Genomic DNA, 72,089 nt, shown 5'->3' on the forward strand with positions numbered 1-72,089 from the left:
GTATTCGACTCAAACACCCAGCGCATCCCTACTGACCACACACAGATCATGTCTGAATGGTCAAGGGGCACCCGTTAGGGATGAGCTTGATGTTCGAGTCGAACATACGTTCGACTCGAACATCGTGTGCTTGCACATTCGGCGAATACCGAACGTTATGGGCCGTTCGCGCCAAATTCGTGTGGCACTCAAGGCCCACAATGCACTGCGCCATCGCAGTGCATTGCTGGCTCATGATTGGCCAAGCATGCACTGTGACCCCGCATGCTTGGCCAATCACAGCGCCGGCAGCGAGGAGAGCCATGATTGGCCACAGTCAGGGTGCCTGTGGCCAATCATAGCTCAGGCTGTGTAGTACACGCCCCACACTATATAAGGCCACCAGCGTGGCGGCCTTGTGTAGTGTGTTGGCGTCTGTAGGAGGTAGTGGGTGTTCTCTGTGTACCTTCAAAACAGTATACACCGTTCGTTATCAGCCGATTTAGTGTTCTTACTCTTCTGTAATTGAGCTTTTAGCAATCTGCATGAGTTTGTGGGTGTTGTCTGCGTGCCCTGACCGCACTATACACCATTATATCCACCTATATAGCTAGCTATATTGCTCTTCTGTAATAGAGCTTGCAGTCAGTTGTAGGAGATTGTGCGTGTTGTCTGCGTGCCCTGACCGCACTATACACCATTATATCCACCTATATAGCTAGCTATATTGCTCTTCTGTAATAGAGCTTGCAGTCAGTTGTAGGAGATTGTGCGTGTTGTCTGCGTGCCCTGACCGCAGTATACTCCGTTATATCCACCTATATAGCTCTTCTCTAATTGAGCCATCTGCCATCTGCAGGAGTTAGTGGGTGTTGTGTGCCTCCAGCACAATATGCACTACCCAATTGCTGGTTTTCCCATCTCCCTTCTGGCCATTACTATGTCTGGAAGGCCAACAAGGAGAGGCAGACAGGCGCGAGCCGATAAAAGAGGGCAAGCAGGCTCTGTGTCTAGAGACAACAGTGCTGGTCGTGGCCTTGGTGCATCGTCTTTATCAGCACGTGGCCATGGGACACGCTTGTCCTTCTTTTCGGCAGCTGGACGTGTTGAGCCTCATCATGCCGAAGACTTGGTAGAGTGGATGACCAAGCCCTCTTCATCCTCCTCATCCTCTCTTACCCAGGCTCAGGGTACTAGCAAAGCAGCTGCCAACACATCGTCTTCCCTCGTCTCAATGTCATCATCAGTGACTCCTTCCCTAGACCCACCACGTCCTTCTGAGGAGTCCCCTGAAATCTTTGAGCACAGTGTTTGATAAATGCTCCAGGAGGATGCCCAGTATTTTGTAGGCTCTGATGATGATACTCAGCTAGAGGAAGGCAGTAGCAAGAGCGCAGAGAGAGGGGATGCTCAAGAAGGACAGCAATCTGGCAGTCATGTTCCACAAGCTGCAGTATACTGCCAGGTTTGCTCCAGCGATGAAGAGGGAGGGGATGATGAGGGCACTGACTCCACGTGGGTGCCTGGTAGGAGAGAGGAGGAGGAGGAGGCACATGTCCAATGAAGCAGGATGCCCTCCGGGGGCCAGCTTAGGGGCAGCACACCGACGGAATCACACCGCAGAGCTCCGCCTGTGCAGGGCGCTGCCTCTGCCCGTTATTCTAAAAGTTCTTTGGTGTGGGCCTTTTTTGAGACGAGTGCATCAGATCGCACCACTGCTATTTGCAACATATGTCTCAAGAGTATCTCGCGTGGCCAAAACATCAGCCACTTGGGCACCACATGCTTGACCAGACATATGTTGACCTGCCATGCAGCTCGTTGACAATCGTACCTCAAAGACCCACACAAAAGAACAAAGTGGACCTCTCCTTGCTCCTCATCAGCTGGGATCTCCAACCCCACTAGACCTTCAGTCCTCTCTGAAACCTGCTCTGAGAGGAATGAAGGTGTAGAATTAGGTGTGTCACAGCCAAGTGCTTCCGGGCACTCTGCTAGCAGTACACCCACGTCTGATTGTAGCAGGCAAATTTCCCTGCCCCAGCTGCTGGACCGTCGAAAGAAGTTCACTCCCAGCCATCCACATGCCCAGCGATTGAATGCTAGCTTGGCTAAATTGCTAGCACTTCAACTGCTGCCTTTTCAGTTGGTAGACTCGGCCCCCTTCCGTGAGTTTGTACAATGTGCGGTTCCTCAGTGGCAGGTCCCCAAACACCACTTTCTCTCACGGAAGGCGATTTCAGCTCTCTACCGGCATGTGGAAGGCAATGTTCTTGCCTCGCTGAACAGGGCGGTCAGCGGTAAGGTGCATATTACCGCTGACTCATGGTCCAGTAGGCATGGACAGGGACGTTACCTGTCTTTCACGGCCCATTGGGTCACCCTTCTGGCAGCTGGGAAGGATGCAGGACAAGGTGCAGTAGTGTTGGAGGTTGTTCCACCACCACGCCTCCAAAATGCTACTATTGGTTGTGACACACCTCTCTCCTCCACCCCCTCCTCTTCTTCTTCCTCCATGGCCTTTTCCAGTGCTCTGTCCTCAGAACCAGCGGTGCTCCGTAGGCGTTCAAGGGGCTACGCAAGTACGCAGGCAAAACGATGCCATGCCATGCTTGCGCTGGTTTGTTTGGGAGACAGGAGCCACACTGGGGCAGATATTTTGTCAGCTCTGCAGGGGCAGGCCAAGAGGTGGTTGACGCCATGCCAGCTTAAGCCAGGAATGGTGGTTTGCGACAATGGCACCAACCTCCTTTCCGCCCTCCGACAGGGACAACTGACCCATGTGCCCTGTGTGGCTCACGTCCTTAACCTGGTGGTACAGCAGTTCTTGGGCAGGTACCCGGGCTTACAGGATGTCCTGAAGCAGGCCAGGAAAGTCTGTGTGCATTTGCGCCGATCATTTAATGCCTGTGCTCGGCTGGCTGAGCTCCAAAAGGAGTTGAAGCTGCCCAAGAACCGCCTTATATGTGACATGCCCACCAGGTGGAACTCAACGTTGGCCATGCTGCAGTGGCTGCACACGCTGCAGAGGGCCATCAGTGAATACCTGTGCGACTACGGCACCAGGACAGGGGAGCTCGGTTTTTTCTCACCACGCCAGTGGGGCACGATCAGGGATGCATGCACTGTCCTGCCACCGTTTGAGGAGGCCACAAGGATGGTGAGCAGTGACAGTGCATGCATCAGTGACACTGTACCTCTTGTCCACCTGTTAGAGCATACACTGCATGGAATAATGGACAGGGCACTTGAGGCAGAACAGAGGCAGGAAGAGGAGGATTTTATCCAGACAGTGTTCCTGCTGTACCACCCATCACACAAGAAGAGGATGAGGAGGAGGAGGAGGATGATTGTGTCAGCATGGAGGTGGAGGCTGGCACTCAGCATCAGCAGCAACAGCAGTCTTGTAGGGATGATTTACAGTCCCAAGAAACCCGTGGACTTGTACATGGCTGGGAGGAGGTAGCTGTTGATCATGTTGTCCTTAGTGACCCAAAGGACTCCGGACCGAATGCCTCAGCTAACCTACGCTGCATGGCCTCCCTGATTCTCCAAAGCCTGCGGAAGGATCCTCGTATTCTTCGGATCAAGGACAGGGACCACTACTGGCTGGCCACTCTCCTTGATCCACGGTAAAAGGGTAAGGTTGCCGACCTTGTCTTGCCATTGCAGAGGGAACAGAGGATGAGACATCTCCAGGAGGCCTTGCAGAAAGGTCTGTGCAACGCGTTCCCAGAGACTGGGAGGTTACAAACTCCTGGTCCTGGACAACATGTTGCTGAGGCATCGGTCAGAAGGAGCAGTGGAGAAGGTGGCCGTCTGACCGATGCGTTCAGACAATTTTTTAGTCCGCAGCCCCAAGGTATGATCGGTTCCAGCAACCATCTCCAGCGTCTGATTTACATGGTGCAGGAATACCTAGGGGCAAGGTCAGACTTGGACACCTTTCCCATGGAAAATCCTCTGGCTTACTGGGTCTTGAGGATGGATCACTGGCCAGAGCTTGCACAGTATGCAATTGAGCTACTGACCTGTCCTGCATCCAGCGTTCTTTCGGAACACACCTTCAGTGCTGCTGGTGGCTTTGTTACCGATCACAGGGTGCGTCTGTCCACCGAATCGGTTGATCGACTGACCTTCATCAAGATGAATCAGTCTTGGATCACCCACAGCTACCAAACACCTAAAGCTGATGTAACCGAATAATTTTTTTTTAAATATCACATCCCTTCAAGATTGCCTATGCTGATGCTGAGTGACTGTCCTGTTATGTTGATTGTCTATCCTCTTCCTCCTCCGCTGATATATTGGAAGAACATTTTTGGTTCTGGGTGATGCCATCAGCCCAATTTTTCTGCCCCTGTTTAACAGGGGCGTTCAATTACAATTTTTGATGCAATGCTTTGCAGCAGGGCTAATTCCTGCACTAAAACTAGAGTATATGGGAGAGGTTGCCGTGTCGTGGCACCAGCACCAGTGCCTAAGGCCCAATTTTTCTGCCCCTGTTTAACAGGGGCGTTTAATTACAATTTTTGATGCAATGCTTTGCAGCAGGGCTCATTCCTGCACTACAACTAGAGTATATGGGAGAGGTTTCAGTGTCGTGGCACCAGCACCGGTGCCTAAGGCCCAATTTTTCAGCCCCTGTTTAACAGGGGCATTTAATTACAATTTTTGATGCAATGCTTTGCAGCAGGGCTCATTCTTGCACTACAACTAGAGTATATGGGAGAGGTTGCAGTGTCTTAGCACCAGTGACACCAGCCCAATTTTTGAGCCCCTGTTTAACAGGGGCGTTTAATTAAAATTTTTGATGCAATGCTTTGCAGCAGGGCTCATTCCTGCACTATAACTAGAGTATATGGGAGAGGTTGCAGTGTTGTAGCACCAGTGCCTAAGGCCCAATTTTTCAGCCCCTGTTTTTTCATCCATATTGTCGGAACCAGATATTACATTAAAAACGCAAGCAGTTTTAAATGACTTTTTTCCGTTAAATGTCATTTTGTGCAGGGACTGTTCTAAACACGGGAAACACGGGGCACTTCACAGGCATACTATAGACACCCCCCAGGCACGATATTTAAAGAAATATTTAACTTTTTTTTCACTTTAATCATCATTAAAATCAGTGCTCCCGCCAAAACGACCATTTTTAAAATCATTTTAGGCATTGACCCATGTCCCCTGGGGCAGGAGCCAGGTCCCCAAACCCTTTTTAGGACAGTATCTTGCATATTAGCCATTAAAATTAGCACTTTTTATTTCAAACGTTCGTGTCGCATAGACTTCAATGGGGTTCTAAAGTTCGTACGAAATTGCGGTCGAAAGTTCTGATGCATAATGGAATTATAGCAAAATTATTTATTTAACAAAACATGCTTAACCTCCTCGCGCCCTCCCTATAGACGAATGACAGCCGTAGAGCAGGCGCTTTCGTCCGGGAGGCCGTCCCTGGACGTCCTGTTGTTCACTTCCACAATGCGCGCCTCCGTGGGCGCGCATCGGGGAAGTTCTGTGTTTGCCGTGTCCCCTGGAGACAGGCAAACAGATTGCTGTAAACGGCCAATCACAGCGGCCGTTTACAGCGCGATTGGCGTGTCCAATGTGAGATGATCTCATATGTAAACATATGAGATCATCTCTCAGCGCCGCTCTCCCTCCTCACACAGACAGCGTGTGAGAGGGGAGAGATGAACGGCTGCAGCAGCCGTAAGTGTAAAAAAAAAAAAAAAAAGTTAAAAAAATGTGCCATCCTCCCCCAGTGCCATCCTCCCCCAGTGCCATCCTGCCCCAGTGTTATCCTGCCCCAGTGCTATCCTGCCCCAGTGCTATCCTGCCCCAGTGCCATCTGCCCCAGTGCCATCCACCCCAGTGCCATCCTGCCCCAGTGCCATCAACCCCAGTGCCATCCACCCCAGTGCCATCCGTCCCAGTGCTACCTGCCCCCAGTGCCACCTGTTAGTGCTATCTGTCCCCAGTGCCACCTGTTGTCAGTGCCATTTGTCCCCAGTGCCATCTGTCATCAGTGCCACATATAAGTGCCATCTGTCATCAGTACCACGTGTCATCAGTGCCACATAGTGCCATCTGTCATCAGTGCCACATATTAGTGCCATCTGTCATCAGTGCCACGTATCAGTGCCATTTCTCATCAGTGCCACCTGTCAGTGTCACGTGCCATCTGTTGTCAGTGTCACGTGTCATCAATGCCACTTATCAGTGCCATCTGTCATCAGTGTCACGCGTCATCGGTGCCACGTATTAGTGCCATCTGTCATCGGTGGCACGTATTAATGCCACGTTTTAGTGCCATCTGTCATCAGTGCCACGTATTAGTGCCACGTGTCATCAGTACCACGTATAAGTGCCATGTGTCATCAGTGCCACGTATAAGTGCCATCTGTCATCAGTGCCACATATTAGTGCCATCTGTCATCAGTGCCACGTGTCATCAGTGCCACGTATAAGTGTCATCATTGCCACGTATCAGTGCCATCTGTCATCAGTGTCACGTGTCATTGTCCTGGTGCTCCAGGGCCTTCAAAAGTGTTATAAGTAGTCAACAAGTTAGATGTGTAATTTATGCTCCTAGAACACGTGATGGCGCTCCCTGCATGTTGGGCCTCTCTATGTGGCCAGGCTGTGAAAAAGTCCCACATGTGGTATTGTAATACTCAGGAGGAGTAGCAGAATTTTTTTGGGGGTGTCATTTGTGGTATACACGTGCCATGTGAGAGAAATAACCTATTACAATGACAATTTTGTGGGAAAAAAAATGAAAAATCTTAATTTTGCAAAGAATTGTGGGAAAAAATTGCATCATCAAAAAGCTCACCATGCCTCTTACTAAATACCTTGGAATGTCTACTTTCCAAAAAGGGGTCATTTGGGGGTATTTGTACTTTCCTGACTTGTTCGGGTCACAAGAAATGAGATCGGCCACAGCACATCAGATGTGATCAATTTTGTGCGATTCGCACCACAGCTTGTAGACTCTCTAACTTTCACAAAGACCAAATAATATCCACTAATTTGGGTTATTTTTACCAAAGATATGTAGCAGTATAAATTGTGGCCAAAATTTATGAAGAAAAATTTATAATTTACATAATTCTGTCACAGAAACAAAGAAATATGTGTTTTTTTTCAAAATTTTTGGTCTTTTTTCATTTATAGCGCAAAAAATAAAAACCCCAGAGGTGATCAAATACCACAAAAAGAAAGCTCTATTTGTGGGGAAAAAAAGGACACAAAATTCATTTGGGTACAGTGTTGCATGACTGAGTAATTGTCATTCAAAGTGTGAGAGCACCGAAAGCTGAAAATTGGTCTGGGCAGGAAGGGTGTTTAAGTGCCCAGTAAGCAAGTGGTTAAAAACATGATAATTAAGACAATGAACAAATGTTTTGGAATGTATACAAATATATATATATATAGGACACCAAAATTACAGCACACGGTGTAATGTGATCCTTCACCCAATGTTTCAGATAAATTCTTTCTTCAGGTGTGTTCTTCAGGATACACACATATGCATCTATGACATTGCAAAGAACATGTGCTATCAATATACATTAATTCAAAACATGTATATGCTCTTATAAACAAATCTTTTTTATGTATAGTATATGGGATGCACTTGCATGTACTGTAGTGGTGTCACAGATAAAACATTCCATGTTTTGTTCTAAAGAAAAGCTCTATCCCATGAAGAAATTTGCATAAACACACTAGAGGATAGTTTTTTCTTTGTTGGAAAAACAGGTCAAGAAGCCGGAAGTGACGGGCCCTCCCCCTCTCAAGAAGGGATCTCCAGGGTAGGACAGTCAAAAGCACTGAGGCCGCGTACACACGCGGGGACTGTTCGCTGAAACTTTGTTCGTCAAACAGTTGCCGCAACAGTCCGCTCAAAATTTGCATGAGCGGACTTGCCCACACACGGCACTTTTTGAGCGGACTGTTTCAGCGAACTGTTTGCCAAACAGTTCGCTCAACTTTTGAAATGAACGGACTCGCCCACGTAAGGCGGAGGCAAGTCCGCCCATTTCGAGCGCGTGTACAGGTAGGCGGGGCCCGCAAAGGAGACGTCGCGGGCACCGCCGCCTGGAATGGACTTAAAGGGACACCCAACGCCGAAAAAAATCGGCGTGGGGGTTCCCCCAAAGTCCACAACAGACCCTTGTCCGAGCACGCTACCCGGCCGGCCAGGAAAGGGGGGCGAGCGAGCGCGCCCCCCCCTCCTGAGCCGTACCAGGCCGCGTGCCCTCAACATGGGGGGTGCCTTGGGGAAGGGGGGGCCGCGCGGCCCCCCCACCCCAAAGCACCTTGTCCCCATCTCCACCGCTCCTTCTTTGACTGACCGAAGCCTCAGCAACACGTTGTCCAGGACCAGGAGTTTGTAACCTCCCAGTCTTTGGGAATGCGTTGCACAGACCTTTCTGCAAGGCCTCCCGGAGATGTCTCATCCTCTGCTCCCTCTGCGATGGCAAGATAAGGTCTGCAACCTTACCCTTGTACCGTGGATCAAGGAGAGTTGCCAGCCAGTAATGATCCCTCTCCTTGATCCCAAGAATATGAGGATCCTTCCGCATGCTTTGCAGGATCAGGGAGGCCATGCAGCATAGGTTAGCTGAGGCATTCGGTCCAGAGTCCTTTCAGTCACTAAGTACGACATAATCCGCATCCACCTCCTCCCAGCTACGTACAATTCCACAGGTTTCTTGGGACTGTAAATCATCCCTAAAAGACTGCTGCTGAATGCCAGGCTCCACCTCCATGCTGACACAATCCTCCTCCTCCTCTTCCTGTGTGATCGGCGGGACACCAGGAACACTGTCTGAATAAAGCGGACCTTGAGAGGCCCTCCTCCTCCTCTTCCTGCCTCTGTTCTGCCTCAAGTGCCCTGTCCATTATTATAGTGTATGCTCCAATAGGTGGACAAGAGGTACAGTGTTACTGATGCATGCACTGTCACTCGTGGCCTCCTCAAATGGTGACAAGACAGTGCATGCATCCCTGATCATGCCCCACTGACATGGGTCAGTTGTCCCTGTCGGAGGGTGGAGAGGAGGTTGGTGCCATTGTCACAAACCACCATTCCTGGCTTAAGCTGGCATGGCGTCAACCACCTCTCAGCCTGCCCCTGCAGAGCTGACAAAATATCTGCCCCAGTGTGGCTCCTGTCCCCCAAGCACACCAGCGCAAGCACGGCATGGCATCTTTTTGCCTGCGTACTTGCGTATCCTTGAACGCCTACGGAGCACCGCTGTTTCCGAGAACAAAGAACAGAAAGAGGTCATGGAGGAAGAAGAAGAGGAGGGGTTGGAGCAGAGAGTTGTGTCACAACCAGTAGTAACATTTTGGAGGCATATGCAAAACAAAAAGAACAACGACTTCCCATAGTGTAGATAAAAAAAACAGAATTTGCTGTTTATTGGCATAAAACTAGCATATACAATAAAAATAAAATTTTAAAAATGTGATCACATAATAAAAGGCAATACAGGGAACATAGAAACCTTTCCCTATGCATTTCGTCCCAAAGGACTTCTACTGATGCATCAGGCATCAGTATTTTGAATATGATTCCCTCCATGAATTTTTTCTCCACTGTTGAGTTACCGGTCATAGACCATCTTTCCTTTTATTGGAACCTTTGGAAGGAAGATTGGAACCCTTGATATGGTGTTGACTGTTCCTTTACTGATTGAAAGACCTACAGCCCCCCCATTGGCTGATGGACCATCTGTGATCTGTCGTACAGTTCCTGTAGAGTCGAGGATTCATTCGTGTATGCTTGCTTGACCTGGTGTTGCCCACATGCAGGTCCTGTGGCTCTGGTAAGAGTATCCACCTTTTTCATATTTCATTTGGATGTTATTGCTTTGGATGTCTTTTGGATTATCTTTTTGCTTATGCACTGTATGAACCACTACATCCAAGACTCACATGGATTTCAAGGACTGATTCACTTCATTCTTGGGACTTTATGGTTATTTTTGTTGGTGTTAGTCACTTCACCACTTATTTTTCTTTCTATTTTTCATTTTAGCGCTACATTATAGTTTCTTTTTGCATATGAATTTTCTCACATTTGTGTGTAGCAGCTTGGTTTACTTTTTATATATAGGTTAGCGCAATAATTTTCATGTATTCTCATTGCAGATGTGCCTCCTCCTCCTTCTCCTCCTCTCTCCTATCAGGCACCCATGTGGAGTCAGTGACCTCCCCTCCCTCTTCATCACTGGAGCAAACCTGGCAGTATGCTGCAGCTGGTGGAACATGACTGCCAGATTGCTGTCCTTCTTGAGCATCCCTTCTCTCTGGGCTCAAGCTACTGCCTTCCTCTAGCTGGGAATCATCATCAGAGCCTTCAAAACATTGGCCATCCTCCTGGAGCATGTACCCAACACTGTGCTCAAACAGTTCAGGGGACTCCTCAGGAGTACATGGTGGGCCTAGGGAAGGAGTGACTGATGACGTTGAGATGAGGGAAGAGGACGCATTGGCAGCTGCTTTGCCAGTACCCTGAGCCTGGGTGAGAGAGGATGAGGAGGATGAGGAGGGCTTGGTCATCCACTCTAGCAAGTCTTCAGCGCATTGTGGCTCAACACGTCCAGCTTCCGAAAATAAAGACAAGTGTGTCCCATGGCCACATGCTGATGACAATGCTCCGTGTCCACGACCAGCACTGTTGCCTCTAGACACAGAGCCTGCTTGACCTCTTTTATTGCCTCGTGACTGTCTGCCTCTCCTTGTTGGGCTTCCAGACATACTAATGGCCTGCAGGGAGATGAGAACACCAGCAATTTGGGTAGCTTTAGGTGCACACTGAGCAGATGGCACAGTACACTGACTGTAATTACTGCAGCTGCCTGCTTGTGGTATAGGAACAGAACAACACCAGCAATTGGGGGTAGCTTCAGGTGTATACTGTGCCTGGAGGCACAATACACCAACTGTAACTTCTGCAGCTGCCTGTGGTATAGGAACAGAACAACACTAGCAATTGGGGGTAGCTACAGGTATATACTGTGTAGGAGGCACAATACACCCACTGTAACTGCTGTAGATGCCTGTGGTATAGAAACAGAACAACACCAGCAATTGGGGGTAGTTTCAGGTGTATATGGTACAGGAGGCCCAATATACCCACTGTAACTGCTGCAGCTGCCTGTGGTATAGGAACAGAACAACACCAACAATTGGGGGTAGATTCAGGTGTATACGGTGCAGGAGGCCCAATACACCCACTGTAACGGCTGCAGCTGCCTGTGGTATAGGAACAGAACAACACCAGCAATTGGGGGTAGCTTCAGGTGTATACTGTGCAGGAGGCACAATACACCTACTGTAACTACTGCAGCTGCCTGTGATATAGGAACAGAACAACACCAGAAATTGGGGGTAGCTTCAGGTGTATACTGTGCAGGAGGCACAATAAACCCACTGTAACTGCTGCAGCTGCCTGTGGTATAGGAACAGAACAGCACCAGCAATTAGGGGTAGCTTCAGGTGTATAGTGTGCAGGAGGCACAATACACCAGCTGTAACTGCTGCAGCTGCCTGTGGTATAGGAACAGAACAACACTAGCAATTGGGGGTAGCTTCAGGTGTTTACTGTGCAGGAGGCACAATACACCGACTGTAACTACTGCAGCTGCCTGTGATATAGGAACAGAACAACACCAGCAATTGGGGGTAGCTTCAGGTGTATACTGTGCAGGAGGCACAATAAACCCACTGTAACTGCTGCAGCTGCCTGTGGTATAGGAACAGAACAGCACCAGCAATTGGGGGTAGCTTCAGGTGTATACTGTGCAGGAGGCACAATACACCAACTGTAACTGCTGCAGCTGCCTGTGGTATAGAAACAGAACAACACCAGCAATTGGCAGTAGCTTCAGGTGTATACTGTGCAGGAGGCACAATACACCAGCTGTAACTTCTGCAACTGCCTGTGGTATAGGAACAGAACAACACTAGCAATTGGGGGTAGCTTCAGGTGTATACTGTGCAGGAGGCACAATACACCAACTGTAACTTCTGCAGCTGCCTGTGGTATAGGAACAGAACAACACTATCAATTGGGGGTAGCTTCAGGTATATACTTTGCAGGAGGCACAATACACCCACTGTAACTGCTGCAGATGCCTGTGGTATAGAAACAGAACAACACCAGCAATTGGGGGTAGTTTCAGGTGTATACGGTGCAGGAGCCCCAATATATACACTCTAACTGCTGCAGCTGCCTATGGTATAGGAACAGAACAACACCAGCAATTGGGGGTAGCTTCAGGTGTATACCGTGCAGGAGGCACAATACACCGACTGTAACTACTGCAGCTGCCTGTGATATAGGAACAGAACAACACCAGCAATTGGGGGTAGCTTCAGGTGTATACTGTGCAGGAGGCACAATAAAACCACTGTAACTGCTGCAGCTGCCTGTGGTATAGAAACAGAACAACATCAGCAATTGGGGGTAGCTTCAGGTGTATACTGTGCAGGAGGCACAATACACCAACTCTAACTGCTGCAGCTGCCTGTTATATAGGAACAGAACAACACTAGCAATTGGGGGTAGCTTCAGGTGTAAACTGTGCAGGAGGCACAATACACCAACTCTAACTGCACTGGGTTCAATCACAAGAAAGGAAGACACTGTCCCTGCCTATCCTGTCTCTCTGAATGCAGCAACACACTACACAAGGCCGCCCCTGAGGTATAATAGGCCATAGGCACCCTGCTTGTGGCCAATTATGGTTCTCCTCGCTGCCAGCGCTGTGATTGGCCAAGCATGCAGGTCACAGTGCATGCTTGGCCAATCATGAGCCAGCAAGGCACTACTATGCTTGTGGGTTGTGCGTTGTGGGCCGTGAGCACCACACGAATATGGCACGAACGGCCTAGAAAGTTCCGGCTCTGCCGAACAGGCAAACAGCCGGTGTTCAAGTCGAACATGTATTCGACTCAAACACCCAGCGCATCCCTACTGACCACACACAGATCATGTCTGAATGGTCAAGGGGCACCCGTTAGGGATGAGCTTGATGTTCGAGTCGAACATACGTTCGACTCGAACATCGTGTGCTTGCACATTCGGCGAATACCGAACGTTATGGGCCGTTCGCGCCAAATTCGTGTGGCACTCAAGGCCCACAATGCACTGCGCCATCGCAGTGCATTGCTGGCTCATGATTGGCCAAGCATGCACTGTGACCCCGCATGCTTGGCCAATCACAGCGCCGGCAGCGAGGAGAGCCATGATTGGCCACAGTCAGGGTGCCTGTGGCCAATCATAGCTCAGGCTGTGTAGTACACGCCCCACACTATATAAGGCCACCAGCGTGGCGGCCTTGTGTAGTGTGTTGGCGTCTGTAGGAGGTAGTGGGTGTTCTCTGTGTACCTTCAAAACAGTATACACCGTTCGTTATCAGCCGATTTAGTGTTCTTACTCTTCTGTAATTGAGCTTTTAGCAATCTGCATGAGTTTGTGGGTGTTGTCTGCGTGCCCTGACCGCACTATACACCATTATATCCACCTATATAGCTAGCTATATTGCTCTTCTGTAATAGAGCTTGCAGTCAGTTGTAGGAGATTGTGCGTGTTGTCTGCGTGCCCTGACCGCACTATACACCATTATATCCACCTATATAGCTAGCTATATTGCTCTTCTGTAATAGAGCTTGCAGTCAGTTGTAGGAGATTGTGCGTGTTGTCTGCGTGCCCTGACCGCAGTATACTCCGTTATATCCACCTATATAGCTCTTCTCTAATTGAGCCATCTGCCATCTGCAGGAGTTAGTGGGTGTTGTGTGCCTCCAGCACAATATGCACTACCCAATTGCTGGTTTTCCCATCTCCCTTCTGGCCATTACTATGTCTGGAAGGCCAACAAGGAGAGGCAGACAGGCGCGAGCCGATAAAAGAGGGCAAGCAGGCTCTGTGTCTAGAGACAACAGTGCTGGTCGTGGCCTTGGTGCATCGTCTTTATCAGCACGTGGCCATGGGACACGCTTGTCCTTCTTTTCGGCAGCTGGACGTGTTGAGCCTCATCATGCCGAAGACTTGGTAGAGTGGATGACCAAGCCCTCTTCATCCTCCTCATCCTCTCTTACCCAGGCTCAGGGTACTAGCAAAGCAGCTGCCAACACATCGTCTTCCCTCGTCTCAATGTCATCATCAGTGACTCCTTCCCTAGACCCACCACGTCCTTCTGAGGAGTCCCCTGAAATCTTTGAGCACAGTGTTTGATAAATGCTCCAGGAGGATGCCCAGTATTTTGTAGGCTCTGATGATGATACTCAGCTAGAGGAAGGCAGTAGCAAGAGCGCAGAGAGAGGGGATGCTCAAGAAGGACAGCAATCTGGCAGTCATGTTCCACAAGCTGCAGTATACTGCCAGGTTTGCTCCAGCGATGAAGAGGGAGGGGATGATGAGGGCACTGACTCCACGTGGGTGCCTGGTAGGAGAGAGGAGGAGGAGGAGGCACATGTCCAATGAAGCAGGATGCCCTCCGGGGGCCAGCTTAGGGGCAGCACACCGACGGAATCACACCGCAGAGCTCCGCCTGTGCAGGGCGCTGCCTCTGCCCGTTATTCTAAAAGTTCTTTGGTGTGGGCCTTTTTTGAGACGAGTGCATCAGATCGCACCACTGCTATTTGCAACATATGTCTCAAGAGTATCTCGCGTGGCCAAAACATCAGCCACTTGGGCACCACATGCTTGACCAGACATATGTTGACCTGCCATGCAGCTCGTTGACAATCGTACCTCAAAGACCCACACAAAAGAACAAAGTGGACCTCTCCTTGCTCCTCATCAGCTGGGATCTCCAACCCCACTAGACCTTCAGTCCTCTCTGAAACCTGCTCTGAGAGGAATGAAGGTGTAGAATTAGGTGTGTCACAGCCAAGTGCTTCCGGGCACTCTGCTAGCAGTACACCCACGTCTGATTGTAGCAGGCAAATTTCCCTGCCCCAGCTGCTGGACCGTCGAAAGAAGTTCACTCCCAGCCATCCACATGCCCAGCGATTGAATGCTAGCTTGGCTAAATTGCTAGCACTTCAACTGCTGCCTTTTCAGTTGGTAGACTCGGCCCCCTTCCGTGAGTTTGTACAATGTGCGGTTCCTCAGTGGCAGGTCCCCAAACACCACTTTCTCTCACGGAAGGCGATTTCAGCTCTCTACCGGCATGTGGAAGGCAATGTTCTTGCCTCGCTGAACAGGGCGGTCAGCGGTAAGGTGCATATTACCGCTGACTCATGGTCCAGTAGGCATGGACAGGGACGTTACCTGTCTTTCACGGCCCATTGGGTCACCCTTCTGGCAGCTGGGAAGGATGCAGGACAAGGTGCAGTAGTGTTGGAGGTTGTTCCACCACCACGCCTCCAAAATGCTACTATTGGTTGTGACACACCTCTCTCCTCCACCCCCTCCTCTTCTTCTTCCTCCATGGCCTTTTCCAGTGCTCTGTCCTCAGAACCAGCGGTGCTCCGTAGGCGTTCAAGGGGCTACGCAAGTACGCAGGCAAAACGATGCCATGCCATGCTTGCGCTGGTTTGTTTGGGAGACAGGAGCCACACTGGGGCAGATATTTTGTCAGCTCTGCAGGGGCAGGCCAAGAGGTGGTTGACGCCATGCCAGCTTAAGCCAGGAATGGTGGTTTGCGACAATGGCACCAACCTCCTTTCCGCCCTCCGATAGGGACAACTGACCCATGTGCCCTGTGTGGCTCACGTCCTTAACCTGGTGGTACAGCAGTTCTTGGGCAGGTACCCGGGCTTACAGGATGTCCTGAAGCAGGCCAGGAAAGTCTGTGTGCATTTGCGCCGATCATTTAATGCCTGTGCTCGGCTGGCTGAGCTCCAAAAGGAGTTGAAGCTGCCCAAGAACCGCCTTATATGTGACATGCCCACCAGGTGGAACTCAACGTTGGCCATGCTGCAGTGGCTGCACACGCTGCAGAGGGCCATCAGTGAATACCTGTGCGACTACGGCACCAGGACAGGGGAGCTCGGTTTTTTCTCACCACGCCAGTGGGGCACGATCAGGGATGCATGCACTGTCCTGCCACCGTTTGAGGAGGCCACAAGGATGGTGAGCAGTGACAGTGCATGCATCAGTGACACTGTACCTCTTGTCCACCTGTTAGAGCATACACTGCATGGAATAATGGACAGGGCACTTGAGGCAGAACAGAGGCAGGAAGAGGAGGATTTTATCCAGACAGTGTTCCTGCTGTACCACCCATCACACAAGAAGAGGATGAGGAGGAGGAGGAGGATGATTGTGTCAGCATGGAGGTGGAGGCTGGCACTCAGCATCAGCAGCAACAGCAGTCTTGTAGGGATGATTTACAGTCCCAAGAAACCCGTGGACTTGTACATGGCTGGGAGGAGGTAGCTGTTGATCATGTTGTCCTTAGTGACCCAAAGGACTCCGGACCGAATGCCTCAGCTAACCTACGCTGCATGGCCTCCCTGATTCTCCAAAGCCTGCGGAAGGATCCTCGTATTCTTCGGATCAAGGACAGGGACCACTACTGGCTGGCCACTCTCCTTGATCCACGGTAAAAGGGTAAGGTTGCCGACCTTGTCTTGCCATTGCAGAGGGAACAGAGGATGAGACATCTCCAGGAGGCCTTGCAGAAAGGTCTGTGCAACGCGTTCCCAGAGACTGGGAGGTTACAAACTCCTGGTCCTGGACAACATGTTGCTGAGGCATCGGTCAGAAGGAGCAGTGGAGAAGGTGGCCGTCTGACCGATGCGTTCAGACAATTTTTTAGTCCGCAGCCCCAAGGTATGATCGGTTCCAGCAACCATCTCCAGCGTCTGATTTACATGGTGCAGGAATACCTAGGGGCAAGGTCAGACTTGGACACCTTTCCCATGGAAAATCCTCTGGCTTACTGGGTCTTGAGGATGGATCACTGGCCAGAGCTTGCACAGTATGCAATTGAGCTACTGACCTGTCCTGCATCCAGCGTTCTTTCGGAACACACCTTCAGTGCTGCTGGTGGCTTTGTTACCGATCACAGGGTGCGTCTGTCCACCGAATCGGTTGATCGACTGACCTTCATCAAGATGAATCAGTCTTGGATCACCCACAGCTACCAAGCACCTGAAGCTGATGTAACCGAATAATTTTTTTTTAAATATCACATCCCTTCAAGATTGCCTATGCTGATGCTGAGTGACTGTCCTGTTATGTTGATTGTCTATCCTCTTCCTCCTCCGCTGATATATTGGAAGAACATTTTTGGTTCTGGGTGATGCCATCAGCCCAATTTTTCTGCCCCTGTTTAACAGGGGCGTTCAATTACAATTTTTGATGCAATGCTTTGCAGCAGGGCTAATTCCTGCACTAAAACTAGAGTATATGGGAGAGGTTGCCGTGTCGTGGCACCAGCACCAGTGCCTAAGGCCCAATTTTTCTGCCCCTGTTTAACAGGGGCGTTTAATTACAATTTTTGATGCAATGCTTTGCAGCAGGGCTCATTCCTGCACTACAACTAGAGTATATGGGAGAGGTTTCAGTGTCGTGGCACCAGCACCGGTGCCTAAGGCCCAATTTTTCAGCCCCTGTTTAACAGGGGCATTTAATTACAATTTTTGATGCAATGCTTTGCAGCAGGGCTCATTCTTGCACTACAACTAGAGTATATGGGAGAGGTTGCAGTGTCTTAGCACCAGTGACACCAGCCCAATTTTTGAGCCCCTGTTTAACAGGGGCGTTTAATTAAAATTTTTGATGCAATGCTTTGCAGCAGGGCTCATTCCTGCACTATAACTAGAGTATATGGGAGAGGTTGCAGTGTTGTAGCACCAGTGCCTAAGGCCCAATTTTTCAGCCCCTGTTTTTTCATCCATATTGTCGGAACCAGATATTACATTAAAAACGCAAGCAGTTTTAAATGACTTTTTTCCGTTAAATGTCATTTTGTGCAGGGACTGTTCTAAACACGGGAAACACGGGGCACTTCACAGGCATACTATAGACACCCCCCAGGCACGATATTTAAAGAAATATTTAACTTTTTTTTCACTTTAATCATCATTAAAATCAGTGCTCCCGCCAAAACGACCATTTTTAAAATCATTTTAGGCATTGACCCATGTCCCCTGGGGCAGGAGCCAGGTCCCCAAACCCTTTTTAGGACAGTATCTTGCATATTAGCCATTAAAATTAGCACTTTTTATTTCAAACGTTCGTGTCGCATAGACTTCAATGGGGTTCTAAAGTTCGTACGAAATTGCGGTCGAAAGTTCTGATGCATAATGGAATTATAGCAAAATTATTTATTTAACAAAACATGCTTAACCTCCTCGCGCCCTCCCTATAGACGAATGACAGCCGTAGAGCAGGCGCTTTCGTCCGGGAGGCCGTCCCTGGACGTCCTGTTGTTCACTTCCACAATGCGCGCCTCCGTGGGCGCGCATCGGGGAAGTTCTGTGTTTGCCGTGTCCCCTGGAGACAGGCAAACAGATTGCTGTAAACGGCCAATCACAGCGGCCGTTTACAGCGCGATTGGCGTGTCCAATGTGAGATGATCTCATATGTAAACATATGAGATCATCTCTCAGCGCCGCTCTCCCTCCTCACACAGACAGCGTGTGAGAGGGGAGAGATGAACGGCTGCAGCAGCCGTAAGTGTAAAAAAAAAAAAAAAAAGTTAAAAAAATGTGCCATCCTCCCCCAGTGCCATCCTCCCCCAGTGCCATCCTGCCCCAGTGTTATCCTGCCCCAGTGCTATCCTGCCCCAGTGCTATCCTGCCCCAGTGCCATCTGCCCCAGTGCCATCCACCCCAGTGCCATCCTGCCCCAGTGCCATCAACCCCAGTGCCATCCACCCCAGTGCCATCCGTCCCAGTGCTACCTGCCCCCAGTGCCACCTGTTAGTGCTATCTGTCCCCAGTGCCACCTGTTGTCAGTGCCATTTGTCCCCAGTGCCATCTGTCATCAGTGCCACATATAAGTGCCATCTGTCATCAGTACCACGTGTCATCAGTGCCACATAGTGCCATCTGTCATCAGTGCCACATATTAGTGCCATCTGTCATCAGTGCCACGTATCAGTGCCATTTCTCATCAGTGCCACCTGTCAGTGTCACGTGCCATCTGTTGTCAGTGTCACGTGTCATCAATGCCACTTATCAGTGCCATCTGTCATCAGTGTCACGCGTCATCGGTGCCACGTATTAGTGCCATCTGTCATCGGTGGCACGTATTAATGCCACGTTTTAGTGCCATCTGTCATCAGTGCCACGTATTAGTGCCACGTGTCATCAGTACCACGTATAAGTGCCATGTGTCATCAGTGCCACGTATAAGTGCCATCTGTCATCAGTGCCACATATTAGTGCCATCTGTCATCAGTGCCACGTGTCATCAGTGCCACGTATAAGTGTCATCATTGCCACGTATCAGTGCCATCTGTCATCAGTGTCACGTGTCATTGTCCTGGTGCTCCAGGGCCTTCAAAAGTGTTATAAGTAGTCAACAAGTTAGATGTGTAATTTATGCTCCTAGAACACGTGATGGCGCTCCCTGCATGTTGGGCCTCTCTATGTGGCCAGGCTGTGAAAAAGTCCCACATGTGGTATTGTAATACTCAGGAGGAGTAGCAGAATTTTTTTGGGGGTGTCATTTGTGGTATACACGTGCCATGTGAGAGAAATAACCTATTACAATGACAATTTTGTGGGAAAAAAAATGAAAAATCTTAATTTTGCAAAGAATTGTGGGAAAAAATTGCATCATCAAAAAGCTCACCATGCCTCTTACTAAATACCTTGGAATGTCTACTTTCCAAAAAGGGGTCATTTGGGGGTATTTGTACTTTCCTGACTTGTTCGGGTCACAAGAAATGAGATCGGCCACAGCACATCAGATGTGATCAATTTTGTGCGATTCGCACCACAGCTTGTAGACTCTCTAACTTTCACAAAGACCAAATAATATCCACTAATTTGGGTTATTTTTACCAAAGATATGTAGCAGTATAAATTGTGGCCAAAATTTATGAAGAAAAATTTATAATTTACATAATTCTGTCACAGAAACAAAGAAATATGTGTTTTTTTTCAAAATTTTTGGTCTTTTTTCATTTATAGCGCAAAAAATAAAAACCCCAGAGGTGATCAAATACCACAAAAAGAAAGCTCTATTTGTGGGGAAAAAAAGGACACAAAATTCATTTGGGTACAGTGTTGCATGACTGAGTAATTGTCATTCAAAGTGTGAGAGCACCGAAAGCTGAAAATTGGTCTGGGCAGGAAGGGTGTTTAAGTGCCCAGTAAGCAAGTGGTTAAAAACATGATAATTAAGACAATGAACAAATGTTTTGGAATGTATACAAATATATATATATATAGGACACCAAAATTACAGCACACGGTGTAATGTGATCCTTCACCCAATGTTTCAGATAAATTCTTTCTTCAGGTGTGTTCTTCAGGATACACACATATGCATCTATGACATTGCAAAGAACATGTGCTATCAATATACATTAATTCAAAACATGTATATGCTCTTATAAACAAATCTTTTTTATGTATAGTATATGGGATGCACTTGCATGTACTGTAGTGGTGTCACAGATAAAACATTCCATGTTTTGTTCTAAAGAAAAGCTCTATCCCATGAAGAAATTTGCATAAACACACTAGAGGATAGTTTTTTCTTTGTTGGAAAAACAGGTCAAGAAGCCGGAAGTGACGGGCCCTCCCCCTCTCAAGAAGGGATCTCCAGGGTAGGACAGTCAAAAGCACTGAGGCCGCGTACACACGCGGGGACTGTTCGCTGAAACTTTGTTCGTCAAACAGTTGCCGCAACAGTCCGCTCAAAATTTGCATGAGCGGACTTGCCCACACACGGCACTTTTTGAGCGGACTGTTTCAGCGAACTGTTTGCCAAACAGTTCGCTCAACTTTTGAAATGAACGGACTCGCCCACGTAAGGCGGAGGCAAGTCCGCCCATTTCGAGCGCGTGTACAGGTAGGCGGGGCCCGCAAAGGAGACGTCGCGGGCACCGCCGCCTGGAATGGACTTAAAGGGACACCCAACGCCGAAAAAAATCGGCGTGGGGGTTCCCCCAAAGTCCACAACAGACCCTTGTCCGAGCACGCTACCCGGCCGGCCAGGAAAGGGGGGCGAGCGAGCGCACCCCCCCTTCTGAGCCGTACCAGGCCGCGTGCCCTCAACATGGGGGGTGCCTTGGGGAAGGGGGGGCCGCGCAGCCCCCCCACCCCAAAGCACCTTGTCCCCATGTTGATGAGGACAAGGGCCTCTTTCCGACAACCCTGGCCGTTGGCCGTTGAGCGGCAATGGGGCAGTGTCACATGGTATATGTCACATGGGTTGGTCACATGGGGACTATGACATCGTAAGGGGGCAGGGTCACCATGTGACCAACCCATGTGACATATACCATGTGACACCACCCCATTGCCACTATATAAGTGGCAGCGCAGGGCGGCTCTGGCATTGTGGCCGGAGAGAGCGTCGTGTCAACATCTCCTGGAGAAGAACAAGAAGAACAAGAAGAAGAAGAAGAAGAACGGAAGGCGGCGACGGCGACAGCGGCGACAGAAGACCGGGCCACCGCCTGTAAAAGAGCTATAAGAAGGCGCGGTGGCCCGGCAAAAGAACCGAAGAGGGGGACAAGACCCCCGAAGTCGGGAGAAGAGGCCGGCGGCGGGGAGGAAGAAAGCCGGACTCCTCCGCTAGCAAAAGAGCTACACGAAGATAGCGGAGGAGTCCGGCGAGAAGACCCCCGAAGACGGAAGACCCCCGGAGCTGTGCAATAAAATATTTTTTCTCGTGTGTTGTGTTTTTTTTTGGGTACTTTTATTTTACAGGTGAATGGGTAGGGGTACATTGTACCCCATACTCATTCACATAGGGTGGGGGGCCGGTATCCGGGGGCCCCCTTATTAAAGGGGGCTCCCGGATTCCGATAAGCCCCCCGCCCGCAGACCCCGACAACCAACGGCCAGGGTTGTCGGGAAGAGGCCCTTGTCCTCATCAACATGGGGACAAGGTGCTTTGGGGTGGGGGGGCTGCGCGGCCCCCCCTTCCCCAAGGCACCCCCCATGTTGAGGGCACGCGGCCTGGTACGGCTCAGAAGGGGGGGTGCGCTCGCTCGCCCCCCTTTCCTGGCCGGCCGGGTAGCGTGCTCGGACAAGGGTCTGTTGTGGACTTTGGGGGGACCCCCACGCCGATTTTTTTCGGCGTTGGGGTTCCCCTTTAAGTCCATTCCAGGCGGCGGAGCCCGCGACGTCTCCGTCGCGGGCCCCGCCTACCTGGAGACGCGCTCGTAATGAGCAGACTTTCCTCCGAGCGGGAACAGTTTGCTCATTTCGAAAGTGGCCTACACACGGGCGGACTGTTCGCTCAAACAAAGTTTCAGCGGACAGTTTTTCGGAATTTCCGAAAGACTTTGTCCGTCAAACTGTCCGCTGAAACTGTCCGCTGAAAGCCCACACACGGGCGGACTGTCCGCTGAAACACTGTTCAGCGGACAAAGTTGAGCGAACAGTCCGCCCGTGTGTACGCGGCCTGAGGCCAACAGGTGGAAGTATGGCCTATAATTGAATGTAAAAAAAAGGTTTTCTTACCATTAAGTATCCATGACCAGTTGGTCATGACTATAATACAAAAATAAAAAAGTGAAACATAAGTTACTGTGGATCTACTGTATTACCTGGGTGATGGTTTGAGCCTAAAGTGCAAACAGAGAAGCTTCTACAGATCATATGAGTCTCCAATATCTATATAATAGACAAGGATATACTCAGGTAGACTTACACATTTATATAGCAACTGGTTATAATCCAAAATGTACCCATAGTATTACATATAAAAATAATCAGTATTAAAAAAATGTGGCTTATGAAAAGCTAGTTCTTTGGTAGTCATGCTCATTTAATTTGCTCAGTACTTATCTAAGTCACTGGACAAGAATAAACATGCAGATCGTTAGGCTTGATTTCACTCTGACTTTGCTAGCTATGGCAGACTGAAAGGTTTTACTATATAATATACATCATTCATAAATAAGAATTAAGTTCCTAAGGGTGGCATATTCATTAATGCCTCCCACCATGGAACATAATGATCCATTGTACTTAGTCAATGTGCTCATGATCAGGCAGTATATATTAGCTCATAATCCATTAAAACATAAGAAGATTCAATATTCATTACCTTGTACTTTTCTTTGTAAAAAAGTCATCAATTTGGAAGCAATTAGTAAATTGTAAAGCACATTTTCTGCTTCAATGATATTTTAAAAAGATCAAAAAAAGTATAATAAAATATGGTAATCTTACATTTGTCTGCAAGGAAACAAAAAAATGAATCATGTCTGCAGTGGGCAGAGATCCCGATAAACAGAATTGTAGATATATAGGTATACGGTATATAATGTTTAAAAAAAGTCACTTTTAGTGATAGTTGAAGGTGAATAACAAATTCTACATTTTGACATGGAAACTTAATTAGGTGAGGCCTTGTAGAATAAAAAGATGGTTGTTTTTAAACTTTTATATTTTGCTCAACCGTTTATCAAAAACATATTTTTAGGAAAAAATGCAATAAAAATACAATAAAATGAATTTTAGTACAAACAAACACAATATAATACCCCATTTTTTTTTAATTATTTTAAAAAATGTGTTGCATCAAGTAAATAGATACCAAACCTGTCAAGTCTTAAAATTGCGCCTGTGATATCACAATAAACTGTTGTACCCAAAACTCTCCAACGGACCTGGTCCGTGTAGTGACTTCACCGCTAATGGCCCTGCCCTGACATGTTTTGTTCCACAGAATGTCCTCAGAGGGTTGTTGTACTCTGAGGATGTTCTGTGGAACAAAACATGTCAGGGCGGGTCCATTAGCGGTAACGTTATCATGCAGGCAAGGTCCAGCAGTATCGCATGTACATGTTTTTAATGTTTGTAATTGTGAGTATATTTTCATTCATTTAAATAAACGGATCAGATTTTATTACACTATGGGATTCCCTTCCTGTCTCTCCTTTTCCACTTATTGAGCAGCATATGCTTAATACTGGAAGCACATGCTCCTTCATGATAGCAGTTTACTCTGATCTGCCCAAAAGACAGAAAGTGGACATTGCTCTCTCTTATTAAACAGTAAACAAATAAATCAGGCATTCTAACTATTCCTTACCCAAAAGAAAATTTAAATTTACTTTACCCAAAACACATTTAGAAGCCCCAGATAAGCTTTAACCGCTTGCGACCGCCACACACAGATGTACGTCGGCAGAATGGCACAGACAGGAAAATGGGCATACCTGTACGTCCCTTTGAAATTGCCACCTATCGGGCGCACATGCTGCACGCCATGGGAGAATACCCGCAGGTTACGGGAACTTGATGTTTGCCGGCGGCCCGTGATTGTGGTGAGGAGAGGCAGAATGGAGAGATGCCTTTGTCATGGGAGCAGTGATCGCTGTCATGTCAGTGGTAGCCCACCCCCCTTAAAGTTAGAACACCTCCCTAGGACACACTTAACCCCTTGATCACCCCCTAGTGTTTAACCCCTTCCCTGCCAGTGTCATTTACACAGTAATCAGTGCATTTTTATAGCACTGATCGCTCTATAAATGACAATTGTCCCAAAAAAGTGTCCGATGTGCCCACCATCATGTCTCAGTCATGATAAAAAAAAATCGCAGATTGCCACCATTACTAATAAAAAAATAATAATAATAAAAATGCCATCAATCTATCCCCTATTTCGTAGATGCTATAACTTTTGCGCAAACCAATCAATATACGCTTATTGCATTTTTGTTTTACCAAAAATATGTAGAAGAATACTGTACATATTGGCCTAAACTGAGAAAGAATTTTTTTTTTTTTATATATATATATATTATTTTGGGGATATTTATTATAGCAAAAAGTAAAAAATATTACTTTTTTTTTTTTAAATTGTCGCTCTTTTTTTGTTTATAGCGCAAAAAATAAAAACCGCAGAGGTGATCAAATACCACCAAAATAAAGTTCTCTTTGTGAGAAAAAAAGGACATCAATTGTGTTTGGGTACAGCATTGCACAACTGCGCTATTGTCAGCTAAATTGATGCAGTGCTGAATTGCATAAAATGCTCTGGTCAGGAAGGAGGTAAAATCTTCCAGGGCTGAAGTGGTTAATATGCACAAGAATTATTTATTATTGTTACTTATTTAGAGCTCACAATTTACACAGCACCTTACATACTGTATATTGTACATTCATAACAGTCCCTGACTCCAAGGAGCATACAAAATAAGGTCCCTAACGCACACTCATACATACACATACTAGGGCCAATTTAGACAGGAGCCAAATAACCTACCAGCATGTCTTTGGCGAGTGGGAGGAAACCCACACAGGCACAGGGAGAACATGCAAACTCCAGGCAGGTAGTGTCATTGTTGGCATTTGAACCAACAACCCTAGTGTTGCCAGACAGTGGTCCTCACCACTTAGGCACTGTACTGCCTGACTTATACATACATTCACTTCTCTTCACTGTAAGCTACATTTAACTTCTGATTAATTCAGCTGCTGGAAAGAATAAATTCAGCCCTAAAGACTGAACATGTTCAAAAAGTCCACAACAAGCAAATGGCAGTCCAACATGCATTCATAATCCAGCCACTATTTTTATCTATCCACCACTTTTTCATTTTTGTACATAAACAAAAATGTCAATCCCGACTGAGGATATCTAGTTGCAGAAAGGAATTACTGCATGGGACAACACATGAGAAGAGATAAGTATTGCTTTTTCATATTTCAATATTTTTATTAAGATTTTACAAAGAAAGACAAAAGCATTAAACAAGAGATATCTGAAAGGATGTCTGTTACACATACAAAACTTTGATGCTCTGTACAACTCCGAAGGTTTTTCCAACGGAGTTCCAGCGTAATTCCGCTGAAACTGTCTTGCATACACACAATCACACCAAAGTCCAATCGTCAAGAACACAGTGACATACAGCACGTACGATGGGACTAGAAAAAGGAAGTTCAATAACCAGTAGCCAATAGCTTCCGCCTCATACTTGCTTCAGAGCATACGTTGTTTTTGGTCCATCGGAACAGCATACAGATGAGCAGTTTTCCCGAAAGGAATTGGTTCCGTCGGAAATATTTAGAAAGAATGCTCCATTTCTAGGTCCGTCAGAATTTTAGATGTAAAAAGTCAGATGGGGCATATACACGAATCTGAATGAACGATAAAAAGCTCCCGTCTGACTTTTTCTGTCATACATCCTGCTGATGTGTACGCAGCATAACACATGAAGACATAGAGCACCATGTGGTGAAGGAAACTTGTGGGGTTCGTGATGATTGACCTACCCACAACTGAGTGCTTTGTTCCTTGTCCCTACACCCCTAGTGGGATCAGACTGTGTCAAGGTGAGGGAGAATTTGCCACCGGTTCATAATACAAAATATAGGAAACATACTGTAAAAGCATTCAATATCCAGTGGGTAGATTTGACACCATATGTGCCCCACTTAGTCTCTGTTCTATACGAATGCTTGAATAATATGGAGATACACAATAGGAAGGTGCGAAGTTGGTATATGTCTTCAGTGCATCTAATAAAGTTATGTGTTGACCTTACTACCAGATGCAGAGGTTTGCCAGAGTTAGAACGGTAGTATTGTCAGTGACAGACTGTCCCCTGGTGTTCGCATGTGGCATCATGCAAGTGGATTACCAGGTTGTACAAAGAGTAATATAAAAGGAGAAAGGGAAAAGAAAGAAGAAGGAGGGGGGATCTTTTAGGCATCAGAGAGCCACTTAGTAGTAGATACTACTGTTGTGTACTACTAATAGAGATGTGGAGGTTTTTGTATATAGGTCTTCCAGGGTTCCCATTAGTATTGCTTTTTTACATTTATACCTCCTATGACACAACTTAAAAAAAATCTGAAATGATGCTTTAAATCTGGAAAGTTAACCCATATTAGTAAAATGTTAACTTGCTCTTCAATGATGCTACTTTTCTATTTCAAACTTTTCTTTTAGAGTCTTGGCACCCATAAAGCTATAATGGGCCATATTTATTAGCATACACTTTTTTTCTGAACAGCAGAATATCTAGAATATCTCAGAAATTTGGAAATCACAGAGAGAGTTAGCCTTCTGTTGAGCAGGAACTGCTGTTATGTGCCAAATGAGCTCTCGCATCAGACTGGGTAATCAGACTCTTGGAAATCACCACAAATATGGTCAATGGTTCCTGCGACTATGTATTATCAACTCTCATTACAAACAAGCACTGTGCGCAATATATTTATGACAGAAAAGTATTGTCTGTCTTCCAGTTCCACATGTCAAATGTATTTATAACAATAAAAAATGTAGCCCTTTTGTTGCCACTCCTTGCAACCTCTACAACATGTACCAATAATCACATCCTGCTAAGCTCATATTTGCAAAAATTATTGATTAATTATTGACTGAGAGCATAGGAAAAAAGATGTTAGTGCTTGTTCATCACTTCTACGTGCAACTGTGTCCTTGATGAAGATACATGGGGGTTCATTTATTAAAGGTGTAAAGAATGTTAACTTAGCAAAGTGAAGGTTTACTTATGTTATTGAACAAACCTGAATCATAACATCCTGCCTATTACAGGTGACACGTTTTGTAGGGGAAACAGGATCACCCAGGACACCCCACAAAGAGTGATGAGTTAGTTACTCTAGTGGTCCCCAGACTATTTTGCTGCAAGCTGACATTGAGTCACAGTCCTCAAGATAACCATATCAGGGGGAAGGGGCGGATCCAGAGTCTAGTCTCGGGAGGGGCACTGCCAGAAAATAAGGTGTTGCTTACAGAACTGTATTTAACATATCATACAGTCCTAGCCTTGTTTAAAACAGTGATACCCATTTATTTGTATTCTGACACATGGCTGCACTGACATAGCCGCTATGTCCCAATATGACATGCTGGTACGGGTCCCTGAGCGCACACCCACACACATGACATATTGGGACACAATAGATGTGTGTGTCAGTAGAAATAAATGGGATGCCGACACAGGGATATATGCAACATTTTATGCATCCCCAAGCCAGTAAAAGACAGCCCCACATGTTAGACGCATGTCTGCAGCACGCCCTGTGTGAATGAGGCCCAAAGATGAATCAGTGAGTACATTACACCCTCCACGCTGCACCCCATAGCGACACCACTACTTGGGCCTCTCTAAATGAACTGATGGGGCCCATTGAATATATCTTAGGCTACCTGGGAGCCCTGGAAGTCACTGCAGCTGCATTTAAATGATGCCTCTCCAAACTTAAATCTAGTGAGGTGGTGGAGGGAGAAAGCTTTGGAGTTGGTAATATTTTATGGGGGGGGGGGGGGGGGCAAGCAAAAGACAAGAAAGTGATTGGTGTCCAGGCAGAGGTAGAAGCAGGTGGTAAGCAAGAGAAAAACAGGAGTTGCAATGAAGGCAGTAGACATGAGTAGGTTCATGTATTGTGTCCAGGAACATCAGAAACAATGGCAATCTAACATGCAGGCTACCTGGCAAAAGGACACTAGCCACCAGAAAGGAAAGTGTTTAAATACCCTCCAAGTTAGTAAGCATGCCTATCATCAGGGAGGCAAGATAACCAACATGTGCTAAAAAGTGCAATGCTCATGGCCACACAAGAAACTAGCCATAGATATAAGGCCATGAGCCATGAGACCAATCTTAAAGGTACTTTAACACTGTTGCTCTAAGCTAGTTTTCATGTACCACCCTCCTTCTTAACCAAGTCAACAGCTTAGCCTTACTATCACACAAGCAATATTAGAAGCTATAGCCACACAAGTCAAGATAAGGCTGGGGGTGGAAATGCTAAAAGACAAAGATTTTTGTGTAACTATACCTAGAACTAATGGCAAGAAGCACTGAACCCCAGAGACTGCGACACCACAGTGATAAATATTTTATTGTCACATTGGGAGCAAGAAAAGAGGCTTCCACCCTGCATTAGGCTTGTGCAATTAGTTTCGTAACGAATCGAAATTCGGCTGAATTTTGCATCTTAAATATAAAAATAACAAATTACAACGAATACGAAAGAAATATAACGAATGAATTCGAATGAATTCAACATGATTCGAAATTATTTCAACCACATTCGAAATGATTTCAACATGATTCGACATTATTTCAACTGCATTCGAAATGATTTCAACATGATTCGACATTATTTCAACCGCATTCGAAAATATTTTGTGACCCGAATTTAGGGCCATGTATCTCGGGGTCACTTGGTGCTAGACACTTAAAATTTGAATATGTTGTATTGCTTGTATTATTGTGTTTTATTATTGTGTTTGCATACCAAATTTTTGGTTTCTAGCTAATTGACCCCGAGATATGTGGCCCCAAAATCGGGTCGCAAAATGTAATTCTCTGCTCTATTAACTAATAACATTTTGCGACCCGATTTTGGGGCCACATATCTCGAGCACTACAACATATCCAAATTTGGAGTTTCTAGCACCAAGTGACCCCGAGATACATGGCCCTAAAGTCGGGTCACAAAATATTTTCGAATGTGGTTGAAATAATGTCGAATCATGTTGAAATCATTTCGAATCTGGTAGAATTATTTTCGAATTTCGTTGAAATATTTTCGAATGTGGCCGATTTTTCGAATTCGGTAGAAAACTAAATGAAATCCGAAAACGAATTTAAGGAAGTTAACGAATATAACTAAACTAAATTAATGAATTAACGAATTAAAACGAAACTAAACTAAACAAATTTTTTCCTTTTGCACATGTCTACCCTGCATTGCACTGCAATCAACTTTCACTTGGTGAAATTCTTTTAAGGTGATGCTAAACATAAAATGTTTAACCACTTTCAGACCGGACCATTTTGCTGGTAAATGACCAGAGGTCTTTTTACAATTTGGCACTGCGCTGCTTTAACTGGTAATTGCGCGGTCATGCAATGTTGTACCCAAACAAAATTTGCGTCCTTTTCTTCCCACAAATAGAGCTTTCTTTTGATGGTATTTGATTGCCTCTGCGATTTTTATTTTTTGCGATATAAACGTAAAAAGACCGCAAATTTTGAAAAAAAATTATATTTTCTACTTTTTGTTATTAGAAAAATCCAATAAACTCAATTTTAGTCATACATTTAGGCCAAAATGTATTCAGCCACATGTCTTTGGTAAAAAAAAAGTCAATAATTGTATATTTATTGGTTTGCGCAAAAGTTGTCACATCTACAAACTAAGGTAAGTTTTCTGGAATTTACGCAGCTTTTAGTTTACGACTGCCTATCTCATTTCTTGAGGTGCTAAAATGGCAGGGCAGTACAAAACCCCCCCAAATGACCCCATTTTGGAAAGTAGACCCCCTAAGGAAATTGATAAGTGGCATGTTGAGCCCATTGAATATTTTATTTTTTTGCCTCAAGCGATTGAATAATGACAAAAATGTTTTTTTTTTTTTTTTTACACAAAGTTGTCACTAAATGATATATTGCTCACACATGCTATGGGCATATGTGAAATGACACCCCAAAATAAATTCTGCTGCTTCTCCTGAGTACGGGGATACCACATATGTGGGACTTTTTGGGAGCCTAGCCGCGTACGGGGCCCCGAAAACCAAGCACCGCCTTCAGGCTTTCTAAGGGCGTAAATTTTTGATTTCACTTCTCACTACCTATTACAGTTTTGAAGGCCATAAAATGCCAAGATGACACAAAACCCCCACAAATGACCCCATTTTAGAAAGTAGACACCCCAAGCTATTTGCTGAGAGGCATTTTGAGTCCATGGAATATTTTATATTTTGCCACAAGTTGCGGGAATATTACAAACTTTAATTTTTTTTTATTTTTTTTTCACAAAGTTGTCACTAAATGATATATTGCTCACACATGCTATGGGCATATGTGAAATGACACCCCAAAATAAATTCTGCTGCTTCTCCTGAGTACGGGGATACCACATATGTGGGACTTTTTGGGAGCCTAGCCGCGTACGGGGCCCCGGAAACCAAGCACCGCCTTCAGGCTTTCTAAGGGCGTTACAGTTTTGAAGGCCATAAAATGCCAAGATGGCACAAACCCCCCCAAATGACCCCATTTTGGAAAGTAGACACCCCTAAATTTAGGGGTACACTAGTGAGACTAGGTAATAAATGGCGGGTGCCCTGAAACTATAAAAAAATAACTAACCAACCAGCGTCACCTGTAACAGTTATATGGTGATCACTGGTGAAAGGGTTAACTAGGGGGCAATCAGGGGGCTTTATGCGGTAGTATATGGGGGTCCCTGGCGCTATAAAAAGCTGCGGCGAACCTAAATACCTACCTGCCTAACTAGCGTCACCTGTGACACTAATACAGCGATCAGAAAAACGATCGCTTATTAGGCTGGGTTCACACTGGAGCGATGCGGGAACGCCACGAATCCGCGGCGGGTTCCCCTCATCACATGCCTCCCGGCGGCAGTTCACACTGCCCTATGCGAACTGCTGGGAGTGTCAGTGAAATGTTAATGACACCCCCAGATCAGTTCGCATATCGCAGTGCGATCTGCAAACTCGGATCGCATGGTGTGAACACCCATGCGATCCGATTCTGCTGCGGACCAAAAAAAGGGTCCCGTGCGAGTTTGCGGCGGGTGCGACACGAATTCAGCCATACTATCTGTATGGCTGAACTCGAATCGCACAGAGATCGGATGTGATTTGCACTGCAGTGCGGTGCGAATCACATCCGTTCTCATAAACCGCTGCAATGTGAACCCAGCCTTAGTGACACTGGCGACGGGGGGTGATCACGGGGTTAAACCTTTATTGGGGGGGTTAGGGGGTACCTTAGAACTAAAGGGGGCTAACCCTAACTGCCCTAACAGTTGTTACAGTCACAAATGACACCCGCCGGGTGATCAGGGGGTTAAACCTTTATTAGGTAATAAATGGCGGGTGCCCTGAAACTATAAAAAAATAACTAACCAACCAGCGTCACCTGTAACAGTTATATGGTGATCACTGGTGAAAGGGTTAACTAGGGGGCAATCAGGGGGCTTTATGCGGTAGTATATGGGGGTCCCTGGCGCTATAAAAAGCTGCGGCGAACCTAAATACCTACCTGCCTAACTAGCGTCACCTGTGACACTAATACAGCGATCAGAAAAACGATCGCTTATTAGGCTGGGTTCACACTGGAGCGATGCGGGAACGCCACGAATCCGCGGCGGGTTCCCGCATCGCATGCCTCCCGGCGGCAGTTCACACTGCCCTATGCGAACTGCTGGGAGTGTCAGTGAAATGTTAATGACACCCCCAGATCAGTTCGCATATCGCAGTGCGATCTGCAAACTCGGATCGCATGGTGTGAACACCCATGCGATCCGATTCTGCTGCGGGCCAAAAAAAGGGTCCCGTGCGAATTTGCGGCGGGTGCGGCGGGTGCGATGCGAATTTAGCCATACTATCTGTATGGCTGAACTCGAATCGCACAGAGATCGGATGTGATTTGCACTGCAGTGCGGTGCGAATCACATTCGTTCTCATAAACCGCTGCAATGTGAACCCAGCCTTAGTGACACTGGCGACGGGGGGTGATCACGGGGTTAAACCTTTATTGGGGGGGTTAGGGGGGTACATTAGAACTAAAGGGGGCTAACCCTAACTGCCCTAACAGTTATTACAGTCACAAATGACACCAATGCAAAAAAAAAAAAAAATGACATTGGTGTCACTGTGACTGGGGGGCAGGGGTAATTGGGGGGGTGATCGGGGGGGTGTGAGTGTGCCTGGCATGTATTACTGTGTAGTGTCGTGTTGGTGCAACTCACCGATCCTCTCTCCTCGGTGTCGGAACGAAAAATACCGACACGGAGGAGAGATTACATCACTTCCTCTCCTGTGTTTACATTACAGGAGAGGAAGTGATGTGACGAAGGATTTCTATTCGTCGGGAGCGATCGCGAGGGGGTGGCCATGAATGAATGGCCGCCCCCTCATTCCGGATCGCTCCCGAACGAATACCGACCACTGCAGGCACCGGGCGGGGGCCCGATCGGGCCCCCGACCCGCGGGAAGGCAAGGACGTACATGTAAGCCCTTATGCCTGCCCGTGCCATTCTGTCGACGTACATCGTCGTGCGGCGGTCGGGAAGTGGTTAATTGCCATTATCCCTTCTATCTATTTATAAAGATCTTGGTACTGTATTTAATGTAATATAAAAAAGCATCTGATTACCTTAATTAATTATTGCCTTTCAGCAGTCAAATTATATTTCCCAGGTCAGGGAAAGATCTGAGGAAGGAATGTATGCACTATAGCGGCAGCGAACATCTGGACCACTGGTGGCTGGTGCTCAATTATGGGGGGGGGGGGGTAAAAAAAAAACCTCACTTGAACCGCCACACCCACCCTCCTCCCCATGGGAGATGGATGGGAAAGTGGCCTTACCTTAGGAGATGATGATTGAGGTCAAGGGGTAGATCTGTTGCTCCTTGCTCCAGATTGGTCAGGGAGTCCTATGACTCCCTGGCTAATCGGGTGTCAAGTCCTGCTTCCATTTTGACTAGGAGGAGACTCAGGAAGACAATAGTGAATATTAATTTGCTATTGTCACAGAAATAGGTGGGCTCAGGGTGCACTGCTCTATGCCCCAAACCCACCCTTTTTTGAAGACAATTAGAGCCTCAGGCTGTAATCATATGCTTCCAAAAAAAAAAACATTGAAATCCAATGCGTCCGGCCTCCTGCATGGAGATTAGGGGGCCGGACGCATGGATTAGGGGAGCAGCTTCAATGCATCCTGCATTACGGGCCGCCACTGGTCTGGACTATGAATCTGTGTCTGCACAGTGCTGATTGGTGCTAGATAAGTGCAAATAGTTTTTGGACAGAAATTCAAATGTATCCAAATTTCCAAATGGACAACGTCAATGATCCAAAAAAATTATAATGAAAATAACTAGTGCATTTTTTTCATTTGGATGAAGTCAAATGATGCAATAGTAGTTCAGGCCTATGGGGAAATTAATTCAGTTTTCAAATTTTTTTGATCATTTGGATTCAGATAACAAATGGATCAGAATTGAATCCCATTAGTTAATTCAGATGCCAGTTGATATTGTCCAATCAGCTCATGCCATTTCTCCCAGAAGGTTGGAAAATATTGAGTTCATCTGGTTTGAATCCATCCAATTTGATAATATATTGAATATATAGCAATGTTCCAGAAAAACTGCAAAATTTTTTGAATCTGCATGTACCAACAGCAAATGTCGAAGATACGAAACAAATTCCGAAAATGAATTGGGTCAATATAATGAATATGATGAAGCTAAAGACTTCAATGAACAGATGCATATTAAATTAAATGAAAATTTCCAGTTCACATGTCTAATTGGTGCTGAGCTGGTCACATGGCATAAAAAAAATGGCTTTCAGAATTAAAAGCAGCAAAGTGTTTTAAAGCTTCTTACAAATCTATATTTCAAAGCAAATGTTTATTATTTTAATTGCAATAACATGTTGTAGGTGGAGTTTAAGTTGATTGACAATAGCTTTCACTTTGTTCACACTGTAAAGATATCTGGGGGAGTTTCTGCCATTCACAGGCGTCAATCACCTACAGCCTATGTCTATGTGTGTATGTGCTATAACTTACAGGGAGGTAAAACCCTCCATCAATCAACATCTTATATTCGGCCCCCATAGTGTTTAGCAATGCAAGGACATGGAGGAGGAGGAAGGGAGGGGATTGTTATTTACCACTATGTATACACCCTCATGTGTGACTTTATAGTCAGGTGGGCTGCACAGATAAAAAAAAGGAATAAATGGACAGCTTAGAAGGGTACTGAAACTGGAGCATGTTCAGTAGATGTGGCAGTAGCTGGTCTACACAACCTCAGGCTGAAACGGGGGCACAGACAAGGAGAGAAGGACAGTGAACAGCAGGATCAACCAGCATTTTTGCAATCTGCAGGAAAAAAATGTTCTAGTAGCACAGTGAGTATGAACACAATGGGAATGAATTACTAAGATGAAGGCATTGCACCAGTTCATACATTAATTGATGCACCCGAAAAGTCATTAATCGAACGTGCAAACCAGCGCATATTGAAGCACAAATAACGATAATAAATACCTGAATATGTAAACTGCAACTGGCACTAGGGTAACTGCGGTTTTCTCATTGATAATAGAGCACGCCCAATGCAATTGGTTAATTTGGGAATGGGAATTGTAGTTCCTGAACAAATGGAGGGCCATAGTTTGGAGACCCCTGTGCTAGACCATTATTATGCCTCCAGAATTGGGAGTGTGACATCTACCCAACGTCTCTCTGCTGGTGGACACAAGAACCTTCATCTATAGATATATCTATATATACACACACACACACACACACACACACACACACACACACACACACTGAAACAGGAAGCAATATACATCGGCCCGAAAGTGAATCTGTACACAGGAAGTAGGTGTGTGTTTTGAGGCAAAATTATCCAGACACACACACATGACCCATACAAACACCACCCCATGTAAAAATAAATCAAAAATTATCTTGATTTGCAAATAAGGATCATCTCTTCCTCAGAGAACAGTGAGCGGGGCATGGTGGGCAGAGATTAGCAGCAGTACAAGCAACTTCCTGGAGGGGCGTGATGTCCTTCCTGTGTACTGGCCACCACTTCTGGGAACCAGATATGCACCACGGGTACACATACACAGCAGTCGCACATCTAGATGCATTTGGCGCATCTAGCTGCAGGAACACAATTTTTAGGGAAATTATTAGTAAAGCAGATGCAGATTTCCATGACTGGACTAACACATGTTTATAGTGAAAGACAACTGTTGTTTTCTTTTAAACAAGGTCTAAATCGGCCATTAACATGCATTACAGGTGAACTGAGGAATGTGTCTTTGCAAAGTTAAACTAAATGTAATCCTTTCTTAATTTTGCTTGGGGATAGAGTGCAGATGGATTAGACGTTTTGTTAGTTTTTGGGGATGTCTGCACCCCTGATAGGGTGTAGACATCTCCCAAATTTTGCCAGTTTCTCCTTCAAATTTATTCACTTCCTGTCATATAGCCAAAACAGGAAGTGAGGGTAAAACCCTACCATTGTCTTTCCGTGGGGACACACAGGTCAATCTAAATAGTTTCCCCATTAGGTAAATTGCACTCTAGCATGTTGCTGTGTACAACCCAAATTATTAGGTATCTTGGACTTTGGGATTTATTTACTAAAGGCAAATCCACTTTGCACTACAAGGGCATTCGGAAGTGCAGTTGCTGGAGATCCGAGCGGGACATGCAAGGAAATTAAAAAACAGCATCTTTGCTCCTACATGTTTGGATGATAAAATGACCAGTGCTTCCCCTCAGATTTACAGCGAGTACACTTGTTTTGCAGAGTGGATTTGCCTTTAATAAACCCCAAAATACCTAATAATTTGAGGTGTACACAACAAAGTGCAATTTGCTTAATGGGGACACTAGTTAGATTGACCTTTGTGTCCCCAAGGAAAGACATTGATAGGGTTTTACCCTCACTTCTTGTTTGGCTATGTGACAGGAAGTGCAGCCAATTTTCAGAGAAGGGACACAAAGCCCAACCTACAAAGACAAGCAGGGGTTCTAACACTCACTTGGTTTCCCTCAAATCCACACAATTAGAATAGGATTGTCTTGAGCTAGATTTTATCTTAGTGCTCTAAATCAGTGCTTCTCAACCCTGTCCTCAAGTACCCCCAACAGGCCATGTTTGCAGGTTTTCCTTCATCATGCACAGGTGCTTTAAATCAATGAGTCAATGGCTTGGTATTTTGGACAGCTATTTTAGCTAAGATAAATTCCCAAAACATGTCCTGTCGGGGGTACTTGAGGACCGAGGCTGAGTACCACTGTGCTAAAATTGAATACTTACCTCTCTGTAATTTTCTTTTCCTGGTGCCTATCCATAGCAGCATACACACAATCCATGCATATGTTACCATGAAGGCACCAGGAAAGTAGCTTTTAGACAAATCACGCCTGACAAGAAAATCGTTTGGGGGGGGGGGGGGGGGTGCAAAACACATTACTTGGATTGAGCATGCATTTGCAAAACAAATTATTAACAAAACACATAAAACATAAAAATTTGCTACAAATTTTATTGGTCAATAAAACAGGACTTGGAAAAGAGCAAAGAAAGTAAAAAACACATGTATGTTAATTTGAGACACTAACAGAATATGGTTTTGAGGTCTGACCATTTTGCAGAGAAAATTATCAGGAGTTAAAAAGACTGCGCCAACAAACGGACAATCTCTTAAGGATTTAAACATTTATTAATCACAACATCTTGAGGAAGATTTAGCAAAATAATGCAGCACAGACAATTAAATCAAAGTGAAACAACCTACAAAAAACACAGATTGACAACATCAAAAATGTTTCAGGGAAAAATACCCCCCCCCCCCAAATAAATAAATAAATACAAGTAAAAAATACTTGCTCTAAAACACATCTGTTTTGCACAGAAATAACAAACAAAATACAAAGAGAAAACATGTGTTACAAACTCTATAAGGATGCCCAAATGTACTCTCTTGACACACATGAAATACATGAAAATGCAAGTTCACCCAGTGTAGAGACAGAACTTCAAAGTGGGCACACCCGTTAAGGATGTCCTTAAATGACTAACCCAAAAAACACGCTTCAGCAGAGCTGCCCATTGATTTCAATGGCAGGGGCGGTGAAGGAGCGGTGTATACACCACTCCTGCACCGCCCCAATGATGTTGCTTGCAGGACTGGCTGGTGCTCAAAATTTTTGGGGGGCGTAAACAAACTGAAAACATTTTGAAAAGAAAAAAAACTCAATTGCAGCCACTGTGCCATCAAACACAGCCACTGTGCCCATCAAGCACAGTTACTGTGCCATCAAATGCAACTACTGTGCCAAACGCTGCCACTGTGCCCATCAAATGCTGCCACAATGCCATCATACACAGCCACTGTGCCATCAAACACAGCCACTGTGCCCATCAAACGCTGCCACTGTGCCATCAAATGCAGCCACTGTGCCATCAAGTGCAGTTACTGGGCCAAATGCTGTCAGTGTGCCCATCATATGCTGTCAGTGTGCCCATCATATGCTGGTAGTGTGCCCAACTGCCCATAATATGCTACCAGTGGGCCCATCAAATGCTGCCAGTGTGCCCAACTGCCCATCAAATGCTGCCAGTGTTCCCAACTGCTCATCATATGCTGTCAGTGTGCCCATCAAATGCTGCCAATGTGCCCAACTGCCCATCATATGCTGCCAGTGTGCCTATCAAATGCTGCCAGTGTGCCCAACTGTCCATCATATGCTGCCAGTGTGCCCATCATTCGCTGCCACTATGCCCATCAAACACAGCCACTGTGCCCACCAAACGCTGCCACTGTGCCATCAAATGCAGCCACTGTGCCATCAAGCGCAGTTACTGTGCCAAATGCTGCCAGTGTGCCCAACTGCCCATCATATGCTGTCAGTGTGCCCATCAAATGCTGCCAGTGTGCCCAACTGCCCATCATATGCTGCCAGTGTGCCTATCAAATGCTGCCAGTGTGCCCAACTGTCCATCATATTCTGCCAATGTGCCCATCATTCGCTGCCAGTTTGCCCATCATATGCTGGCAGTGTGCCTATCAAATGCTGCCAGTGTGTTCAACTGTCCATCATATGCTGCCAGTTTGCCCATCAAATGCTTCCAGTGTGCCCATTAAATGCTGCCAGTGTGCCACACTGCCCATCATATGCTGCCAGTGTGTCCATCAAATGCTGCCAGTGTGTCCCCGCCCGCTTGTCACCCTTACCCTGTGTCTGTGGGGCAGCGGGTGTCTGTAACGAGCGGGGTCCTTCATGCGTCTCCTCTCCTGACAGATTTCCCATCCTCTCCTCTCGATCAGGTGTCCAATAGTGGTGCCTGATGTTTCAGCCAATCAGGTGACAGGTAACAGACCCGAACAGGTGATTGGCAGAGAGATGGTTCAGTGTTAGGAAAACTAATAGTCATTCGCTTTCCTTGCACAGCTGAGTGTACTGCGAGCACCAAGCATGGAGCCTTAGAGCCTAGTGTAGATTCCACGGAGCTTCTGGCATCACTTCCGGTTTCCCTCTGGCATGGCGAAACCGAAAGTAACCTCTTAATTCGAAGAAGAAAGCACCCGGAAGTTATTTGGTACGATGGAATGCACCACAAAGCAGGTTAAGATCCTGCAAATTAAGTGCCTCGTCTGCAATCTCGTGATTGCATTGATGTGGCGCTTCCGACGTCCGAACACAGTGCACTGGGGGGGGGGGGGGTGGGGGAGGCGGCGCCCGTGCACCTCCTATGGTGAGGCTGCCCAGGGGCGTCTTTAATATTGATTGGACCCTGGGCAAAACTTTTCTTGGGGGCCCCCCCATGCAGTTTCGCTCTTCACCTGCTCTGAGACATACAATATATAGCAGCTAGACTTAAAATCAGTTTACTGAATCAGATCAGGCAGCTATTGCGATTGGTTGCCAGAGGTTACAGTGTATGATTACTGCTCACTGACTGGTTTCTAGAGGTTACAGAACACATTACAGCTCACTGGTTAGTTGCTAGAGGTTACAGCACACGATTTCCGCTTGTTGATTGGTTGCTAGAGATTACTGTGGATATGACCTCAGGGGGCATGATATACTGTACATATCAATGCCGCCGGCCGCCGCTATTTACATATGGATGCCGGTAATTTAAATGTAAACATAGGGCCTGCAGGTGAGTCATCTGTACACAACAATAGGGCAGAGCTGTGCAGCATTAGTAGCAACACTTCACACTGATATACTGGGACACAGCACAGGACTAAAACCTCAAGAGGCGAGGGAATTTAAACCAGGCAAGTATGAGGCAGCTGCTTTGGGCCCCACAACAGGGACAGGGCCCAGGGCAGCTGCCCCTTTTGCCCTGACTTAAAAATGGCCCTGAGGCTGCCACTGCGCCCCATTGTGCAAGCACCCGAGCTTTCAAACTAGGGCTGCAGAAGAGGCAGTTTAAGGCAGTTTACAGGTGAAACATGTCTGTAAAACGCTTCAGTGTGAAAGTAGTTTTAGTGAATTGACCCCTATGTCTTAATAAATAAAATAAAGTATTTGATAACGTTTTCACAAAAAATACATTTATTCTGATTACAAAGATCCCAAACAGGCAAAGAATTTCATACACATGATACTTGTATACAGTCAAAAAATAAGCATTTACAATAATCTATATGTTTCCCCCAGCTGCTTCTAGCAGCCTGGATCCACAACGTCTACAGAATTACTTAGCTGAAAATTTAGAAAGGTGTTAAGTATCACCCCCTGGCATAAGGAACTTGTCAGGAGATGTTAGTTTATATGGGTGATAGGAAAGGGTTGAAAAACAAAAATATAAGAATAGAAATGTGATAAACATCGGAGCTGGCAATCGATTCCTCACTGTAACATAAACACATTTTAAAACAACTTTCTCACCTCCAAAATAAACTAAAGGAAGTGCACCCTCTGAAAGAAGAATCTTTATAATTGCCTGTCTGGTGGGTGATGTGTTCAAAGTTTGCTCTCTTGAAGATCCCTGGGCACTATTGCCATCTGATACTTCCATTACTTCTGCTGACCCATTTGTTAATAATGTGCTCAGCAGGGACATGAGGATTTGGATGAACCACAACGGCCAGGTGGAGACATACCATCCGACACACCCGGAAAGGTCAGATAACAGCAGTGCCTGGTGCTTATCAAGGGAGTTCGTTTTTAACACACCACAAGACAGATACATATAAAGCTTCTTCTTTTATTTTTTTTTACATATTCCCATTAATACACATACACCATTTGAGAAAGGTAATCATACAACTAAACATGCCCCATACTGGCGTTAATTTTGTACCATTTCACATTTGATAGTTCAGAATGGTTTCATCCACATTTTATGTATAGCATTTGCAAACAAGGTAACTGGCTTTATTTTCAGAGAAAGGATGAGATATTGAATATTTTGGGAGTGTGATAGAATTAGTTAATTTATCCCTTTAAATACAAAGAGCCAGTTGAGGTCAACTAGGTATCATATGTATACTCAAAACAAATTTGATGTGATTTAATCTACTTTTTATTCATAGTGTTCCTATGCAGGGTTTCTGGCCCCATTTTCAAAAAAATTTAATAATGAATAATTTAGGGGAGTGATGAAGTAGTTCCTTTTTTTTCATAAAATCTAAGAAACCTGCTGAGTTGAATGTGTTTACCTAAAATTGATACCCCAATAAAGCTGGTCTTGATACTTCCATCTGAACAAAGAACCCTAAGAATTTAGTGGACAACTAGGGGATTTGAGGATGTCTAGAGGATTAATGTTATCAGTAATGAATATTTGCAAAGTGTAATAGAGCATGTTAATGAAACTGATTTAATCATTTTCTTAATTTGACTGCTATACACTGAAAACTACAAAACACAAGATTCACGTGGGACTTTGATTGAGGTGAGCACAGTTTTGCCAATAGACGTAGCAGCAGTAAATACAGTATAAAATGTATTCAGGTAGAGATAATACATGCATTGATATCACCAACAAATGCCAATCCATAAGGGACACATATAAATGAAATGATGGTACATATATGTAATAGCAATCATATAACACACAGGCAACTAGTATACCCAACGCATTTCACGAGACCCAGCTGGCTCTACAGGGGTGGATGCATGTAAAATGTACCTAGGGTGAAAAACTACAAATTGGGTATATACCCTCGTATTAATAATATAGTTACAGGGCAAGAGGGGCCTTCGTATAAGAAACCTCATACTCACCACTAAACATCGCCAAAACAACTGATGTGTGGCTCCTGGATGGCGGCAGCAGGTGTCTCTCCAGGGAGATGAGAAGCTGGAGCCAGATAAGACTCCACGAAGGGCCAAGTGGAGGAAAAAGCATGGCACAGATAGAAATTCTGTATCCCTAGGGGTCTCACTATGTCCATGGAAGGTATTGGCTGTAAACATGAATATGAGTAGAGTCAGTATATAGTAACATATATGTATCTATGTATGAATAAAAGGCTTGAGCCAAGCATGGTAGGGACCTGGAGACTGTAGGGGGAAGTGGTAAGGAGCTACCAAAAGCTGACAAGAGTGACAGTGAGGAAATGGCAGGAGAGCAAAAGAAAAAAAGAAAATAGAAAATTAAATGAGGTGCAAGTGTATAATGAAACCTGTAATGGCAAAAACCGGCTTAAGTCTCCAGGTCCCTACCATCCTTGGCTCAGGCCTTTTATTCATACATAGATACATATATGTTACTATATAACGACTCTACCCTGTTACTTTAGATTGTCTGACATACATATTCATGTTTACAGCCAATACCTTCCATGGACATAGTGAGATCCCTAGGGATACACTATTTCTATCTGTGCCATGCCTTTCCTCTGCTTGGCCCTTGATGGGGTCTTGTCATGCCTATTGGCTAAACTGTGCTCACCTAACTCAAAGTCCCAGGGTGTATCTTATGTTTTGTTGTACATCTCAGGGATAGAGGTGTGTCACTGGTGGCACCAGACCTTTCTCTTTTTTTTAAACTGAAAACTAGTGGCTACCGGTTACTGAACTTTGCATTTATTACATCATTTTTTTTTGGTGTGAGTGTTTGTGTATATATATATATATATATATATATATATATATATATATATATATATATATATATATATATATATATATATATACACACATTACAATGTAAAAAAAAAATTTTTTATAATGTGCGTCTATATTTCATTTATATTTTTTGGAAGATTGTTTATATATATATATATATATATATATATATATATATATATATATATATTTATATATATATATATATTTATATATATATATATTTATATATATATATATATATATATATATATATATATATGTTTTTTTTTTTTTTATTATTGTGTGGCTATATATATATAATCTCTATAAAGAACTAAACTAAAAAAATAATTTTAGTTTCCTCTATTTAGAGATATATATATGCACACACAAATATATATATATATATATATATATATATATATATATATATATATATATATATATATATATATATATATATATATATTTGTGTGTGCATATATATATCTCGAAATAGAGGAAAATACAATTATTTTTTTACTTCTTTATTTAGATTATATATTTAAATTTGATAGGAAATTTACAATGTATTTTTATTATTGAAGAGCGCTGGAATCACATCTACGTCTGTGTAGATATAGTAAAACAGCTTGTTGTGACTGTTTACTATATTGGTCACATGCTTTGTTGCCTTAGTAACGGCAACCGAGATCGAGGCTTGGTTAGGATTTCTATTGACGCTACGGCGCATGCGCGAGATTTCCGGAGTGAAATCGAACTAAGGGCGGAAATGACGTCCGGAACGGACGTCAAAGCCCGAATTTGAAATGGCGCGGGAGATACCCGGAAGGAGGATATTTTTTAAAAGAGAAAAAAAGGTATTTACAGCGCTCGTTTTGCGATCTAACATAAATAGAATGAAGGCTGATAGACAGTATTAGAGTATGATTATTAAAATGGAAATTTTTTGGGCGGGTTTACTTCCTCTTTAAACTCAGGTATATCTGGATTTTACACTTTGAGTTAACAGAAACACCTCTTCCACCATGCTTTCCAGAAATCAACAAGCCATTCACATCTGCCCAGGCCCCCAAAGAGGCTTACAATGTAATGTCCCTACCTCAGAAAGGCTAAGATGAGTGAAAATATGTTTTGGAGGTGTGGAAGGAATTCTGAACAACACATAAATGCCATGTAAACACTGGGAAAACATGCAAACTCCATATGGGCAGTGTTTAGGATGCTATGATCACAGAACGTTAGGGGTAAGTGTGGTTAGTCCCTGGTCCACCCCTAAAGTAAAACCTTTGAAAAAAAGCAAGGAATCACCACTATCAGCTGCCTGGACACCCAGTGACTACATTTGATGAGATGCAAGCAGTCATGTTTTGGCCCTGAATTTTAACCCTGGCTCAGTTACATTTTTAATTGACTTGTTAGGCTAGGTGGTGCCTACGGGGCCACTCACACTCATACTTTGGCATATTTTGCTGTTATCAACCTAAGTTTGAGCCATATATGAAAAATTTTAGCCATTCTGCCTTAACCACCACCACTTCTTTTTTGGTCATGCTCCAGGCCACCTGTCGATTGCAGTGAGTCACACTATGTGCGGGTATCTGTTTTTCATGCATAATATCATGCATAATATCATGGATCACTGCAACATTTGATGCGATTCACCGCACACTTTTGAGTTTATTTTCTGATGTTGGAACACCTTGCTCAATATCGAGTGGAGCCTGTTGTTTAATCATCATTCCCCTTGTGGTGGATCCCATTGAGGTTACTACCTCACAATTGCCTGTTTGACCCATGTGCTGTATGGTACCTGTGGTAAGTGTGCCAACCTTATCATTTTTCCATTGCACCCTTAAGATCTTATCATCTTGAACAGCACAAGAAAAACTCTTATGCCCCATACACACGGTCGGACATTCCGACCACAAAATCCGTCAGATTTTTTCTGACGGATTTTGGCCAAAACTTGTGTTGCATACAGACAAATATCGTTCTGAACGAGGTGACGTCAAACACATACGTCGGAATGATAAACGGGTCAGTAGCCAAAAGCTTTTGTCTCTTTGTTTATTCTGAGCATGCGTGGCACTTTGTCCGTCTAAATTGTCTACACACAATCAGAGTTTATGCGATCAGATTTTGTTGGGGGGAAATTTGAGATACTTTTCTTAAACTTTGTGCATCAGAAAATCCAACAGAAAACATCCGATGGAGCCCACACACGATCGGATTTTCCGACAACATGAGCGATCGTGGAAAATCTGACTGTGTGTATAGGGCAGCTGCATTTGTTTATTATTTTTCAAGATGGACTGTTTCAGGATATCCACACATTCATTTTCAATCATTTGAATTTTTTTAATGTTTTTATTGAACAGTTTTTTTATGTTTTTATTTTTACTTAATTTTAGCATTTTATAGTTAGATTGGTTGTTCATTCACCACACACCTTTTGATCATTATATGTTTTATTTGTTTACTATTAAGCACCACATTATTGTTTTGTTTCTAACCACCACCAGACTGAAAAAGACAATAATGTTAGTACCTTACTCTGTATATTGCAATGAACTTTGTCAATGGTGTTTGTACTTAAAATGTGATAAAAAAAAAACTACAAAATGTAATATTAAAGTCATACATATTTAAAATTCATTCAAAATATACTCAAGATCATTAAAGCAATGTCTGAATGTGTCTGCAGATTTTGTGTGGTAGATTTCAGTAGAATCTTCCATATGTTGCACTAAAAACGTCCTTCACACAACCTGTAAAAGCAACTGTTTCTTTTACTCAGAGCTGCAGTCTCCAGATTGCATTGTGTAAGGAAGGGATTATGCATCCTTTACTCAGAGCACCAGCCTCTCATGTATTACAAGTGTCAGAATCTTAATCAGAAGCCCAAGCACAAGAATTGTTCGATTCTTGGCAGCGATTTCATCTACAATGTGCAAGGTTTATGCTTGCAGCTCTTTCCAATCCATAGAAATGTTCATCATCTTTATATCAAAGTGCCATATTTCTTCATTTCCATATTTTTATTTATTAGAGTTGTGCAATTTATGAGAACCGACTACGGCTACATTTTGCATAATCAAAAGACCTTAATAAGGCTACAGTTTACATATTTAGCAGCTATACATCTGTGCATAGTTCTAATGTGTTATTTTGCATCCCACCTTTTTATGTGTTTTGAATATTTCAAATTCCTTTAACCACTTAAAGCGGTGTTCCGGCCGCAATTTTTTTTTTTTAAAGTCAACAGCTACAAACACCGTAGCTGCTGACTTTTAATAAGGACGCTTACCTGTCCAGCAAGCCTGTGATGTTGGCCTCGTCGGCCTCGTCGTCGGATCGAATGCTGGCGCCACCATCTTAACGAAGGGAAACAGGCAGTGGAGCCTTGTGGCTTCACTGCCCGCTTCCTACTGCGCATGCGTGAGTCACGCAGCGTTTTGTGAATGGCCCCATTGTTTTCTGGGACACACATGTCCCAGAAGACAACTGGGCAGCTCACCGAAGAGGAGGAAGCGCCACGGAATAGGAAGAGGCAGATTAGGCCTAGCAACAGGGGTTTCTGGTAAATACATTTTTTTTTCCAAATGTTTTTTTTTTTATATTATTTAGTGAATGTTAATGTCTTTTTTTTTTTTTTTTTAGGGTGGCCCTCCACTTTAAAATGTATTCATCAGTTTAGGCCGATATATATTTTTCTACATATTTTTGGTTTATGCAAAAGTTATCGCGTCTACAAACTATGGGATAGATTTAGAACTTTTATTTTATTGTTTCTACTGGTTATGGTGGCGATCTGCATTTTTTAGCGGGACTGCAACATTGCGACGGACAAATCTGACCCCAAATGACACTTTTTGGGGACCAGTGACATTTTTACATTGATCAGTGCTATAAAAATGCACTGATCAATGTAAAAATGACACTGGCAGGGAAGGGGTGGCGATAAATGGGTTGGCTGTGTTCCCTAGGTGTGTTCTAACTGTGGGGGGGTGGGCTACCTGGGACATGACAGAGATCACTGTTCCCGATCACTGGGAACAGTAGATCTCTGTCACGTCTCCTGTAAGAATGGGGATCCCCCTTGTTTACAAAGGCAGATCCCCCATTCTGCCTCTGTACTAGGTGATTACGGATCGCCAGCAGACATTCAGTCCATCCAACCCGCGGGCACACGCCTGCAGCTTGCAGTGGGTGTGAGAGCATGCCGCCGGTGGCGCGTGCCCGCCCACAACTACGCCTACATATGGTACAACAATGACAGCAATTCGCGGAGGAGAGACAATCTGCTGCAGTACAAATGTGGTGTACGGTTGTTAACTGGTTAAAGCTCAAGTGTAGTCAAAGTAGAAAACACAAAAATCAGCACAAGGGACATACCATACTATTAAAGCACTGTGTCTCACAGGGTTTCACCTGCTGGTGGTGCTGTCAGATCTTTGGGCCACAGTACTGGTGTCCACCAGTGGGTGTCTCCTGGCAGTTTGGAGCCGACATCATCCCCTGCAATCAGGCATCACCTGAGACCAATTGCAGGAGGTTTATATACTCGGCAGTTGCTCACACATTTGCCTTGGTATTTTCCCTGACCTGTGTTTGCTATTATGAGACCTGTATTCCTGTACCTGTACCTTGTGTTTTGTGTTCCTGATCCCTGCATCCATCTCTGGACCTCTTTCTTGCAGACTTATCCCTTCCTCCTGTTGTTCTCTGCCTGTCCCGTCCTGCTCCCGGTTCTATCTGATTGATCACTCGTCTATGACCCTCACTTGATTACATTCATGATTATACCTTACTCCTCTATACACGTTTGATTTACAGAGTTATTATTGTGTGTCACCGTGGTTGTTTGCTGGTTTGCTTTATTGTTTATGACTTATCCTTTTAATAAATCTTACTATTATTACTTTGCATACGTTTTGGTATTCCCTATTGCAGACATTTCTGGTCACACCAGTTTATGACAGCTTTATTTAAAATGCCACTGCAGCCACTGCTGCCATTAGAATACAATCTCCCAACACCTTGTTTATGTGGATGGCGGATTCTGTTACTTTTTTTTTCAGCCTCTTGACTGACCACGAAAAGCTAACCATCTATGGCCAGATGTAGTTTTCTATTCTATTCTTTTCTATTCTACTGCCAGTTCTGTTTTTGTTTTTATATTGTTTAAACTGAAGCAAAAAAAAAAAATGCTTTTGACAAAAAAAAAGCCATATACACAGAAATACAAAAAAGTATTCACTTATCTCAGTATAAACTAGAATTTTCACTTACTGTATCTTAGAGGTTGAGGTAAAGTTGCAATGACCTCAATCCTCTAATCTCATACAAGATATGTTCCTGTTTTTTTTCCTTCCCCACAGTCCCAAAGCTAAGTGAAACTTCCCTTGCAAAGAGAAAATTCATACTTTACTCCAGGGATGTACGGTGAAGTCAGTGGCTGGTGTGGCACTGGCTAGTATCAGAGCCAGATACGACAGGTTACATATGCCCTGATCGTTAGAGCGAGGGCAATAATTCTAGCACTAGACCTCCTCTGTAACTCTAAACATGTAACCTGCAAAAAAATTTAAAGCACCACCTATGGAGATTTATAAGTACTGAGGTTTGGCGCCATTCTACAAGTGTGCGTAATTTTCAAGTGTGACATGTTAGTTATCTATTTACTCAATGTAACATCATCTTTCACATTATATATATTAAAAATTGGGCTAATGGTAGTGTTTTGTTTCTTTATTCATGAAACTGTTTTTCCCTCCAAAAAAAGCATTTAAAATAATATCTGCTCAAATACCATGTGACATAAAAAGTTGCAACAACCACCATTTTATTTCCTAGGGTGTCTGCTAAAACAATATATATATATATATAATGTTTGGGGGTTCTGAGTAATTCTCTAGCAAAATTTTTTAAATTGTACATGAAGGAGAGAAGTGTCAGAATTGGCCTGGGTGGCAAGCAATAGTGTATTTAGGTTTTGTGCTGCCCTAAGCCTGACTAAACTCGTGCACCCCCTAATTTAAATATGACCCACCCCTTACTGTCAAGGCCACATCCCTTGCTGTTTAAGACCCGCCCTGACATTTTTGAGTGGGGACACTAGTTTTGAGGGCCACGGGGAGGGGCAATGGATTCCCTTAATTTGCATAGATTTCCTCTTTTCTCACTTCTTGTTTGGCTATGGGGCAGGAGGTGAAGGAAAATCTCTGCAATGGGACAGGGATGGTAAAAAATTAACTGATAGGGGTTATAACCCTCACTTATTCTATCCAAAAGGAAAAAAAAAAGTGTTGCCTATAGTTCTACTTTAAGCACAAATTTCTAATAATTTTATGGAGAGGACTAAGAAGATATAACCATGCCAGTGGTGCAGCAGAAATCATATAGCAGTGAGGAAGGTTTGTGGTCCAGACTGATAGGACAGTCAAAATTAGAAGTGGTGCCCCCCCCACCCCCAACAGTTGCAGAATGCTGGCCGGTATGTAAGCAGTCTGGCCGCTTTATGGGGGCACTAGACTAATTTGCCTCTCAATCCAGTCTGCCCCTTAAGACTGGCGCTAACACTAACTCTTTCCGTGCTGCCCCCCTGCAAATTACTGCCCTATGCCTGTTGTTTTTTCTTGTAGATAAGAGGGCTGAGCTGGAAGGAAGCATTTGTCTTTTAGACACATGCCGCTTCTATGACACTGCAGTGAGAGGCGTGTCTCTACTGCAGCATTTTTATTGGACAGCTGGGACCAATGGTACTTTACCATTGGTCGAAGTTTCCAAGCTGTTCATTGAGCTCAGGGCCTCTGATAAGAAGTGAGCTCAACCTCTCAGTCTGCTGCAGAGTGTGTCAGATATATTTAAAGTGGCCGCTCTGTATTTAGCTTCTGACAGGCAGTGAAGGGAGCCCCATATCTCTGGAAACCATAGGTTGTAGAAGCCCCAAAATGTTACCAGTGGTGGGATAGGTCTCAGGCTACATACCCCCCAAAGATCTCTGTGACCCCAGGTTGCTGAGCTACGACCCTCAAAGCTCGTTTTTTGTTTTTTTTCAATGTTCATGGCCCTGCCTCACCTGCCTCCCCTGACTGCACGCACCTGCTTTACTCATTTCATAAATCAATCGCATTGTGTTCAACAACATTTTATCAATGAATTATACAACAATAGACACTGTATTTACATTTGCCTAGAAATATAGAAAGCAATAGAAAAAAGGTTGATAATGCATAGCTGATTGTGGATAATTACCAAAATTAAAGTCGCGCAAACTCTCCAAAAAGTTTCATAGATTATTGTAAGTGAATCAGAAACTAGGGATTTCATCTTAACATGAAAGTGTCTCCCTAGAGCAAGTGTGGGTTTAGAGTGAAAGGTTTTTGCCCCAAAATAAAAAAATGGAGGGGAAATCAGCAGAGGTATCTGTATTGAAAAGAAATGCTTGAGAATTAGTTATGTAGTTATTCAATTGCTCCATACAATCCAAAAATAAATAAAAAATCAACACATTTTGTGGTACTGACATGGCTCATTTTTCAGAATAAGTGTATAGATCACTAAGTAAAATAAAAAATGAAATTAGGTAAAATAAAAGGAGTATAATATAAACAATACATAACATAAATTACATAATAATTAGTTATTTATACTAAAAATAAAAGGTCACTGTTTAAAATGTCAAATGAATGGATACGAGAATTAAAAACATTATTTGTTATAGTATATTAAAACCTCAATACATAAAAATTGTTGTGCTAGGATAAAACTATTATGTGATAATAAAGATTTTGTAAATGTTTAGGCTGATTGTTAAATCTTCTCTTACATAGTTATTCTTTGTGCATTGTCTACATTAGAACATCATTGTACATAGCATACATGAATTGTATACCTATAAATTCAATTGAATGATATATAAACAAGTTAATTCAGTGGATAATATATAGAATGTGTAAGAAATGTATTATGAAAAATAATCATAATTCGTATTAGTGCTCTAGGTGTATGATACAAACTCATGATTATTATTTTTACTGTAGGAATTGGATGAAAATAGATAGGTTACAGTTGGTTAATATTTATGTCATGTATGTATAATTGAAAGGTTTATATATTTATAATTTTTTTATTTTTTATATGTTATTAAATTCATTAGAATTAGTATCCAAAGGTGGGAGGACAAAAGGGTCAATACTTGTTTATACTGTAAGCATATAAATAGAAGGGTAAGCTTTCATGTCTCCTACCATCCTATACAAACTACTACACTTATATGGGTCTCTCCCATGGTGTTTTAGCCCTCTTTTTTCTTCTTCTGTTCTCCATTTTTCTGGAGAATCTTTGAAAATATAAGTTCAGGGTTCAGAGAATGCAAGATTTTAAATTCAGTTTTTGTCTTTTGATTTAACTGCTCTTTTTTCACCCTGACTATCTAACTATGACACAATTTGCTGGTAGGATCATCAAGTTTCATTACACTGATAGACAAAAATATGCAAAAAGGATTAACACATTTAAAATTATAGGAATATTTGCATGAACAATGTTGGTTTTAGTGATTGGGCTTTGGTAAACTTGACTTAAAGCCTTACTGAAGTTTAGTTTAAATAATTTTTTCTTCTTTTTTTCTCTTTCTTTTTCCTTTTGTGTGGTTCCCGCCCCCCTCCCTCTATTTTGCTATTGGAGGGGAGAGGACGGGAACTGATAAGATAAATTGCATTGTATATGTTTCAAGATAATGTTTGGAATTTTCTGAAATGCTGAAAATAATAAAAAAAAAAAAAAAGGTTTAATATATTCCAGGTGCACCAAAACAAAATGTGTATAAAATATTACAGTTTGTTTTCTGTAGGAAAGCCTATTCCCTGCCAGCGTTCTGTAGAGAAAGAGCTTTACTTCCTTTGTGGAAGTGGGGATCACTCTGCAGAGGTCAGGCACACCTCTGCTTAATCAAAGCTACAGTTTTCCAGTCAGCAAGGCTCATGCTACCTGCTGATAAGAAATCATCTATGTTTGTTCTCCTGTTCATCTAAAGGGTTGGAAATTCCCTGGAAAGGAAATCCCACGATGGTAAACTTTAATTAGCATAATGCAATAACCATCCACTAATTATAATGATACGCACATGATATAGCTATTAGCTGGAATCTACAGTGCATCTCAAGGAGTCATGCATTCAAAATGACACCTCTCATCTCATATGGATGAGAGTTCTGGGAATTTTTTAGAAATACTTGTGTTTGATTTACTAATACTAGAAAATCACACACAAGTCCATGGTATTTATGCAATTTAAATTGTGGACTTACCAGTACTCTTACAGATGCCGTGTTCTGTGAAGGATCTATTTGGTGGCCACTCGGGGGCACTACCTTCAAATAGCTTATTTCCAGCATTGGATCAAAATGTTCCTTCTGTTTTTTTCAGGGGTTCTAATGTTCAGGACATTTTAGTAAGTGTTAAAGTTATTGGAACAGAATAATAGGCAGACATCAAGAGTTTTCAGAAGGATAGGTCAATCAAGGCAGCCTTTATATTCAGTGCTGTTTTTTTTTTAACACTTTCATTTTTTTATCAACCTGATCTATTGTCTGTTATTTGTATCCCCTAATAAATATTGAAGTGTGCTTTAAGTGTGCGTGGAAAAAAAATGAGAAAGGGTTATACTACATAACATTACTTTAAGTAGTGATTTTCAAGCGCTGCGTATTATAATTATTTTGTCACTGCCTAGCAGACAGTCAATTACATTGATACCATAAATTATTTCTCAGTAACCATTAAATAATCAGCCTTGAATTTTGGTACTATTATCCTGGGATATCTGACGATATAAATCATTGCATTAATGTTGAGAAGTTCCTGAAAATGCTGCTTTCCATAACAATCTTAGAGACCCACATACATGGAAGACTGCCACCAGGTCTTGACTTCTGGATACCAGTGTGTTGTAGAAACCCGTTGTTCTTTTTTATTCATAGCTATATAATCTGCTTGAAATGAAAGTCTGTGATATAGCTGTATTAATTTTTAATTTTGACACTCTTCACTTCCATGTCCTTGTAATGAGTCAAGATAAAAGAGATAGGAACAGACATGTCCTCTAAATAATGATGAATGTTCAAATTTAATATAAATTGAAGTATGCAATATTCCAAGTAATCATCTATGAAACTGTCAACTGTGTTGTATGTTTGGGCTGCAGAACAATATAAATACCCAAACAATAAATAAAGCAAAATGCTTAAAGTCTAAAGCCAAAGTTTTTTGGATTGAGTGTTGATTTATTTATTGCTGTCAATATCCCTGTTAAGGGGACTTACTCATTTGTGTTCTGGTGGCCACTGTAACCCAGGACTGAAAATAGAAAATAGAGTGGAAATCCTCCATTTGGGACACTGATTTTGGAGCCAAATGTCTAAAGTCCCATACACACTATCAGATTCTCTGCTGATTTTTTTTTTCAGCTTTACCAAAACCATATAATATGAGGTCAAACCTTAGGAGTTTCAATTTGTATGCAATCAGGCAGGCCCTTCTACTACATGGTTTTGGTAAATCTGAAGACAAAAATCAGTAGAAAATCTGATAGTGTGTAAGGGGGGCTTTAGAGCAGGTTTTCCCCTCACTTTGGAAAGATTTCCTCTTATTTCCTGTTGTGTCTACAAGGCAAGAAGTGAAGAGAAAATACTTCAATGGGACATACTATAGGTTGCAAATAGAAAACCTCCAAAAAAATGTAGATACTGTTCAAAATCCACTTCACCACGATTTAGCCTTCAGCTCCCCCACTCTCACCTCCAGGACCACCAATAAGGGGATACAGTCGGACACAAGTCCCACAGGTCTCATAAGGTTTTGTGTGTGTGTGTGGGGGGTTAGGCAGAAGGAATTCTGCCAATATCTCCCTTTAATAAGAGATCATCCCATATTATAATACATGTCCTCTTGGCCACCCACACAGTAAAAAGAGAGGAATTCAGCTATCCAATGCCTAAGGAAGAAGCAAGAGGTGAACTTCACCACTTTCCACTGTCTCTTCAGCCAATGGGTACATATGGTGCCCTGTCCATTATTACAATCAAGTCTGCATCCCACGGGCTTCCTGTGTTGGTGTGGGATGAATCAGCTATGCAAAGAAGATCTGGTCAGTGATTGAGGTGAGGGAAAAGTGGAATGTTTTACCCCAGCAGTAAATAATTAGGAGCGTCTAAAACTGCCTGTGCTCCGCTGACAGGGACTGTGTCCAGTGCCATCCTGCTCCGGGGCGTACGATCTCGGCCCCAAGATCCCCTTACTAGAGCCCCGGAGCACTGGCGGCACCTTTTCTGGCCGCTTTGGAGGTCAGCGGCGGCCCGCATTTTCCAAACCTAGGCCCGAGGCCGGCGCCATCCCAGAAACTACGTCGGCCATCTTGCGGCCTACGAGGACCGGGGCTCCTCCAGACTAAATTACCGCCGCGGGCGGCGAGCACGACGGCCGAATCCAGCGGGACACGGGCCCTGCACACCCCAGCCAGTATCCGGAGCACCGGCGGCGACGTCCATGGCCGCTGCGGGGACTCGAGGCCGCTCACACGCTCTGCGGCCAGGCCCGAGACTCCATCACCGCTGCGGGTGGCGAAAACGGAGGCCCTTCCAGCTCCCCAAGACCGGTGGGCGGGAGATAGGGGGCGCCTGGAGGCGGCCGGCCTCACTCAACCAACGTCCAGGCTCCAGGAGTGGAGGTAGGTGGCGGCCATTTTGGTACACCCGAACCCCCCCAGCAGGCCCCGCATCCCTCCAGAGCCAGAGCCTAACCCCCTCAAGACCAAGTCAACACCTCACTTAGGGGAGGTGACCCTAGGGGGACCCCCAATGGCCATGTAAAGGGCCAGCTCCCACATCCAGAGGGCGAACAGAAGCCTGCACGGGGACTTCAGTAATCCTCTCCAACATGGGCAGATCCACCAAGAGCTCCTCCACACCCCGCACCCAAAGAGACCCGGGTACCCAAGCGTCTGGAAACATTCCGGAGCTGTTCTGACCACGCCAGCGGACGCATCACGAAGCGGCGCAGGAGTCCCAAGTTTCGCAAGCTGCTTCCCCTGCTGCATTCAGTGGCCCCTTAGATCCGACTATGGACGGGGTTGACAATGGACTCAGTGCCCCACACCCCAGTCTCCTGGATATTCAAAGAGACCTCCAAAAGGTAGCCCTGGACCTTAAGCGCACTTTCACAGAGGCGATCTCCGATCTGAAAGCGGATTTTCACGAGATGACCAACCGGCTCTCTGAGGTGGAGGAGACCTCCCGGATGCAGGCCACAGCGATCAAGCAGGTTCAAAAAACCTATGACATGCACCTGCCGCACATGTTTGAGCTACACAGACAAGTTGAAGACCTCGACAACAGGGGACGCAGGCATAATGTGCAGGTAAGGGGAGTCCCGGAGGGAATAGACCAGAACGCACTACCTCAAACTGCCTGCTCTATTTTTAATGATCTACTTGACCGGCCCGCGGACTCCCCCATCGAGATGGAACGGTTACATCGGGCATTAAGACCCCCTCCCCGCAACTCGGAACCTCCCAGAGACATTGTCTGCTGCATAGTGAATTTCCCTCTCAAGGAAGAAATTCTCAGAAAAGCTAGAGACAGGGGGCGCATACTATTTAATGGCGCTGAGATCAAACTTTTTCAAGACCTGTCACAGATTACCTTACAGAACAGGCGCAGTTTACGCCCCCTGTTGGAAGTTCTCCGCACTCGCAACATCCAATATCGCTGGAAATTTCCTTTCTGTCTCTCAGCGTCGGCTAGAGGCCGCACCGCACTTCTCCGGACGCCTGAGGACCTACCCTCCTTCTGTGAGCAGTTGGACCTGCCTCCAGTGGACCTGCCCGAATGGTACTCCTTCTACTTCCCTACAGAGCCTTGGAAACCAGTATCGCACAATGCGTCACCAAAGACACCGATCCAGACGCTGCAGGCTCGAACCCATGTCACCTGGCGAGAGGCCCTCTCGCAGAGATTCGTCAATCCGCAGCCCGGGTCGGGCAGTCACACCGCGTCGGAACCATCCTCTGGTTTAAGACGATGTAGAAGTGGATCACTCTACGTACACACAGACTAGCCTAACCCTGTCTTTTTCGATACCTTTCCCCTTTTTTTTTTTTTGCCTCTATTTTTTTTATTCTTCTAATGTACCCCCCACAGGAATTCAGCCTTCCTCAACACCAAGATTCTGCAGGGACCTGGTGCGCCTCTGGAACACTCTCCAGGTACTACAAGCCCATCATCAACGTGGAGTCAGGTACTTTCTCGCCCCTAGGACACCTCCACCAGGATGCCCATACCCTATTGAACCTTTTCTTCCCCACCTACGGACACTTGCTGTGGGTGAGGGGTGTTTGGACCCTGTCCCACCCCCCCCCCCCCCCCCCCCCCTAAAAAAAATAATTTTTTGTAGCTTTTGGACTTTTTGGTTCCACATGTTTTGCTTAAATGGGGATATGCACTGCACAAGGAGAGCTGGCAGGTGGAGGAGGCCGAGGCTTTGGCCATCAGGGGGTGACCTTTACCTTCACACGATTCATGCGCCATTAAGTGATGCTGAACACAGTCGCCCCCCCGGTGGGGGCTCTGGCCTCCTCCAAGCAGCTCATGGGTATAATGTATCATGTATAGTAGATGCTAGGCTCTGCAGGACAGCATACCGTTTGTTCCTATAGTAGCAAACTACCAAGTTGACCTTAGGTCTCGGCTGTTTTAGCCACGTGAGCCCGGTGGGCACGCCAGGTCCCTTTGAACCCCTGACTCTTTGCATTGCTGCACTAATGATGTACTGAATTTCTGATCCGTAGAATAGATGGTATATGCAGAATTTACTGTATGCTGTCTGTGTGTCGCAGAGTAGTGCATCTGGTTTTCCATTATTTGTTTTTTATTTATGGTTTTTTTTCTCTCCTGTTTTTCTTTTTTGTTCACGGGTTATACTCTGTTCACTGGTTTTAACTAGTTCCTTGTTTAGAAGCTCATTAATACCCCTGGAACCTCCCCGGGGGTTTGGCCTGACACGCCGAGGTTAGCCTCTCGGTCAGTCCCTTGCCCTCCCCAGGGATCCGAGTTGGATCTCTGTGCCCCCCCTCGCTACTGGTATATGATCACAGATTGCCCTCTCTGATGTTGGAGCTCTCTCTCACCCTAGGGTTTACATCCACCCCACAGCTGTCCTCGCGGGCCATAGCTGACATCCCGGCCCAGGTTTTTTTTTTTTTCTCTAGGTGGACGGGAACCTTCACGTCCACCTCCGGTAGTTCTTTCCACAGACCCTGTTTGTGCCCTATTGGATCTGTCATTTACTATCTACCCTCATCCCACGACCCCGCCCAGCCCACCCCCCCTTTTTCCTCTTCGGCTTCTCCTCCACCCCCCCGTCTACCCGCTTCGCTCTTCTCCTCCCTTCAGGGCGGGGGTGTCCCTCCCCTGCCGGCCGTCCTGCCGACTGCCCGTGTGCCCCACGAGTCTGCTGCTAAGACAGCCGGACTTGTAAGAGGGTTGTCGGTTAGCTGACACCTCAACGTTGTTTACTCGTGGGCCCTTGCTCCCTAATTTAGCACACTATCCTCTCTGACAATGCAGCAGCAATTGACTCTAAAATGTCTATCGCTAAATGTTAAAGGTTTAAACCTCCCAGAGAAGAGGTCACAGGTTCTAACTGCTTTGACGAAACACAGAGCTCACTTTCTATTCTTGCAAGAAACCCACTTCCGTACTGACGCTGTACCCAAACTAGCTAACCACATTTACAATAGGTCGCTACATTCCACCAACCCAGATGCCAAAACAAAAGGGGTCTCGATCCTTATTGCCAAACATGCTGACTTTCAACTTAAAGAGTCCAAAATAGATCCGGGGGGGAGATTTCTCTTTATTAAGGGTATATACGCATCCAAACCAGTTACGCTGGCCAATATTTACTGCCCCAACGAACGTCAGCTTTCCTTCCTCAGAACTGTATGCGATGAGTTGGCGTCCTTCCAGGAGGGCGTAGTAATACTGGGGGGGGACTTCAACACCCCTATGAATCCTCTTCTAGACTCCCCCACTGGGACGTCTTCTCTCCCCTACAGTGCGTTACGCCAAATCAAACTACAACTCCAAACATTGACCTTACATGACTCCTGGCGAACCTTATTCCCCACTGTTAAGGACTACACTTTTTTCTCCACACCACACCAAAAGTACTCTAGGCTTGATTACTTTTTCTTGTCTCAACGCGACCTGACCTGCCTCTCCCAGGCATCCATAGAACCAATGTTTCTATCGGATCACCATCCCATTACAATGACTCTCACCTTCGCGGACACGACTCCCAAGTCCAAGATGTGGAGACTGAATCCCTCCCTCTTGAAAGACCCGGCGATTTTACAACAGATACGCTCCCGAATTCAACTCTACTTCAAAGACAACCTATCCCCTGATACTTCGCCTCTCACCCTTTGGGAGGCCCACAAATGTGTCCTCAGGGGGGTATTTATATCTCTAGCAACCGCCTCAAAAAGGGGAAGTCAGGAACGGATCAATTCCCTCATTGCACAAATCCATAAACTTGAAGGGGCGCACAAACAGACCACCTCCCGATCGACACTCCAGGACCTCATCCATGCATGCTCTATGCTTCTGGATGAGCTAGGGAAACGCACCAGGAGGCGATACATCCTAGGCCAAAAAATTTTCTACGAACATGGGAATAAAAGCGGGAGACTCCTGACCCGCACGGTCCAGGCAGCCAAATCCCAGACGACTATACACCAGATTCGGGACAACAAGGGAAATATATTTTCCAAAAACACGGACATTGCCAAACAATTTGAAATCTTTTACTCCAAATTGTATAACTTGCCGCGAGACAATACAGAGATACCTACTGTAGGCGACCGTAATGACAAAATTGGAGAATTCCTTTCCCAATACTGCCCGAAACCACTCACACCTCAACAAGCCCAAGCCTTAGAACTCCCTCTCTCTTCAGAGGAACTTTTATTAGCAATTAAACAAATGAAGGTGGGTAGAAGCCCGGGACCGGATGGTTTACCTCTTATGTACTACAAAACCTTTACAGACGAACTGACGTCTCCCTTACTGCGGGTACTTAACACTCTAGCAGACTGCAACACCCCCCCCAGGCCGTATGCTGGAGGCACACATAACAGTCATCCCCAAATCCGGCAAGGACCCAATGCATGTATCCAACTACAGGCCTATATCGCTACTTAATGTAGACATCAAACTTTATGCAAAGATGCTCGCCAATAGATTACTCCCCCTCATTCCCGGCCTCATTTTCTCCGACCAGGTAGGCTTTATCCCCGGTAGGGAGGTTAGGGACAACACCATCCGCACGCTGAATCTACACCACTGGCTTAACTCTACCCTATCCCACGGGTTCTTTTTGTCCCTTGATGCGGAGAAGGCGTTCGACAGGGTGGCTTGGGATTACATGCAGGCAGTACTGAAGGGAGTTGGACTCCTGCCACGTATGTGCGCTCATATTGATGCCTTGTATGCGAACCCTTCAGCTAAAGTGAAAGTCAATGGCCTCCTGTCGGACGCCTTCTCCATCAGTAACGGGACGCGTCAGGGCTGCCCCTGTCACCCTTAATCTTTGTTCTGACACTTGAACCCCTGCTCAGCAGATTAAGAGCCAACCCTGATATAAAAGGGTGTGTGGTGGGCGATAGAGAGTTCAAGGTAGCAGTATATGCGGATGATATTCTGCTGATATTCTGCTGTCCCTTCTCAGTGACTTGAAACAGTTCAGGGAATTATCAAACTTAAAGATCAATTACTCAAAATCATCCGCCCTTACCGTCTCACTTCCCCCGCAAGAAGCTATTCATTGTCAGGACTCCTTCCCATTTAGATGGCGGAAGGATAGCATCCCTTATCTGGTAATCCAAATCACAAAGAAAATATCTGAGTTATACAAACAAAATTTTCTACCCGCGCTCTCCAAAATCCAAACAGAACTAGCTGATTGGGCCAACTTAAACGTCTCCTGGTTCGGCAGGGCGGCGCTGGTAAAGATGATGGTCCTCCCCCGACTCTTATACCTGATGCAAACGATCCCGATTCACCTCCCTCCCTCCTTTTTTGCAACGTATAAAAAGTCCTGCACCACCTTTATATGGAAGAACTCGATCCCGCGTATCAAATATTCCCGCCTAACTCGGGTTAAATCAGGGGGAGGGATTGGCCTCCCTGACCTGGCCAAATATTATTTAGCTTGCCACCTAACCAGGGTGGTAGACTGGTGGATCCACAAGGTCAGAAAGGCTTGGATTGCTCTGGAACAGCATTTTATTAAAGGAGCGCTCCACTCCTTCCCCTGGATCGCCCCGACTCATTGGAACCAGGCCATTAAAACACACCCTTTTATCTTTCCTTCCCTGGTGGCCTTCAACCAGGCTTTACGCCTTTACAAAATATCCTCGCGACCAGGGCCCATGACACCCTTGCGCAACAATCCAGAGTTCAGCCCGGGAGAATGCACTGCATTCTTAAGCAGAGAGTGGCCTCATGCGGAGGTTCTAGCACACCACTTCTTTCACAAAAATAGACCACGTTCCTATGAGAACCTTGTGGCACTCTCCCCTTCTGGTCATTTAGACAAGTGAACCATTTCCTCGCCTCGGTAAACCCATCTACCACGTGGTGCAGACAACTTCTCCCATTCGAACGCCTTTGCACGAGTGCCACCCCTTTGCGACACTTAATATCGAGCATATATGTACTTCTGCATGATGAGTCGGACCGGGCACTGATGACTCCCACGCGTAGCTCCTGGGAAAAGGATTTGCAGGTCAACCTTACCAATGAACAGTGGGAGGATATATTTACTTATGTCCATAAAGGCTCGATGAACGTGGCCATCCAAGAAAATGGGTATAAGATCGCCACTAAATGGTACAGGACCCCTGCTAGATTACACAAATTCTCCCCTACGATTCCCAACACATGCTGGAGATGCCAGACAGCGATAGGTTCAATGATTCATATATGGTGGGAATGCCCCTTACTACAACCCTTCTGGCAGGAAGTCCACTCCATTATCGCACAGGTCACCACCTACACCTTAGACTATAACCCCGCGCAATATCTCCTCCACCTTACGACTCTACCGAAACGGACCTACCTTAAATCATTAGCCATGCATATGGTTAACGCGGCCAGGCTGTGTGTTCCCACACACTGGCGATCTACTGACATTCCCTCCATTAGGGAATGGCTGACCAGAGTCGCTAGGATAGAGGAGATGGAAGAACTGATATATACCACTCAAGACAGACTACAGAAATTCTCGACCATATGGGCGTCTTGGAAACACTTTCAAACCACAGATAAATACAAGACATTCTTTCCCCTACATTTATAAAACAAAGAGGCGCAAGGTAGGCGGGGGCCGGGGAGGACACCCACGCCCACCCGCCCCCTCTTCTTCTCTCCCCCTATACCCTTACTTTCTTCTTCCCTTTACCCCCTCCCCTCAATCCTTTACCCCCCCCCCCACATTGTCCCAGTCAGTTGTTTTAACTCTATAGGACTGCAACAAGGCAGTCGTCTGCTCTCCCACTCGGTCACGAGTGCCGGGAGCTACATCACCCCACCCACCCTAGCGGGACCGGAGGATACGGGTCCTGCAGGCGGGGTATTCAGGCCCAGCACTACCTGGCACGACTTGAGTAAGCCTCTTTAAATGATAGGTTCATAGTAGTTATGTGTTTGCTAACAAGTTGTACCTCTGTATAACAATGTTCTATTAGTCACGACCACTGTAATAGTGTAATAGTTCTATCTGTATTGCGAGTTGATAGGGTTGTGACAGCACTTTGTGTTTATGATGATTCTCTGACTTGCACGTTTGTATGCCTTGCATTTTTCAATAAAATCTTTTATGGAAAAAAAAAAAAACTGCCTGTGCACCAGTCATTGTAATGTCACCCATATTGCTATCCTTTTAACAGGTTGAAAGTAACCTTACATCTGTGCAGCATAGGTGTTAGCTTATTGTCACCATGTTAAAATGACAGCAATATCAGGGGCATAATAATGATTGGTATTAGGCTAGGTTCACATTAGCTAGTGCTCTGAATAGCGATGCACAGTGGACTGCGGTGGATTTTTAGAGTGTGGCTAAGCAGTCAAGGTCAGGCATTCAGAAAGCAATCCTGCCACATCCTGAATGCCTGTGTGTTTTTTTTTCTTTTTTGCCAAATGGCAGTTTATTGTGGGGATACTGCATGTCAAACGTTTTTGTCTTGCAGTATCCCCTGATGAGGACCCTGATGTAAGGAATAGGGGGACCCTGATGTAAAGGTGGGACTCTGGGAACTATGTATCAGCAAAGGTCTTCAACCTCAGTTCATACCATATTGCCACTTGATACAGCTAAATTAGGTTAACCTTGATGAGAAAGAAAGGCGGTGTTTGGAGCCAATTTGTTCTAATTAAGGTGTTACCAGTAACAAAGGCCTGTGGATCCTCATTTGGAGATTGCTATCCATAGGGAATGTTGCTGTTATTGTAAAACACCAGGAAGGGAGCCCTTTTTTGCAGTTGGCTTTTTGCCACGATTGAAGGTAATTTGTTAGCTTGACTGATATGGTATATATCAGGGCTCAAAATTTCAAATCCTGAGCTACTAGCCAGGTCTCATGGGTTACTCGTCACCAGTTGCCCCATCCGACCCCTACCCTGCCCCGACCCCTAAACACGCTCTTATAACTGATCTCATGAAATTCCAGAATTAAGTTGTAAAAATAAATATTAACAACAACTTTATCTGTGCCCAACAATTCAGCCGGCCCATGTCCACCAATGCAGCCTGCCCATGTCCACCAATGCAGCTTGGGCCCACCAATTCAGCCTGTGATCGCCAATGCAGCCTGTGCCCACCAATGTAGCTTGTGCCACCAATGCAGCCTGTGCCAGCCAATGCGGCCTGTGCCACTAATGCGGCCTGTGCCACCAATCCAGCCTGTGTCCCCAATGCAGCCTGTGCCACCAATGTAGCCTGTGCTACCAATGCAGCCTGTGTCCCCAATGCAGCCTGTGTCACCAATGCAGCTTCTGTCACCAATGCAGCTTCTGTCACCAATGTAGCCTACCTGTGCAGGGGAAGAGAGAGGAGAGCCGCCACCTGGATGATCAGAGCGCCAGGAACATAGCTTTCATTTCAATAGCTGTGTGTTCCCCACGGTGCTCCATCAAATACAGCCCCTTCCCCTTATCTGGGGAACTTTGATAGACAGATCACCCGTCCTAGGATTGGATGGGTTATCTGTCTATCAAAGTGCCCAAACAAAGAGGAGGGGCTGTATGTGATGGCATGAGGCGGGTAACACACAGCTATTGAAATCAAAGCTGTTATGTTCACATCGCTCTGACCATCCAGGTGGCGGCTCTCCTCTCTTCCCCTCTGATTGCTAGGAGAACGGCTCCCATACAACCCGCCTGCCAGTGGTGCTCGCCTCTCCCCCCCATTCCCAGCTTTGGAAGCTGCTCATTTCCTTTGCAGTTGTTTGTGTATTCTGTGGAGATTTCTCCCAGGTATGTGTTTGAATAAGTGGTTGCACCATTTTATGTATTTTAAGTAGAGAGATATTAGTTACCCTCTCCTTTTTGTTGTAGTGCAGCATGGCAGAACTTTGATCAATTTAGCTTGGAATCGCCAATTCCTGTGTTTGGGATTACTGGGGTGCTTTGTGGGGACAGCTTTTCTTGGGCTGGTTTCAGACCTACATGATGATTGAAACAAATAGTTTACCAATTCTTTACCAATGATGGGTACACATAGATGGCACTGGGCACTGAAAGTCAGCACAGGTGGGCACTGATAGGTGGCATGGATGGGCACTAATAGGTGGCACGGATGAGCACAGATAGGTGGCACTGATGTACACTAATGGATGATACTGATGGATGCCAATCAGTGCCAAACAATAATGCCTGCCAATCAATGATGCCCATTTTGGGCCCAGATTGGCATCCATTGTGGACACTGATTGGCATCCCTGGTGGTCTAGGGTGGCATGCCTGATGGTGACTAGTGGTGGCATCCCTGGTGGTCCAGTGTGGGCATCCTCAGGGGGGCTGTGCTGATACTCAATCAGCACAGACCCCCCCCCTTTCAGACGCGAGTGAAGAAAAGCCGATGTGCTGGGCACGGCTGATCACGCGGTAAAGAGGCTCTGTCAGAGACTCTTTACCTAGATTGGTGTTACGGTGTGTTAGGCTGACACATAGTAAGGTTGAATAAAGACACCAGTCCATCTAGTTCAACCTGAGTGAGTGTGGGTGCGTGTCTACAATTGCCCCTATCCCTGTACATTGTGTCTCATTAAGATGCTCATCTATTATATTATTATTTTTATTTAAGGTACCCATATATCGCCATCAATTTACGCAGCACTCTACACATACATCGCACGCTCCTGGTCCCTACCCTTAAGGAGCACCCCAACTCACATTCATATACTAGGGCCAATTTTTGGACAGAAGCCAATTAACCTACCAGAATGTCTTTGGAGTGTGGGAGGAAACAAGAGTACACGGAGGAAACCCACGCAGGCACAGGGAGAACATGCAAACTATAGGGCAGGTAGTGTCTTGGTTGGGATTTGAACCAGCAACCCTTTTTGACTGCTAGGTGAGAGTGCTACCCACTAAACCACTGTGCCACCCATAAAGTCATGCATGAAGTCATGCATGAAGTCATGCATAAAGTCAAATATTATAAATTAACTGTTTAAAGCTGAAATCTAGGCATATAAAGCTGAAAGCCAGGTAGGCATAAATTATACAAATTAATCCAGTTCTGTTTTCATTAAGATGTCATGTTATTTTTTAAGTGTATGTAGGGTAAGCAACTTAATTTGACTTGGTAACAGCGGTATCCATATCGGTGTTGATACTCTCAGACAGGGCCCAGCTGTTCCTGTCATCGCAATAACTCTAGCGATTGGCTAGGCTGTATCACATGTACCTTTATCTACCTGCACCTAAAGTAATTTCTTAATATACCAAGGAGGTGCAAGATGGAATCTGGCTGTACTCACTCCAGGATGTTTGCAGGTATTGTAACCCATACTCTAATTTTTTTCTGTTGATAAAACAAATGTTCTAATCTGCTGCTTAAGTAATCTAAGCAGCTTCACAGATATTTGGATATCTTCACTGATTTCCACAATTTTTTGGGCTTAGATTTATACAGCGCGCCAGGCCCACCATTAGCATGAAACTTATGTTTCTTAGCTACGAGTCCTTGTAGTGGAGCATTTGTTGCTACATCATCTGGCTCTCCAGTGGTCTCCCTGTTTGTGGAAGCTGTCCAGTTTGCCTTCCTAAGGGACTTCCATCTTTTCCATCGGCTTTTCAGAGATATGCATTACTTGAGGTATGATTTTGTAAGTATAGCTATTCTCTCTGTACCATGTTAAATTTGAACTGTTGATAACACATGTATAGTATTTCGTTTATTAAACTTTTGTACCTTATGTATAGCAGTTATCTTAATACTAATATGGACTATATTTTGGTAATTCCTACATTATAGAAACCCTGTACCCAACGTGACTTAAATAACCTCTGAAGAAGTTGCTGTTTTGTCCGTAACATGTAAGGTGTCAACGCCTGTATTCATCACCACTATCCTGCTCGTTCTTAGGGCAGTGGATGTACATACCATTGCAACTATGGGTACTCTGTGTTGTTATTTTTATTGAAATCACAATATGGGGGTTATTTACTGAAGGCAAATCCACTTTGCACTACAAGTGCACTGAAAGTGCACTTGGAAGTGTAGTCACTGTAGATCTGATGGGGACATGCAAGGAAAATAAAAAACAGCATTTTTGCTTCTATATGAGTGGATGATAAAATCAGCAGAGCCCCCCTTCATTTCAGATCTTCCCCTCAGATCTACAGTGACTGCACTTTAAAGTGCACTTATAGTGCAAAGTGGATTTGCCTTTAGTAAATCAACCCCAATGTTCTTACCTACTTTTGTTAATATGTATTTGTAATAAAATGTACTATTTTTTATTACAAAACTTGGTCTGTCTATAATAGATCCAATAAGGCTTCTATTCAGTGCTTCTGCACTGGTTTTTCCAATTGAACCTATAAATAAAAAGTTCATGCATTTCTGGGGATCACAGGTTACTACAGGCATTTTATACCCAATTTTGCTACCATTGCAGCCCCACTGACAGATCTGTCGAAAGGTTAGAGGGCCGGTCATGATTAAGTGGAATCCTGAGGCAGAGAAGGCATTTCATATGTTGAAGCAAGCTCTTTGTGCACAACCTGTGCTTGTGACCCCTGATTTCACAAAGGAGTTTGTGGTACAGACTAATATCTCTGATGTGGGACTGGGTGCTGTACTGTCCCAAAACAAAGACAGGGAGGAGCACCCCGTGGTCTACATGAGTAGAAAGCTTAACAGACATGAGAAAAAATATGCCATTGTTGAAAAGGAATGTTTAGCTCTCAAAAGGCCCTTAGATGCCCTGAAATATTACCTGTTGGGGAGACCATTTAAACTAGTCCCTGAAAGGAATGTAGATTGTCTAGAGGTGTTTTTTTAACCCCTTCGATGTCTGTTAACGTGTGATGTCCAATCCCCACACAGGCCTGTGAGATTAGCTCATTGAGTCAATGACACAAAACAACAAAGTCTCTCCGAGCAAATCTAATCTTTATTCTTTGGTGTGAATATTTAAAGGGGGCTTTCAGAAAGTACCGCCCTTTGAACGTGTCATACAGATTATCCAAACATATACAAGTACAGCCTACAACAAAAGTGAAACTAGCGATTCCTCAAAATCATGTGCTTTCCAAGAAACAAAACAACTAAATAAGATAACAGAAACATGAGAAACGAAACTAGATTAGCAAAACTTGAGCATATCTATTTGTGAAGTGGATGTTAGAGAGACACAAAATGGAAACGATTTTCTTAAAGAATGAAAGCGGTTAAGCTTAATATCCCTTCAGTCCCTGATCTTGCCCCTCTCAAATGGATGTGTGATAACAAGGAGAAAAACAGTCAAGTGACAAAGTGATTCGTTGCTCTTAAAGCATTTAAGATTATAGTGGAGCATAGAGCTGGGAAGCTTCAAAATAATGCAGATTCCCTTTCCCGTGTCCATCGTCTGGTTGGGACAGTTACTTAGCCGCAGCGGCTTGAGTGTGAGCGGAGGGGGGGGTAATTTAACATTATGAAAGGCTAGGTGATTGATGGAGGTTATGTTTCACCTCCCATGCATTAATTTACAGAGAACTAAGGTGGAATCCAGTCCAGGTTTTACAGCCATCTTGGCAGGGTTGGTTCCGGACCATATTTTGCAGTCCACGTGTGTCCGCCAACAGGTGGTATACATAAAGCATAGAGTTGCTCTTGGCCTGGGACTCAGGAAGCCAAAACCTGAGAGGGCTGCTTATGTGATGTTTGCTTTGTGAGAGAAAAGGTTTGCATTATCTTTATTTTGTGGGTGACTGGGGGAGGCCCTTCACCTGTGAGTTAGGAACCTGCAATGTTCAGTTAGTGCCTGGATGACAAGGATTTATTTTATGTTTTTGTTTGTTATTTTCATGCAACCTTTTAAAACGATGGAGGCGTGGCTTAGCTTCCGAAGCGTGTTCTGATTGGCCAAACACAGAGTTAGGCGGCTCCACAGCATGGCAGTTCCGAATCACCTCCATGCTGAATTACCCAGCATCCTCCCGAGGTCCCTTGAGGCTTTAGCTCCCCGCTGATACAAGGCACTTGTGGCTTTAACATCCCAGGGATCTGATGGTGGTTTAGTTCCCATGCTGGACAGGTCAAGCCCCCACCTACACTATGTGAGTGCATTTCATATTGTTTCATTTTTGCTTTTCAATAAAACCATATAATGCCGCACTAGGATTGCTCTGGCACTTCTCACCGTCTCCGGGCTCGGGTTCCCGCGGCTGAAGCGGCCTCGCAACTATCTGCAGCATTCAGACCAGAAACATACTTTAAAGTGTGATTGTCCCCCTAGAAATTTTTATCAAGATTTACTCTCTTGCATTTTAATTTCACATCTTTTATTTTCTAGTTGTTCTTTTTATCACTAACTAGACTCAAAAGTGTGTTGGTCCTTGACCACTCTTGCAACCATTGCTTTTTTTTTTTTTTAGCACTGCATTTCACACTAGCCTGTGTGTGTGTGTGTGTGTGTTTTAACCTTTTAAAATAAAACTGGCTACAAGTCAAAGTTTAAGAAACTTGCCGTTTTGAACTATCTTTTTCCCCAGGGAAGGTGATCCTCCCCATTGAACTAACCCCTGACAATAGATATAAAAACAAATATATAAAAACTTTTTCCCTTTATTATAATTTATTACATGCCCTCTGTTCTCAGATACATAAGAGCTGGAGGGGGAGGAGAAGCAGCAGTACACTAAGCTTGCAGTGAATGGTTGTGCAGTTGGGGGGGGGGGGGTGGTGTCAGAACAAGTCTGATCATTGGAGAAGAACACACTGAGTTCCCAGCATAACTAGACCACAGTGTGCTCTCCTGCTTAGTGTGGTCAGCTTTCAATAGGAAAGCAAAAGGACTAACAGGAACACCAGGGATATCGCTCAAGAAAGAAATATCAAGAGAACATGATACTTTTTAATACAAGTACATGGTACGGCAGGCAAATATCAGGGATATAAAGTGTTGGGGTTACAAACTCTTTAACTATCCATCTATGGTTGAAATATTATTTTGAGTAGTCCTGCCTCTTGTTACTATTTAGCCCTATATTTACCTACATTTTGCAGCTGCATTTTATTAACATATTACGTGCCACTATGTTGCACAAATTTGATCTGCAAGTGTTGCAATGTAGATTACTGAACATCTGAAGTTGCTACCCTTTCTTTTTAAAATACGTAAAACATTTTACACACAGGTGATACAGGCTAATGATGTAAACAAAATGGCAAGAAGTCTGTCATGGTGATAATTGCAGAAATATTTTTTGCCTGTGTTCACAGTAGGAAGCTCCATAAATCTAAATTAAACATGAATACATGTTTGTCATTAATTTAAGGAGCCTTTGAAAAAATTCTAATGTGACTTTACTTATTCATATAACACATAATTATCTTCTTGAGCTCTGTACTGAAGGGTAGATTATACTTGTATGAACATACCAATGATACATTTAACAGATTTTTGACAAGTTAATTTTAGCTTTTCTTTTATTAGTCTTGTGTGAATCTTCTGAATATCTTGTTTGGAGGATCTGCATGTTAGGCTAGCCCTAGACAGCCGGCCGTATCCCCCAAGAGTGGCAGGCAGGCAGACATGTGCCCATCGTCTGTAGCATATGGACCCACCAGTATTTATTATGTGACTCACTCAATGAAGTTGCACATATGTGGCACAAGACTTCCCTCCCTCTTCTCATTGAGAAGGATATAGGGCTGGCCAAGTCATGTGGAGATTATCCAGAAATTCGCAAAATCTCTAAGACTGGTAAGTGTTTCCAAAAGTAAAAAGTGCTCATTGACTGAGAGAGACAAGTCAGTTTTTGTATGGAGGATATAAACATGTAAAAGTTTTTCTTCTGTTTTCCATCCTCTAGTGGGATTGTGAGTGCCAAAAATTTTAGAAAATTATAATAATAATAATAATAATAATACAGAGGGGCCTTTTATGTATCTACCTTTATATAGACGTTAGTCCCTCCACTTTGTTATAGACTAAAAAGCTGAAAGTTGCAAAATTATGTATACTGGAAAAAGAGTATCATCATTTTTTATTTTTATTTTTTTGGAGCATGCTACGGATTGCAACCATTTATATATTGGAAACAGAAGTACCATTGTAAATACTTCAACGAGTCTGTCAGTTGGGGGTGTATTTACTTAAAGTGACTCCATCAATAAAAAAAAAAAAAAGCAGTAGGCGAGTAAAAAGTACACCTGCTGCACCTTGAATTGCTTTCTACATGTCCAATGCTGGGCTGTTTTCAACAAGTGAAGTCACAATATTTCCCTGTAGTATCAGATCTTGCCTACTCCCTCCTTCCCCACATTACATCACAAATACATACATGAACCAATTATGGCCCGGACCAGTAGTTGCTAGTTTTACATATTCTGATCAAACAGTAAAATTGCTTTAAAATAAGCCCTTAAATCATCTTTGTATCTTTATCCACTGTGGAGAAATTCATGTTCAAAGTTTACAACACAGGCATTGAAGTAGATCTTGTCAGATTTTCAGTCTAATTTAAACATATCACAGGCTTTCTTAGCTGGTAAAAACTGACTAAATCTGGACTTTCACACCAGACGCAGTTCCGTGCACTTTTTTCTGCACTAAAAATGCATGCACAGTGTTTTCCATGTATTCCAATGGCTCTAGCTCACACCATGCAGTCAGTTTCTGATCAGTTTCTGGTGTAAAAACTGACCGGAACTGACTGTATTGGTGCAGAAAAAACGGAACTGCATGGAACTGCATCTGGTGTGAACTGGCCCTTAAGTTTGTTGTGATCATTGAGGATCTTTGAGAATGAAATATATAAAGTACAAGCCAATCGGGAGGAGAGTAGGGGCTTTTTTTGAGGCTCTTTTAGTGCTTGTTAAGAATATGTAACTAGTATATGTCCATACTGCAGACACAGGTGCTCTTTAACCACTTCAGTCCCAAAAGGTTTTACCCCCTTAATAACCAGGCCATTTTTTGCCATACAGCACTGCGTTACTTTAACTGACAATTGCGTGGTTGTGCCAATCTGTACCCAAATAAAATGTATGTCCTTTTTTCCCCACAATTTTTTTTTTTTACTAATAATGGTATTTTGGATTTTTAGCGGGACTGCAACAATGTGGTGGACAAATCAGACACCTAACTGACACTTTTTTTGGAAACCAGTGACATTATTACAGTGATCAGTGGTAAAAATATGCACTGTTACTGTAGTAATGACATTGGCAGGAAAGAGGTTAACATCATGGGCGATCAAAGGGTTAACTATGTGCCTAGATGCTGCTTGCTAACTGTGTGGGGGTTGCTCTGACTGGATGAATGGCGATTTGCCTTGTTTACATAGGCAGATCACAATTCTACCTCTCTGCGGAACAATCATGGGTGGCAGGCAGACGTCAGATCTGCCGGACCCGCTAAATGGCATCCCCTGTGTCCAATCAGTGTGCGATAATCCCTCTAGCGGTGTGCACGCCCCCCCCCCCCCCCCCCGTGTCTAATGCATGAAATTATGTACTGGTACCTCATTTCACGCAAAACAGAGCTGACCTGCCCCAGTAAAAGTATGGTAGGCGGTCGGCAATTAGTTAAGAGTAGTTAAAAAGCACTGCTATAGAGTGTGATATCTCTGAAGCCCCATACACACTATCAGTTTTTCTGCTGAGTTTTTCCTTCAGGTTTACCAAAACCATGTAGTGCAAGGGCCTGCCTGATTGCACACAAATTGAAACTCCTAAGCTTTGACCTCATATTATATGGTTTCAGTAAATCTGAAGGAAAAACTCAGCAGAAAAACTGATAGTGTGTACGGGGCTTTAGTCTTCTGGAGATGCTGACATCACATCCAAGATGGGGCACCCAGAAGCTGTCTCAGGAATTTTGTATGTTTTTGTATGTACAAGGTCATACTGTATCAAGATGTTTCGACCTTTATAAATCAGTATGCCAAAAGACATCGTTCTTTGTACATCAGGAGCTATGCAACTGATGCTAGTCTGACCATGTGCATTACCATATCTGCTATTTCATCATGGACAGCAAGTTAGAACAAAGAGCAAATGTGAAATTCTGAGTGAAACTGGACAAATCTGCCACAGAGACGTGTGACATGATTCAAGCAAGTTTGTGGTTATGCTGCAATGAGTAATTTGAGGTGTTTTGAGTGGCACACGTGGATGCACAAGTTGGCAAATGGTTTCAACATTTTCAGGGGATTTGAGCTTGTTGAAGGTTTTCTTGATCTCTCGTCTTCTTCCAGTGATGTTCTTCCGCTCTTGAAGCCCACGTGCCACTCAAAACACCTTGAACGACTTATTGTAGCATCACCGTTATTGTCATGATTGACATCATTGCTGTCACATTTGATGAGCAGTGCCACCACCGAATGCAACCCATTCAAGTTAATGGGGCAGAGCTACATGCACACTGCAAATGCACTGCAACTATGTGTAAAGCATGAAGTTGCAGCATGATGGCATACAGCATACTTTGGTACACTGATCAGTGAGTGGTTACTGCTTGAATAATGGAAAAAGGCTGTCTTCTATATATAATTTGTCTTGTGGAAACACTT

The sequence above is a fragment of the Lithobates pipiens genome, unplaced genomic scaffold (genome assembly GCF_037356315.1).
Source record: "Lithobates pipiens isolate NorthernLeopardFrog02 unplaced genomic scaffold, aLitPip1_a1.2 Scaffold_22, whole genome shotgun sequence".
Taxonomy (NCBI): Eukaryota; Metazoa; Chordata; class Amphibia; order Anura; family Ranidae; genus Lithobates; species Lithobates pipiens.